Below are 72089 nucleotides of genomic sequence, written 5' to 3'. Positions count from 1 at the left end.
TCTTAATTGGGTAACCATCAACTGGGGTTCCTGATGAAATGTCAAGAGCACTTCTCTGCTCAGTCTTGTTAGACATGAAGTGTGAATAAAATATGTTTTTGATTTTTAAGCTTCTGAAATTTTGTAGTTCTTTGTTATCAGAAAATAATCCAGCCCATTTTAATTAATACAATCCTACTGAAGTTTTACATATAAATGTCTCAAGAACAGTAACAACTTAATTGTCTTTCTGTTAAATAATCATATTTCTATAGGTTCTTCTTGCCATAGAGCACTAGCCAGGACCACTAGTATATTATTGAATAAATCAGAGTACAGTGTACACTCTGGTCTTGTTCCTAATTATGAGGAAAATACCATTTAGTATGAAGTTTGCTTGGCAATTTTGTAGATACTTTTTATCATATTAAAAAAAATTTCTCTTCCATTCCTGGTTTGCTAAAAAGGAGTTTAGCTTTTTTAAAAAAATCATCAGTGGTTGTTGAATTTTATCTGATAATTTTTCTACATCTATTGACTTACAGATACAGCTTTTCTCTTTTAATCCTTTAATGTGGTTAATTATATTACTTGATTTTTCTAATGTTAAACCTTTACATTTCTGGGTTTTATTCAACTTTACCATTATTTAAAATATATTGCTAAATTCAATTCATTAACCTTTTGTTTAAATTTTTGTCATTTATTTTCTTGATCAAGATTGGTCTTATAATTTTCCTTTCTAATATTTTCCTTGAGAGGTTTAGTTATAGAGATTATAAAATGAGTTGGAAAATATCCCTTATTTATCTAGACCCTGCAGAATTACATTAAGATTGAATGTATTTTTTCTATGTGTATATAATTCATAAATGAATAAATATTCACATAGTGAGGACTGTGCTATACTTTTCTAATGATGAAGGGATGTTGAAACTGTTTGGTGGCTAGTGGTATATATAAAATGTATGATTCCCTAGTTTGGCATTTGAAGTTCTCTACAGTCTAGCTCTAGTCTCTTTTTTAAAATCTTAAGTCTAAGGGAAAGTATTATTCTTGATTTCCATTAGCTATTCATTTTCTTTGTATAAATGTATAGAGTTGATATTTTAAGTACATAAGAGAACTTGTGTGGTCTTTCGTAAAATCTTATCCCTTTCCAGATAGTTCTCTAAGGTCATGTAAATAAGGATTCACCCTTTAAATTCTAATTCCTTTTTAAGGTTGGTTCTTGTTCTACTACTGAAACTCCTACAACAGGAGGATGTTTCACCACTCTGCGATTACAATGCACCATATCAAACTTATCCTCTCTCATAATATATGACCTCCTCAGAAGACTAATAAAATTCATTACAGTCCATTGTTTATAAGGGTAAGAAAATATAAATTATATTATAGACACACAATAAACACTTGTGGATTGGATACACTATTGAATGAATGACTATGTATTCTATATCTTCCATTAAATTGTAAGATTCCTGAAGACAGATTCAATACAGAGGTGTTCCATACACGTATATTAAACTGAGGAATGCATGGAATAAACCAGTGCTAGAACTGACCCAGCTATTTTTCCCCCATTCTATTTTGCTATCCTGTATGTGAAGAATATAAATTCACAAAAAATACATATTTGAAACACCTCACATTTTTTTTTCCTGAAATGGAACTGAATGTGCAGAAGGAGTTAACAGGAGAAGGGATTCCCTAAGGAGGTTTTCTCTAAAAACAGCCTTTTTTTAAAGATTGCCTCAGGGATTATTACACTAAATGCTCATAGTAAAATGCAGAGTGATGTGGCTTCCGTGTGCTCCTCATGCAATCAAAAGGACTATGATATTCATGTGTGTGTGCTTGTTTGTGTGTGTGTATGTGAGTGTGTGTGGAACAAGGTAGAATTATAAATAAATATTTACATAATACAATCAAAAGTGACATGTTGTTCCACAGTTAGGGATCATGATACATGCACAAGACCAAATGTGTGGTATTTTCTTTAATTAAATATTTATAAATTAACAACACAATCAGATATTCTCCAATTAAAAGCTAAGGTTTTAAATCATTAGAGATGACAATGTGCTCTTTGTTCTTTTTTAATCTGTGAATTTAAAGTGTCTATTAGTTATCAAAATGAAAATTTAGACACTACCCTAAAATTGAGTCGTCCATGTCTTTTAGAAGACATAGATGCAGAGAAATTTCATGTGTCTTGTTGTGATCCCAGTTATCATTATGATGTGAGTCTAATCATGTGGAGATTCTCTAGGGCCAAAAGAACAGCAAGGTCCAGTGAGGAGAACCCTTGGGAGATTTGAAAGAAAACATGATGCAGAAGTACTTGGGCCTCATTTATATTTCAAGCTGCTGAATTTGAACTTTATTTAAGAAATAATAGTACTGGCAGAAATAATATCAGTTTATACTATTAATTATATGATTTTCAGTATAGTACCTGGTTATGAGATGCAGTGTTGGGTAGTGGATAAGAATATGGACTTTGTAATTATATTGTGTGGGTACATACCCACTTCTACTACCTATAAACTGCATGAACTTTAGCAAGCTTTACAATTCTTATCTTCCTCACCTCTAAACAAAGACAATAATAGTAAGTATCTCTTTGGGTGGTTTGGGGAATTAATGGATTAATAAATGTAAAGCACTTATGACAATGCCAGGTATATTGAAACAGTTTATAATTATTATTATTATTGAGGCATAATATTAAAATAGAGTTAAAAGTGAGCTCCATACCTGGGGGCAGAGAGGTATGTGGAAAAGCAAAATTTCACCTTAAAGAAAATGACTTTGAATAACTATCAGATATGTTCATTGTATTTAATCTTTGCCACTTTTCTTCTAGTCAAGTTGTGACCAAACATAAATCTTGTTAAATAAAAATTTTGGAAAGAAATGTGACTGGTATATAAAATCTAGAATTTAGATGACTGAGATTTAGAATGGACAAGAAAATGTGACCTTACAGTAGCAACTTCTCCTGAGAAATTCTTTATATTTCCTCCTATCAAATAAGTGCAGGAATTATAATATATACTAAGGAGAATGACATCTAAGGAAGAAGGTTTGGGAAATTAACATGATTAAATCTTTGTGAAAGGCTCTTTCTTTCTCCCTATCTCTGTCAGCTTTTGTCTTAATTATTGTTCAACTCCCTTACAATGGCAGGCAACATGGTTTTTCAAATAGGCCCCAGTTTCTGTTAAACTTGTGTTACACAGGACTGTGTAGTATAAGCAACCAACTGCTTATTAGACAGTTTTATTTCAATATTCCACAGGCAATTCAAACTCCTCAAAGGAGCCTTTCATCTGACCCCATTAAATCAGATACTCAATTTTTGCCTCTTTTTTTTAGTGAAGGACACCATTGTTCACCCAGTGACTCAAGTCTATATAAAGCTCTGGTTCATTCTAGCACACTTCTCTTCCATATTTTCCCCATGAAGTTTCCTGCATTCTGGGAATTTTGTACCTTTTAGAGCTTTTTATCCACTCCTTTCTATTAATTAACCAGTCACTCCCTTTTGAATTAAGCTTTCATATTTTGTTAATCTCTTTGCTGCACAATTTCATACTTGTTTATCCTCCAGGCTCACCTCCCTCTGCTTTGCCCCTCTAATTCTTTATGTCATTTCCTTGCATAAAATGTAATAATGGCTTCCCATGGATAAAATTAAATTCTTTGGAATTGAACATGTTTGGAATAAGCAGGATTTGGTCCTTGGCTACTTATTGAGCTTTCCATATCACAATTCCCTAAATATGAAACTCCTAATATACCATGCTGGCTTGAATTTTAGAATGATCTGTTATAACTGATCATGTATACATATTTGATTACTTGAAATCTCTAAATCTATGGTCAGCAAACTACAGCCTGTGCTTTTGTAAATAAAATTTTATTGGAATAGAGCCATACTTCTTCTTTTACATATAATCTATGGATGACTTCACACTATAAGGCAAAGTTGAATAACTGTGATAGACACTAGCTGACCCCTCAAATGTATAATACTTTCAGGCCATATATAGAAAAAACTTCCCTTACTCAGGTCTAAATTTTTGTCATAAATAATAAGGAAACTTGATTCAAAGCAGGATTTTAGAAGTCAAGGGTTATTAAGAGGTGTTCTTTTGTTTTGTTGTTTTGTTTTTACTTCATCAACTTCATATAAGTGAATAAGTTTTATTTAAAAAACACTTGGTTAGCATTTATTATAGGCAGAGCTTATATCTATTGTGTGTTCTTTATCCACAAGAACTAAGATGCTATGTCATCTTCCAAAATTCCATTTTGACCACATTATTCTCTGCTTTGAAAATTCCCATCATTGATGGGCCAGAAATCTGAAAGTCAAACACTTCCCAGCTGGTGGCAGCTATGAGAAAAGACTTCACAGATCTCCAAACACAGGGACCATAATTTACTGAGAGCCTAAACTGCTGAGCTATATCTATGGCTGATTTTGCACCGAGGCCATGGTTCCCATGGGCTCTTCTAGCCAGTGACTGAGTTCAGCATCTATTCTAAGGCAGACTTTTTCCTACAATATGTATGTTCCTCAGATGCTTGCTTTGGCTTGAGGATTCCTTGAAGGGATTGTCAAACATTCTTTAGATTGCATGGTGGTCTAGGATGCTTATACCCAAACTTCCTTCCTTCTTTCCTTCACTCAAAGTCAGACTTGCATCAAGATCTGACAGCTCTGCCAGGCTTGCATGGATTCCTCCTCATTTTTCTCTCACAGGCATTTCCTATTACATTCTAATATCACTATCTCTACCTGTCTAATCTCTACATCTCAAGACACATAGCAATCTTTCCATATATAACCTTAATTATCCTTTGCCATGTAATTAATATATTCCCCCAAACTTAAAATCTTTTGCACAGCAAAGGAAACCATAAACAAAATGAAAATGCAACCTAAGGAAAAGGAGAAAATATTTGCAAATAATGCGACCAACAAGGGATTAATCTCCAAAATATACAAATAGCTCATACAGCTCAATATCAAAAAAACAAACAACACAATCAAAAAATGGGCAGAAGGTCTGAATAAACATTTCTCCAAAGAAGACATATGGATGGCCAACAGACACATGAAAAGATGTGCAAATCATTAATTATTAGAGAAATGCAATTAAAAACTATAATGAAGTATCACCTCACAGCAGTCAGAATAGCCATCATCAAAAATTCTACAAATGATAAATGCTGGAGAAAGTGTGGAGAAAAATAAACCCTGTTACACTATTGGTGGAAATGTAAATTGGTAGAGCCACTATGGTGAACAGTATGGAGGTTCCCTAAAAAACTAAAAATAGAGTTACCATATGATCCTGTAATCCCACTCCTGGGCATATATCTGGAGAAAACTGTAATTCAGAAAGACATATACACCCTACTGTTCATTACAGCACTATTTACAGTAGCCAAGACATGGAAACAACCTAAGTGTCCATTGACAGATGAATGTATAAAAAAGATGCAGTATACATATGAAATGGAATATTACTCAGCCATAAAAAAGAATGAAATAATGTCATTTGCAGCAATAAGGATGGACCTAGAGATTATCATACTAAGTGAAGTAAGTCAGACAGAGAAAGACAAATATCATATGATATCACTTATATGTGGAATATAAAAAAGAGATATTTATGAACTTATTTACAAAACAGAAAGAGACACACAGACATAGAAAACAAACTTATGGTTACCAAAGAGGAAAGGGGGGAAGGGATAAATTAGGAGTTTTGTATTAACATATACATGTTACTGTGTATAAATTAGGTGACAAATAAGGACCTACTGTTAAAAACAACAACAAACAAACAAAAACCACACATATTCCTAGATTCTGAATATTAGGACAGGGATGTCTTTGGTCGCCATTATTCTGCCTACCACAGTATACAAATATCAAAAGAAATAAACTACAGTGGTGTAACCTCATAGGAAAGAACCCCAGCAATAAAATATTAAATGGAAACAATTATCCTCAAAACATTATATATAACATGACATCCTTCTCATAAAGAAAGAAAAAAAACCTTTAAAAATGTATATACTTAATAAACAATGAAGCATTATAGAAATTGGAGTGTGGGGCACTCTAGTGGTATTGCAAGAAGAGGTGGATGGGGAATAGGGACTGGAATGAGGGAGGTGAAATTTTGGAACACCTGCAGTGATGCCTCAGGTATAGCTTACTTTTTCTTATTCATCACATAATTTTTAACAGTATGGATTTTTAAAGCTGATCATTTTTTGTGATATGGAAAATTTTATACATCCCATAGGAAATTTAAATCAATATTGTTTCCCTTTAGGTTAAAAAGTACATATATTAAACTTTACATATGTAACTCTACATGTGAAAACAATTATAAGAAAATAAATGGAAAGGTAGATTAGTGAATTTGAAAGCACTGATTTGGGTTTTCAGAGTCAGGCCATACAACATCATCTTGCTGAGTGCTCCCATTGCACTTTGGTGGTTTTCTCAGTGATATTAATCTGATTTTGGCCTGAGTGAAGTTATAGATAAGATTATGATTGACTTTGGTTTTCAATTTAGTGTTTTTCCTTTGAACAATCATGCACAGGAGAGTATCTCTATACTGTGGTGTGAGAGGCAGGACTAAATGGGACCATGTGTTAACTCTGTCTTCACAACATCTGAAAATAGATTCATCTATGCTAATAAGTATTTCAGAAACTGAGCAGGAAATCATTCATATATATAAGAATCAAGATATTTTGTTCAGAATGGAGATATTAATTCAATTTACTGGTCACTTAAGAGGTCTGGACATCCCAAATTATTTTATAGCACCTTGTACACATATTACATATCATGCTTTTCAGTGTCTTCTCAGATCCATCATCTTATTAGGGCTACCCTGTGATCTTGTATGATGGTTGAAAAAGCATAATTAGTGCCATTCTACAGATGAGGATGCTGAGATATGACAAGATTAAATAACTCATATGAGTATAAACCTCATCATCTGATGATGATAGAGCTTATACTAGAATTCAAGTCTTCAAAATCCTAGCTATATTAATTAAATTAATGCTTGTTGCAACAAATACCAAAATTCATAATAGTTAACATATGATAGAAGTTCCTCACTTGGATAAAGTCCAAAGTAGGTGCTCCTAATTGGCAGGCAATTTTCTCCAAGTGTGAATTAGGGACACAGACTTTACCAGTAGCTTCCAAAGTCATTGTCTTTATCTGCATCAAGCAAGTGTAAGAGTAAATAATATGAAAGATTTATACAAACCAGGCCCAGAAGTGGCATGCATCACTTCCACTCACATTACATTTGTAGAACTCAGTTTAATGCCAAGAAAAGTCTTGGAAATATCATCTAGTTGTGTCCCCAGATAGAAGAAACTGTTCACAAGTTTAGTGAACAGGTAGTCTATTTTTGCCATATGAGCCAAGCACTCTTTTCACTATTCCAAATTATGACACAGGTTAATTTATATCCATTTCCTCCACCAAATTCATGAAACTCTGAAGACTGATAAGTTTATTCCCTGTTAGAATCTCTAATAGACCCAGTGAACATGTTCAATGCATGTTATCAATGTTTTTGTTGACACAGATCTAAAGGGGGTTCTCCAATAAGGAGACAGGGCTTTTATGTCAACCTTACCATGGTTAACATTGCAATGGCCACCTGAATACAGATATAGATAAGCATATCGTTTCTACTCACAACACTCTGACACCAAATGTGTGTGGTATTTTTTCACACTAATCAATTCTCCAACTCTCAATACAAACTGGGTGACCTATGATTCAACTCAATTCTGCCACTAACTACTAAGAGATGCATAGGATGAAGTATGGTGAAATGGATGTAGGCCTCCATGTCCTCTTCAGGTGGGTCACCTTCCTAGCACCTGGATGTGGTCACCACTCCAGAAGCTTTCCAAACTCTGTTGTTTAGGGTTTTTACAGAAGTTCCATTTCATAGTCATGATCAATTAAATCATTTGTCATTGGTAATGGAATTCATTGTCCTCCCTGGAAGTCTGGGTATAGGGCTGAAAGTTCCAACCCTCGAATCACATGGTTGGACTTTCTGGTGACCAGCCTCCATCCTGAAGTTATCTAGTAGTCCCTCAACCAAGAGTTATCATTAATTTACCAAGGCACTCATTCCATGGATTTTAGGAGCTCTTTGTCAGAAACCAGAGGCAAAGATGAGATTTTTACAACAAAAGATGCTCTTATCATCCCTGTCACTCTGGAAATTTCAAAGGTTTTAGAAGCTTTTTTGCCAGGAACCATAGACAAAGACTAAATATATATTTCAAATTATCAATATATCACAATATCACACACACACCAGTTTTATAGATGTTTTATAGATAACATTAATAAGTTAGTTAATGTAAGATGTCTGAAAATGGAAGAAGTTTCTTCATGATGCTGTGTTTAATAACATTGTCCATTTTATTAACCATATTTTATATGTCAGAACCTGAGTTCCAATACTGAGCAGTAAGGTGAGACAAGAGGAAAATGCAATGACATGCTATATCACACATGGATATGATCTTTTGAAAAAGTTTACCCCACTGCAATTATATCATTGATCTTGACTTTCTTAAGGTCTGCTTGAATAAATGAATATTCCATGAACTGCTACAGCTATAACTATCTGTAATTCAAGAATGATATATAAATAAAATAGTAAAGTGTTCTATGATGCTTTTAACCTTTTCATGGAAATTGGACTGTCAGTGGATTAGATAAAAAACCCATGTAATGTTTCTTGTAAAATCAGAGTCTGATCAAATTCCCTGCAACTGGCAGAAGTCACATATAGGAGTCTGCTCTCCAACCTTAGCTCCTGAGAGCAGAGCTTACACCAGCCCATGTACCCAACCCACTCATCATTCTGTACTGCCTCTAGGAGTATTCTGGGTATCTTCTCAGCAGCCTCTGCTTGTTCCCTTGTTCTTCTCTTTCTTAGACAGCCACCTCTGCAGAGGCTACCTAAGATCCTAAACCTGTCACAAAAGCAGCAGTAGCCCACGTACCACCATTCATTTTTGGGGGTAAATCATGCTGCTCACCTGAACAGAACCCAGGTCTGGTTACTGAGATGCTGCATTCTAATCAACTCTCTAGACTAATCAAGTATTTTTAGGAGCTTTTTAAATGATTAAACTTTTTCTTAAAATGAAAATTTTCATGGAAGTATACTATACAAAATAAATAAGAAGATATCTACCATGCAAAAAAGATAAAGTTGGGTTGTGTTGCCCAGACTTCCACTTCTTAGCTACTACCCTTGTAAATGGCTCCAAAAGATATCACCATATGCTCCCAAGGCATTGTGTTATGGGGTCTAAATCCACTGTATTAATCCAGAGACATGGGTTTGGGCCTTGATTTCCTCCCACTCTCTGGAAATTTATAGGCATTCTTTCTCCTGTCCCACACCTCTTTTCAGACTAGTGTTTTATACTGATCCCCAGTAACTTGGATGAGGCTTTTGGGCCTCCTTCATGCCCCTCTTACTATGAGAGTAGGCACCATTGTGAATGGACAAATTTCCCAGAACTATGATGCAACTTGAAACTTCCTGCTTCCACATTCTTCCCTGCCTTAATAGACCATGAAGGTGATTGCTGTTATTTGCTTTCAATCAATCCAGCTTGGATTCTACCTAAGTACATATCAACTTCAAGTGTAGAGAAGTAGCCAGTATATGTGAAAACAGATATGTCCAAATTAGGCATAGTCAGACCTCAAACTGGGACCTCCCTCAATCCTTCATCCTCCACACTAGCTGAAATTTTGCCTGGATGTTATGTTCTTTACACCTGGACCACAAGTTCTTCTAGAAGTTCCTTAGGGTCCCTGTCCATGAGAGTGTTAAACATATTGTCACTGGATACTGAAATAGGTGTTTGCATGACAGAACCCTCTCTTAGCTGCACTCTGTTCAGTGAGATGCAATAGCAAGCCTGATTTTATCCAGTATGTCTATTGAAATGAGGACCTTATGTTGAACCATGAAACCCTGGTCTGAGGAGTCCTCAATGAGGCTACTTAATGGTGGAGGTGACTGCCCAGGACATTGGTCTGCCTTATGTCCAGCACAGCTACCCTGAGTACTGAAAGAAGTAAGATCTTCATACACATATAGCTCAATTCTTTCCATTTGCACTAGGAATTTCACAAGTTGGGTTAAACAACAAGGAGAACAATGAGGAAAGAGGAGAAGGCTCTGGTACCCTGGTGGCATATTCCAATATGGGGTTTAAGTAGATGTGCTAAAGGAATAAAAGGTATACAAATGCGATATAACAATGTTTGATCCCTTTAAGAGTGGACATGGTAGTTTCCTCTACCTTTATTTCAGATACCTTCTTTTTCTTTTTTTCTTGCGGTACGTGGGCCTCTTCACTGTTGTGGTCTCTCCCATTGTGGAGCACAGGCTCCAGACATGCAGGCTCAGCGGCCATGTCTCACAGGTCCAGCCACTCCGCGGCATGTGGGATCTTCCCGGACCAGGGCACGAACCCGTGTCCCCTGCAGCGGCAGGCCGACTCTCAACCACTGCGCCACCAGGGAAGCCCTCAGGTACCTTCTTAAATTGTATTATATTGAAGGAGGCTTTCTACCTAAGCCTTATATAAACATACATACAAACACATACACAACAGGCTCACACATGTGTGCACCTGTTCTTATACAAATAAAATATTAGTTAATATTTGGCATTTTCTATACTTATATGCTGAGCATTGATTTTCATTCTGAATGTTTGAACTTGAGGTTCAACCACTTTAACATCACTCATTATTATTCATGAGATGCATACAGGGTGAGGAGTTTTTACTGAAAATTTTCATTGAGGTCTGATTATAACAACCAAACTCATTTGACCACTCCATAGTCCTGAAAATTTTATCTTAGCTTGAAGAATGATAGTTATTGATACTGTGGGGTTTAAAGGGACAAAAATTTTCATTGTTGAGGTGTAGAAAGAAAATCAATTTTTATATCTGGAGAAACACAATCAATGATGAATTACTTTAGAACCAAGATTGAAAGGGGGATAGTTATAGAACCATTTTTGCCACCAGATGGTGTTTGTCTGCTTCTGTGTACTAGTTGCAATCAATAAGTTAACACAGGTCTCTGTATGCACAGAGGCAGTGATTCTTAAACATTTTAGAATCATTATAACACATTTTATAGGTTCTGCTAAACATAGGACTCTGGCTGATTATGATTAAACATGATGATACTAAATTTCATATTGATCTTACAAATATCAGTGCATGCAGAGAAGCAGTGAGAAGAATGTTTGTAACTAGAAGAAGCATTTTAATTTTAAAAGATAATGGGGACAGTTTTTAGTGGAACATCAGGCAGAAGTTTGGATTCTCCCAGTTGACTTTCATCATGTAGGAAATGGATTCTCTTTTTCCTTTCAGACTATTAGACATTAATTATAGACTATGTCTAATTTTCTGAAGTACATAGCCAGCAAAATTGTATTCAAGTATCTTGAAAATAAAAAGAAGAAAAAATTTATTTTCTCAATATTTTCTTAGAACTGTAAACCTAGTAACTAATAAAACTTAAAATTGTTTCTACTTCCTTGAATGTTTACCATTCAATAAAAGAGACAGATGAACTGTACTGAATTCATCAAATACAAAAACTATAAATGTTATTTTTGAAAAGGACATACATTGGATTGAAAAAGAAGGACTGTGGTTCAGACTGGATACTACCATGCTATGTGACTTTGTACCCAAACTCTTAACTAGACTGAGTATTTGTATCCTCACCAAGATTTCAAAGAAGATGGCATAAAGTTTTCTGAAGTTTCTTATAGCTCTAAAAATTATATGATACTATTATCTTATTAAATTCCACAGCTGTTTGAGAGGAAGCTGCATTAGTACAAATGGGAAATGAGATTGCTCATGGAATCCAAAGCTGCATTTGATGATTCACTCATTTCCAGTCATTTCATCTGCAGATCCACTGACTGATGTAGATACTTTATATATTCTCAAAGCCATCAGATGGTGCGACATATATAAAGACCTCTCTCTCAATTATGAGTTATATGTTCAACTGAGCTTGAGGAGATAATAAATAATGAAAACATTTGTACTATGTGAGGAAGGGCACTTTTCTTTACAAAAATAGATAAATGAAGTATTCTTATTGTCAAATTGTTAACTTCTCTGAAAAATATTGTGCACTGGTGTTATTAAGTTGATTAGAAATCATTGGGAAATTATAGTGTATGAGATGCATAAAGAATATATAATCCTTTCTTAGAGCCTCAGATAACTTCATAGAGCTTTTGTCTTCAAGAAGTTTCAAAAACTTTAAGAAGATTTTAAATGTCACAGTTGATTCATTCTCCTTTCTTCTCAGTTTGATTTGCTACCAGAGTTGCCTGTGCCAGGTTAGAGAGGTGACCAACAAAGTACATGGTCTCAACAAGGTCAAAGAATTAATAAAACTGTATTCACTGTAAATATAGCCCAATTTACTCAGTATTATCAGGTTTCTTTCAGTATGGCCTTAGGGACTTATCAATTCCATCAACTGTAGGACTCATTTTAGGGATATATTTACAAAAGTAGGTAAACAACAAAGGAGAAACCTCTACTACTCTTCATGCTGTGCTTTAATATCTTCATCTATAAAATAGATCTATTGATATTCCCATGAAAATATTAAATATGTCGAATAGTAAGACTTAACTATTGGAATTATATCAATTTCATATTGTAGTTTACTGTGAGCATTGCATTTTATTCTCATTCTGCTTTACTTTTTTTAAAGAGATATTTACACACCTTTATTCACAACAGAACTATTTAGCCCAGAATGGGAGTTTCCCAAGTGTCCATTGGTGGGTGAATTGATAAACAAAATGGGTTACATACATATGATGGACTATTTTCAGCCTTTGCAAGGAAGGAGGATTTCTTGCTACATGCTGCAACATGGATGAAACTTGACAAAATTAAGCTAAGAAAAACACGTCAGTCACAAAAAGACAAATTTCACTTATACGAAGTATCTAAAGTACTGAAATTCATAGAAAAGGAAAGTAAAATAGTGGTTATGAGGGGCTGGGAAGATGAGGTAAAGGAGAGTTCCTGTTTAAGGAAGTTGAGTTTCAGATTTGCAAGATCAAAAACGTTCTTATACTTAACACTTCCAAACTGTGAGCTTAAAAATGGTTAAGATGATAAATTTTATATGATGCGTACTTTAACACCATAACAAAGAAGAAAATTAGTATATGTAGATCGATAAAACAAATATTGCAAAATATTAACTGTTGAATATAGGTAGTAGGTAAATGGGATTTCATTGTATCATTCTTTCAATTTTTCTGTATTTTTGAAAATTTTAAAAATCAAAGGTTGAAAAGAAAAAAGGACATATTGTATGATTCTACTTATATGAAATTTTTGGACTAGAAACATTTAAAGAGACAGAAAAAAGAATAGAGATTGCCAGGGACTGAGGCAGAGGGAGAGTTTGAGGTGACAAAAAATAGGTGGAAACAGAATGTGGTGATGACTGCACAACAATGTGAATGTAAACATGCCACAAAAATTTCACACTTTAAAAACATTATAATTGCAATTCCTGTGTTATACATTTTACCACAATTTTAAGAAGTAAAACGAGCATACGGTAAGCATATCATTCCTTTTATAGAATTTCAATACCAACTTTTCCAGTTTCAAAGTAGTAAGTTCAATATATTTTTCCACGTTAATTTTTTAAAGCTTTTATTGGAATACAGTTGCTTTACAATGTTGTGTTTCTACTGTACAGCAAAGTGAATCAGCTGTACGTATACATATATCCCCTCTTTTTTGGATTTCCTTCCCATTTAGGTCACCACAAAGCATTGAGTAGAGTGGCCTGTGCTATAGTGTAGGTCCTCATTAGTTATCTGTTTTATACATAGTATCAATAGTATATATATGCCAATCCCAATCCCCCAATTCATCCCACCCACCTTTCCCCCTTGGTATCTATATGTTTGTTCTCTATGTCTGTGACTGTATTTCTGTTTGTAAAAAATTCAGATATACCAATTTTTTCAGATTCCTCATATATGAGTTAATATATGATATTTGTTTTTCTCTTACTTACGTCACTCTGTATGACAGTTTCTAGGTTCATCCACGCCTCTACAGATTAAATAATTTCATTCCTTTATATGGCTGAGTAAAATTTAATTGTATATATATACCACATCTTCCATATGCATTCCTCTGTTGATGGATATTTAAGTTATTTCCATGTCCTGGTTATTGAAAATAATGATGCAATGAACATTGGGGTGCATGTGTCTTTTTGAATTATGTTTTTCTCTGGGTATATGCCCAGGAGGTGTATTGCTGGGTCACACGGTAGTTCTATTTTTAGTGTTTTAAGGAACCTCCATACTGTTCTCCATAGTGGCTGTAGCAATTTACATCCCCACCAACAGTGTAAGATGGTTCCCTTTTCTCCACACCCTCCCCAGAATTTATTGTTTTTAGATTGTGTGATCATGGCCATTCTGGCCAGTGTGGGGTGACACCTCATTGTAGTTTTGATTTGCATTTCTCTAATAATTACTTATGTTAAGCATCTTTTCATGTGTTTGTTGGCCATCTATATTTCTTCTTTAGAAAAATATCTATTTAGGCCTTCTGCCCGTTTTTTGGTTGTTTTTTTCTCTTTTTTTTTTTTGATATTGAGCTGCATGAGCTGTTTGTATATTTTGGAGATTAATCCTTTGTCCATTGCTTTGTTTGCAAATATTTTCTCCCATTCTGAGTGTTGTCTTTTAATCTTGTGTATGGTTTCCTTTGCTATGCAAAACCTTTTAAGTTTAATTAGGTCTCATTTGTTCATTTTTGTTTTTATTCTCATTACTCAATAAGGTGGGTCAAAAAAGATCTTGCTGCGATTTATGTCAAAGAGTGTTCTGCCTATGTTTTCCTCTAAGAGTTTTATAGTGTCTGGCTTACATTTAGGTCTTTAATCCATTTTGAATTTATTTTTGTGTATGGTGTTAGAGAGTGTGCTAATTTCATTATTTTACATGTAGCTATCCAGTTTTCCCAGCACCAATTATTGAAAAGGCTCCCTTTACTCCATTGTATATTCTTGCCTCCTTTGTCATAGATTAGGTAACCATAGGTGTGTGTGTTTATCTCTGGGCTTTCTATTTTATTCCATTGATCTATATTTCTGTCTTTGTGCTGGTATCATACTGTCTTCATTACTGTAGCACTGTAGTAGAGTCTGAAGTCAGGGAACCTTATTCCTCCAACTCAGTTTTTTTTTTTCTTTCTCAAGATTGCTTTTGCTATTCAAGGTCTTTTGTGTTGCCATACAAATTGTGAAATTTTTTGTTCTAGTTCTGTGAAAAATGCCATTGGTAATTTGATAGGGATGGCATTGAGTCTGTAGATTGCTTTGGGTAGTAGTCATTTTCACAATATCGATTCTTTCAATCTAAGAACATGGTGTATGTCTCCATCTTTTTGTGTTGTCTCTGATTTCTTTCATCACATCTTATAATTTTTTGCATAAAGTTTTTTTGACTCCTTAGGTAGGTTTATTCCTATGTATTTTATTATTTTTGTTGCAGTGGTAAATGGGATTGTTTCTTTAATTTCTCTTTCTGATCTTTTGTTGTCAGTATACAGGAATGCAAAAGATTTTTGTGCATTAATTTTGTATCCTGCAACTTTGCTAAATTCATCGATTAGCTCTAATAGCTTTCTGTTACTACATTTAGTATTTTCTATGTGTAGTATCATGTCATTTGCAAACAGTGACAGTTTTATTTCTTTTCCAACTTGGATTCATTTTTCTTCTCTGATTGCTGTGGCTAGGACTTCCAAAACTATGTTGAATTATAGGGGTGAGAGTGGGCACCCTTGTCTTGTCCCTGATTTTAGAGGAAATGTTTTCAGTTTATCACCATTGAGAGTAATGTTTGCTGTAGTTTTGTCATATATGACCTTTATTATGTTGATGTAGGTTCCCTCTATGCCCACTTTCTGGAGGGTTTTTTATCATAAATAGGTGTTGAATTTTGTTCAAAGCTTTTTCTGCATCTATTGAGATGATCATATGGTTTTTATTCTTCAATTTGTTAATATAGTGTATCACATTGATTGATTTTCATATATTGAATAATCCCTTGCATCCTTGGGATAAATACCACTTTACCATGGTGTATGATCCTTTTAATGTGTTGTTTGATTTGGTTGGCTAGTATTTTGTTGAGGATGTTTGCATCTATGTTCATTAGTGATATTGGCCTGTAATTTCTTTCTTTTTGTGATATCTTTATCTGGTTTTGGTATCAGGGTTATGGTGGCTTTGTAAAATGAGTTTGGATGTGTTCTTGTCTCTGCAATATTTTGGAAGAGTTTGAGAAGGATAGGTATTAGCTCTTCTCTAAATTTTTTCATAGAATTTGCTTGTGAAACCATCTGGTTCTGGACTTCTGTTTGTTAGAAGATTTTTAATTGGTTTCAATTTTGTTACTTGTCATTTGTCTGTTCATATTTTCTGTTTCTGCCTGGTTCAGTCTTGGAAGGTTGTACCTTTGTAAGAACATGTCCATTTCTTTCAGGTTGTCCATTTTATTGGCATAGAGTTAGTAGTAGTAGTCTACTACTTGTAGTAGTCTCGTATGATCTTGTGTATTTCTGCAGTGTCAGTTGTAACTTCTTCTTTGTTTCTAGTTTTACTGATTTGAGTCCTCTCCCTCTTTTTGGATGAGTCTTGTTAAAGGTATATCAATTTTGTTTTTCATCTCAAGGAACCAGCTTTTAGTTTTATTGATCTTTGCTCTTTTTATTTTTAAATTTCTGTTCTGATCTTCATGATTTCTTTCCTTCTACTAACTTCCGGTTTGTTTGTTCTTCTTTCTCTAGTTGCTTTAGGTGTAAGGTTAAATAATTTATTTGAGATTTTTCTTGTTTTTGAGGTAGGATTGTGTGGCTATAAACTTCCTTCTTAGAACTGCTTTTGCTGCATCCCATAGGTTTTGGGTCATCATGTTTTCATTGTCATATGTTTCTAGGTATTTTTTGATTTCCTCTTTGATTTCTTCAGTGATCTCTTAGTTATTTCATAGCATGTTGTTTGGCTTCCATGTGTTTGTAATTTTTACAATTTTTTTCTTGTAATTGATTTATAACCTTATTGCTTTGTGGTCAGAAAAGATGTTTGATGGGATTTCAATTTTCTTAAATTTACTGAGGCTTGATTTGTGACCCAAGATGTGATCTATCTTGGAAAATGTTCCATGTGCACTTGAGAAGAATGTGTATTCCACTGCTTATGGATGGAATGTCGTATAAATATCAATTAAGTCTATCAAGTGTAATGTGTCATTTAAGGCTATGATTCCTTATTAATTTTTTGTCTGGATGATCTATCCATTGGTGTAAGTGGAAAATTTCCCCATTTATGGGTGTTAGTATTTGCCTTATGTATTGAGGTGCTCCTATGTTAGGTACATAAATATTTACAATTGTTACATCTTCTTCTTGGATTGATCCCTTGATCCTTATGTAGTGTCCTTCCTCATCTCTGTGACAGTCTTTATTTTAAAGTCTATTTTTTTCTGATATGAGTATTGCTACTCCAGATTTTTTTGATTTCTATTTGCATGGAATACCTTTTTCCATCCTCTCACTTTCAGTCTATATGTGTCCCTAGGTCTGAAGTGGGTCTCTTGTAGACAGCATATACATGGGTCATGTTTTTGTATCCATTCAGGAAGTCTGTGCCTTTTGGTTTCTGCATTTAATTCATTTACATTTAAATTAATTATTGCCATGAATATTCCTCTTGCCATTTTCTTAATTATTTGGGGTTTCTTTTTGTAGGTCTTTTTCTTCTCTTTTGTTTTCTGCCTAGAGAAGTTCTTTTATCATTTGTTGCCAAGTTGGTCTTGTGGTGCTGAATTCTCTTAACTTTTGCTTGTCTGTAAAACTTTTGATTTCCCCATCAAATCTGAATGACAGCCTTGCTGGGTAGAGTAATCTTGGTTGTAGGTTTTTCCCTTTCATCACTATAAATATATCATGATAAATATATCATCTCTTCTGACTTGCAGAGTTTCTGCTGAAAGATCAGCTGATAACCTTATGGGGATTCCCTTGTATGTTATTTGATGCTCTTCCCTTGCTGTTTATGACATTTTTCTTTGTATTTAATTTTTGTTCGCTTGATTAATATGTGTCTCAACATGTTTCTTTGGATGTATCCTGTTGGGACTCTCTGTGCTTCCTGGCCTTGATTGACTATTTACTTTCCCATGTTAGAGAATTTTTCAACTATAATCTTTTCAAATATTTTCTCAGACCGTTTCTCTTCCTCTTCTGTGACCCCTATAATTAGAGTATTGGTGCATTTAATGTTGTCCCAGAGGTCTCTGAGACTGTCCTCAACTCTTTCAATTCTTTTTTTTATTTTTTTTTATTCTCCTCTGTGAAAGTTATTTCCACCTTTCTATCTTCCAGGTCACTTATCTGTTCTTCTGCCTCAGTTATTCTGCTACTGTTTCCTTCTAGTGTATTTTTAGTTTTAGTTATTGTGTTCATCACTGTTTACTTGTTCTGTAGTTCATCTAAGTCCTTGTCAAACGTTTCTTATATTTTCTCCATTCTATTTCCAATATTTTGGATCATATTTACTACCATTACTCTGAATTCTTTTTCAGGTAGATTGCCTATTTTTTCTTCCTTTATTTGGTCATGTGGGTTTTTACATTGCTCCTTCATCTGTGACATAATTGTCTCTTGTCTCATTTTGTCTGACTTACAGTGTTTGAAGCCTCTGTTTTTGAAGGCTGTAGGGTTATACTTCCTCTTTCCTCTGGTGTCTGCCCCCAGTGGGTGAAGTTGGTCCAGTGGCTTGTGTAGGTTTCCTGGTTGAGGGACTGATGCCTGAGTTCTGGGGGGTGGAGCTGGATCTTTTCCCTCTGATGGGCAGGGCCACATCAGGCAGTGTGTTTTCGGTGTCTGTGGGTTTAGTACAACTTTAGCCAGTCTATATGCTCATGAGTGGTTTTGTGTTCCTTTGTTGCTTGTTGTTTGGTGTGGGGCCTTTTGCACTGGAACCTGCAGGCAGTTGGGTGGAGCTGGGTCTTGTAGTTGAGATTGAGACCTCTGGGAGAGTTGTCACTAATTGATATTCCCTGTGGCCAGGAATTCTCTGACGTTCCAGCATTCTGGACTCAGAGCTCCCACTCCAGGGTCTCAGGCCCAACCCCTGGTCTGGGAACTAAGACCCCACAAGCCACACATGTTGGTAGAAAAGGGGAAAAAAAGAAAAGAAAAGTGAAAAATATAAAGAAGGGCCAGAAGAACACAAATGAAAGCAAACAAACAAAACCCAAGACAAATAACAAAGACAAAACAAATAGCTACATCAACAATTAAAAACAAACAAACAAACAAACAATACCCCAGACAAATGGTAGAAGCAAAACTAAGCAAACAAAAAAATCAAACCCAAACACATACAAAATAAGAAACAAAAACAAAAACAGAGAAAACAAAAAACAAGAGACCAACCAGGCAAATAAAAGAATCCCCAAACGAAATGAAACAATTAAAAAACAAAACTCACAAAAATAAAAAATAATAAAAGAAACAAAAACAGAATGCAAACTGAAGGAAAAAAATGATCAAAACAAAACAAACACAAAAGTGATAGAAAAAAGATGATAAAAAGATAAGAACAAATAGAACAAAGGAAAAAGAGATAAAAACAAAGTAGAACAAAAGAAAGGAAAAAAACTAAGGAAAAAACACAGAACAACAAAAAAGTAACATAGAAATAGAAATATAAAAAAAGTTTTTTTAATTAAAAAGAACTAAATAAATATAAAAACAAATAAAAATCCCCACAACAAAAGAAATCATAAAAAAATAGTAATAATTATATTTTCCTGGGTCTCTGCTCTCAGTGTCCTTACTCCCACTGTTAGTCACAGCCAAACTCTGCCTCCCCAGAATGACCTCCAAAACCTCTAGGTCAGTCTCTGTTCTCCCTGTGGGCACTGTGGAGGAAGCTCAGACTCTGAGCTGGCCCAACTCCAACATGTACTAGCCCCCAAAGTCCATGGCTGCTAGGGCTAGAGTGGTTTCAGTTGTGGGAACACTCATTGTCCATTCAGATATTCCATAGATGCAGGGTTTACCAAGCTGATTGCAGTGATTTAATCTGCAGTTTGTGTAGCTGCACAGAAAGATTTTTGTTCCTCTTCCTTAGTCACCATACCCCTGGGGCTCATCTGTGGTTTCAGCCCTACCTCTTCCTGTTGGCCACTCACAGCAGTCTGCTCCTGAGGCTGCCCTGGTGATGACAGGGTGCTCAGGTGGCACAACTGACTGGGTCATGGGAAAGCCAGTGGCCACAGGTGTGAGAGATCCAGCACTAGTGGGAACCTTTCCTAGTGCCTGGAGCGCAGTGCAAGAAGGTCAGCCCTGGTGGGGTCTTTTTCTAGTGCCTGGCAGGGAAGGGGGCTGACACGTGGGGAGAAAGAGGTTTCAATGGTGGCTCCACCCACTGCACATTACTCAACTCTGTCACCTTGCTTCTATGGCAGTCTCAGTTTCCTGCACAAGCATTCCCAGTTGGGGATTACCTCCCTCCATCCCCTCAGCCTGTCTCCTCACAGACAACAGCAGTCTTCCCCCTGGGATTGCTCTCTCCAATCCCCACATTCCAGCTCTCAGACCCCTGTGCACCAGCAGACACATGTCCTGGTATGCACCATGCAGGGCTGTGGTACAGACCATCTATGTAGGTCTCTCTCTGTCCTGTCTGCCACAGACTGGCCGTTTCACCCTCCTCTGACAGCCTCAGCTGCTCCCCTTCTGTCCTAACTAATTTCCCCATTGGTGAGGGGGCTTCCCCAGATGTGTGAACGTCTCCTCTGTCTCAGCTCCTCCCAGGGAGGCATATCCCATCCTGCTTCCTCTCTTCTTCTTTTTCCCTTCTTTCTTTCACCCTACCTGGTTATGCAGGGATCTCCCCTGTCCTTTCCAGTGTCCAAGGTCTTCTGCTAGTGTTCGGCAGTGTTCTGTGAGAATTGTTCCATCTGTAGATGTATTCCTGATGCATTTGTGGAGAGAGATGAACTCCATGTCCTCCTACTCCTCTGCCATCATGGTTTCCTCCCCCTTCTGCTTTATTTAGAGATAAATATTGTGCCCACTGTTCTCAATGACCTTCACAAACTTTTCCTCCCAAACAATTATAAGGATTATTCTTGGGTTTTGTGTTTTGGAAACATTCATTGCTGTACATGAAAGAATGTTGTCATTTTAGGTTGATAAAATCATCATAAATAAGCATATCATTTTAGATTACTTGTTCAGGGTTTTGAAGTAACCAAGACAATAATAGTGTAAGATTTTTAATATATTAATCTATTATGTATTTTTTGAATTATAAAAAGACACATTGTCTAATAAAATAAAAAATAAAATCAAAATAACAGGAATAGGACAGAAACGCAATATGTTCTACATGTTACAGAAATATGGTGTGCAAGAGGCAACTGTACCATTTAGTGATGCAGAAAAATAAAAAGAGAATATATTTTATTTTTCTAACACTGTGGCTCAGAGTTGAACCCCAATAAATAATGACACAAAGTAAACTAAAGCAAGTGTCATAACATCACAATTGGATGTAAAATTATACAAAGATTGGATGACTGTGGCTAAATCTACAGAGACCTGAAAAGAGAAAATGCAGTTCATGGTACATGTACAGATACCATATTACACATGTAAGTTGCTGCTCATGCAGATAAAGAAACATTATTCATAAGCTCACAAAGGCCATTTGAAATATAGAATTAGTCAAAATGCAAGACTACATGTAGCAGGCATGCAGTGATGCAGATATATATGTGCAGATGTGCTTTGGAAGTAGAATTCTCAACTGGCTTACCCGGTTCAGAATATATTTTTAAGTGGATGAAAATGTTGACTTGTTAAATTGAAATATAGTTGATGTACAGTATTATGTTAGTTTTAGGTGTACTATATAATTATTTAACATTTGCATCAATATGAAATGACCACCATGATAAGTCTAGTAACCATTGGTCCTCATCAAAGCTATTACAATAATATTGAGCATATTTCTTATGGTGTATATTACATCCCCATGACATTTATTATATGATTGGCAGATTGTACCTCTTAATCCCTTTCACCTATTTTGCTCACTCCCCCACAACTTTTTTCCTGGCAACTAACTACATGTTTGTTCTCTGTATCTATGAGTCTGTTTGGCTTTCCTTTTTAGATTTCACATATAAGTGAGATCATACAGTATTTGTCTTTCTCTGTCTGACTTACTTCATTTAGCATAATACTTTCTAAATCCATCCATGTTGTCCCAAATGGCAAGATTTCATTTTTCTTATAACTGAGTAATATTTCATTATATATATATATATATATGTACCACTTCTCATTTATCCATTCATCTGTTGATGGACACTTTGGTTGCTTCCATATCTTGGCTATTGTAATTAATGCTTCAATGAACATTGGGGTGCATATATCATTTCAAATTTTTGATTTCATCTAGTAAATATCCAGAAGTGAAATTATTGGATCATATGGCAGTTCTATCATTAATTTTTTTGTGGAATCTCAATATTTTTATTTCACAGTAGCTATATCAATTTACAAAGCCACCAATAGTTCAAGAGGGTTTCTTTCCTCCACATTGTGCCAACACTTGTTATCTGTTGTATTTTGCTGATAGTCATTCTGACAAGTGTGAGGTGGTATCTCATCATGGTTTTGATTTGTATTTCTCTGACGATTTATGATGTTGAGCAAATTTTCATGTGTCTGTTGGCCATCTTTGAAGGAGTGTCTATTAAGGCCTTCTGCTCACTTATTGAGTTGTTTTTGTTTTTTCTTAATTTTCAGTTGCATGAGTTTTTTGTAAATTCTGAATATTAAACCCATATCAGATATATCATTTGTAAATATCTTCTCCCATTTAGTAGGAGAATTTGCCTTTTATTTTGTTGATTGTTTCCATCACAAAATAAAAGTTTTTTAGTTTGATTTAGTTCCATTTGCTTATTTTTCCTTTTGTTGCCACTGCCTGAGGAGGCATATCAAAAAAAATATTGCTAAGACTGATGTCAAAGGGCATACTGCCTATGTTTTCTTCTAGATTTACAGATTCAGGTCTCACATCTAAGTCTCATGTTTTAGTCTCACATTTAAGTATATGGTGTCAGAAATTAGTCCCATTTGATTCTTTTGCATGTACATGTCCAATTTTCCTAACACAATTTATTGAAGAAGCTATCTCTTCCTAACTGTATATTTCTGCCTCCTTTGTCATAGATTAATTGACCATATAAGCATGGGTTTATTTCTGGGCTGTCTATTTTGTTCCTTTCATGTATGTGTCTGTTTTTGTGCCAGTACCACACAAATTTTGTTTTGATGATTGAGTTGTAGAATAGTTTGAAATCAGGGAATGTGATACTTCCAACTTTGTTTTCTTTCCCAAGATTTTTTTGCTACTCAAGGTCTTTTGTGATTCCATACAAATTTTAGAGTTATCTGTTCTGGTTCTGTGAAAGATGCCTTGCTATTTTGATAGGGATTTCATTGCTTCTGTATACTACCTTGTACAGTATGGTCATTTACACAATATTCATTTTTCAAATCCAGGAGCATGGGTTATCTTTCCATTTGTTTGTGTCATTTCATTTCCAATTTCTTTCATTATTGAAATACATTCTCAAGTACAAGTCTTCTAACATCTTGGTTAGATTGTTTCCTAGCTATTTTATTCTTTTTGATGCAATTGTAAATGAGATAGCTTTCTTAATTTCTCTTTCTGATTGTTTGCTGTTAGTGTATAGAAATGCATCTGATTTCTTTATATTTATTTTGTATCTTGCAACATTGCTAAATTTATTTATTAGTTAGAATAGTATTTTGGCGGCATCTTTAAGGTTTTCTATATATAGTATCATGTCATCATGTAACTATTTGCTTTTCCTTTGTTGCTTGTAAGATTCTCTTCTTCTTTTATTTTGCCACTTAAATTGTAAGGGGTCTTGGTGTGGATCCCTTTGAGTCCATTTTGTTTGGGACTCTTCGTGCTTCCTGGACATTAATGTCTGTTTTCTCTCTCAGGTTAGGGAAATTTTCAGCTATTATTTCCTCAGATAAGTTCTCTGCTCCATTTTCTCCCTCTTTTCCTTCTAAGATCCCTATTATGTGAATGTTAGTACACTTACATTGTCTCAGAGGTCTCAAACGAGCCTCATTAAAAAAAAAAAAAGCTTTGTCTTTTACCTTGGTTGACAGAAAAATTTCCACAACTCTCTTTTCCTGTTTATTGATCTGTTCCTCTGAATCTTTTAATCTACTTTTAATTCCTTTTAGTGTCTTTTAAATATTTTAGTTATTATATTTTTCAGCCCTCTTTGGTTCTTTATATTTTCTAACTCTTCTTTAAACTTCTCACTCTGTTCATCCATTCTTCTCCCAAGTTTGATGAGCATCTTTATGATCATTACCTTGAACTCTTCATCCAATAGATTGCTTATCTCTAGTTTGCTTAGTTCTTCTGCTGGAGTTTTATCTTTTTCTTGCATTTTGAATATACTCCTCTGACTCCTCATTTTGCCTAATTCCCTGTTTTTATGTCTATGTACTATGTAGGTTTGTTATGCTTCCTAATCTTGGGAGAATGGCCTTACATCTATGGGGTCCAGCAGCATAATCTCTTTGGTCACTAGAACTATGGACACCCCCTGTGTGGGCTGTGTGGGCCTCCTGTGTTGGGGCCAACTACTGTGCCTGAGCTGGTAAGCAGAGATAGAGTCTGGCCTTGTTGCCTGGCAGGTCTTTCCTCATGTAGGGGCTGCCAGCTTTCTAGTGGTGGGTCTGGGCAACAGGGAAGCTGGCATTATGTCCTGACAAATCTCAGAGATGGTGTTGGCCCACTGTGGTTGGGGCTAATCCCCACATGGCTGGCTGCTTAGCCTGGAGAGTCCTGGGTCTGGTGCTGCTGGGCTGTTTGGAGGTAAGTCTCAGGCGCTAATATGCTAGAGGGAGGACCATAAAATGGTACTTGCCAACACTAGTGTTCTCCTGGTAAAAAAAGCTGCAAAAAATGGCCACTGCCAGCATCTATATCCCCAGGGGAAGTTCCAGTTGCCTCCTGCCTCTCAGGGATATTCTCAAAAATCAGCAAATGGAATTGACCTAGGCTCCTTTCAAATTATTGTCCCTGCATAGAGAGTCAGAGTACATGAAATTTTATGTAGCCCTTTAAGAGAGGAGTCTCTGTTTTATACAGCCCTCTCACTCTCCTGTACAAAAGCCCTGCTGGCTTTCAAAGGTAGATTTTCTGGGGACTCGTCTTCCTGGCACATAGCCCCCAGGATTGAGAGCCCAATATGGGGCTTGTATCCCTTGCTCCTCACAGAGAACCTCTACAATTGTGGTTATTCTCCCATTTGTAGTTCACCTACCCAAGGGTGTAGGTCTTGACTATACTACTTCTCCACCCCTCCTACTCATCTCATCATGGTTACTTCTTTATATCTTTAGTTTGGAAAATATTTTCTGCTAGTTTTCAGATCATTCTCATCAATAGTTGCTTTGTAAATAATTGTAATTTTGGTGTACCCATGAGAGAAGGTGAGTTCAGGGTCTTCCTACTTTGCCATCTTGACCACCTCCTTGAAATGTTCTGTGTGTCTTTCTTTGTCTCTTATTACAATCTTTGTTTTAAAGTCTAGATTCTCTGATATAAGTATTGCTACCCCAGCTTACCTTTCATTTCCATTTGCATGGGATATCTTTTCCATCCCTTCACTTTCTACCTGTGTGTCTTTAAATCTGAATATTTCTCTTGTAAGAATCATATATATGGGTGAGAACGTTATTAACTTTTGAGTATCTACATAAGGAGGTCATTAACTCTACTAAAAGTTAGTGTAAAGCCCTAATACTGATAAGGAATCCACAGCAAGGGAGTACTTTGCCTATTTTTCCTGAAACATCACTAGGAGAAATCACAAGGAAGTATGGTTCAAAGGATTTGAACATTGTCTCCTCACAATTTGCCCTCTAAAAATAATTTAATAATCCAATTCTGAAAGGACTGAACAAATTGGCTTCCCAACAGTAAAGGGAGTCACTCCAATAGGTACTTCATTTATTGTACATTGTGCCTCAAAAACAAACCTGGTGCATTTATTTAGTTAGACCCAAGTATTTTCCACTGCATGTAGAAAATTAAGAAATAAATTGTACATTTCAAGCAGCATGAGTTTTTCTTTTACCCTCACCTTGGGTTAATGTGCCTAATTTGTGTCTTGGAATCTATTATCATTTATCTGTTCTCAGATTTTAGTTTTAACTACAGAGTTATTGAAGATCATGCAAAAGAAATAAGGAAAATTACTTTCATCCTTGTTTTCTTGAATGATCTCTTGTCTTTAAGATTCATCTGAGGTTTTTCTAGTTGCTTGATGACTTCAAAATATCCTGACATAGAGAAAAAGTATATGCTCTAATAACAGAAAAAAATTATGTGAAAGATTCATTCAGGGAATTACTAAGACAGGGTAAATTCCTACAAAAGCATTGTTGTATGTAGTGTACCCACCACGACACTTAAAAGTTTTTCCATCTTTTCCTTACAAAGCTCATGTTGCTTACTTCTTTAGATGGTTTTGCAAATAGTGTAGCTATTAAATTATTTATAGTTCCTGCATGGAGTAAGTAAAGAAAGTCAATATGACACAGTACTGAATTGAATCTAATCAATCAGATAAGCAAGATCAGGGAAAATCCCAAGAAAGTTAAAATAAAGGTGAGAAAAGTGAAGGGAAAGTAAAGTTTGGGTTGTGCGTAAATTCTGTACTCAATGTAGGATGCTGTATGGCAAATATTGAGAGCTCTGAATGCTTGAAAGATGAAGAAGAAGAAAAAAAGAGAAAATGTAGAAAGTAAATAGACATATATTGAAGACAATTTTGTTTTTAAAAGTTTTTATACCAAAGACAACTGTTGAGTACAATTGCTGTCTTACACTGGTTATCTGGCAGAGAGATGTTGCTACAAAAACAGAGACCAGAGTTAGAATTATCCCCAACACCCTTCTTCTCTTTGTCCTTCATTTTTAAAGAGAGAAATAAAAGGGGAAATTTTAAGAAAAGTTTTAGTAGAAAATAATATTATTAAAGTATCAAAATGCAAAACCAGTAGGAGAAGCTTACAGAATTAGATTCCTTCCTTCTCTGAGTCCAGATAGCACTTTTAGTCTAGAACAGGATAATAAAACCTGTTTATCCAATAGAGTGTGAGTTTTTCAAAGACAAGGACCTTCATTATGCTTCTGTTTTCTAAAATATACCTATGTCTGTGTATATGCTCAATAGACACTGTTGATTATGTTTGTTAACTCTATAAACAGAGAAAAGAGGAGTCTAACAAGGGTTTACAATTTTAGAGATGAACTTGGATGATAAATTCATATGGGATGAATAGTCTGGCAAATAACCTAACCCAAACTAGAGATAGCCCCAATTGCTGCTACTAAAATCCTGAAGACCAGGTGGTGTAGTTTCATAATCTCTGGGCAGGGAAGGCATAATTCATGAATGACTGGGTTTGGAAGAGTGTTGGGAATAGCCTGTAATAAAATTCATGTACTCTTGTGAAGGATTTAGAGTAATATAAAGCTATTTTAGACTTCTTACTCTTTCAAAGCATAAAATATTTTCAAATAATCAATAGGATAGACTGAGTAAATGAGCATGTCCTTTTATAGCACTTACCACACATTATTGTGATTCTTTGATGGTGTTTATAAGCTTATCTTCTTCACTGGAATGTACACTTCTGTAGCATAACTAAGATATTCTAATTCATCCTACAGTCCCTACAATGGCCCATTGGTAGAGATACTCAATAAATCCTTATTGAATGTACAACTCAAACAAGTAAAAATATCCTGTTGGTGTTTAAGTTGTACCACAAAATTTTCCCAGGTTATTTCCAACGTTTTAACCATGACTATCCTATACAAACAGTAATAAACTCTAACTTCTGTACTCAATGAACCTATTTAAATCCTTTCTTTGGGGAAAGTATTTGTTGATACAGATTATATATATATATATATATATATATATACATACATACATATATATATGATCTGTACTGATACTTTTCTTTTGCTTTATCATGGCTAAACCAGAACAGTGATGCAAATTTACATTTGGTACTAATATTCTAAAATGACCTTTTTTTTCCTATAAGATGACCCATAAATTGGTGTCTTGTATTGGTTTATGTACCTCCTATGAAAAAATAATTAATAAACTTTTATTTTGGAATAACTTTAGATTTATATGCAGGTTGAAAATATAATACAGATGACATAAAATTTTATGCAGAAAATCCCAGAGAATAATAATATAAAACCCTCCTAGAACTAATAAGTGAGGTTTGTAAAGTTGTAGGATACAAGGTCAACACAGAAAATGTAATTGTATATTTGTACATACAAATGATGGACAATTGGAAAACAAGATTTAAAACCACAACATCATTTACAATAGCTCCAAAAAATGAAATACCTATACATGAATCTAAAAAAACATACACAGGATCTGTATGCTGAACACTAATATGCTGATAAAAAGATGTCAAAGATGACTTAAGTAAATGGAGAGACTTACCAAGATCATGGTTTGCAAGACTCAACATAGTAAATATATCAGTTCTTCTCAAAGTGATCTATGAGTCTGATATAATGTCAGCCCAAATCCCAGCTAGAGCTTTATAGATATACACAAGCTGATTCTAAAATTTATATGAAAGGGTAAAGAAACTACAACAGGTAAAGTAATTTGGAAGAAAGAACAGTGTTGGGAGAACTACATTACTAGAATTTAAAATTTAATATAAATTTACAGTAATAATGTGACATTTTCAAATATAGACATATATATATATATATATTTCAATGGAACAGAATACAATCCAGCAATAGGCCCATGCAAATATGATCATTTTATCTTGACAAAAATTGCAAAGCAATTCAAGGGAAAAATGAAGTCTTTTTTTTTTTTAACAAATGGTGTTCATAAACTGTATGTAAACAAAAGTGAAATTCAAACTAAACTTCATATCTTATTCAAAAATTAACTATAAGTGGAGTATAGATCTCAATGAAAGCATAAAGTTATAAAAAGCTTTTAAAAGAAACATTTCCTGACTGGGTTTGGAACAAGAGTTCTTAGAACTAACACCAATAACATGATCCATTAAAGAAAAAAATGATAAATCATAGTTTTTCAAAATAAAAAAAAATGCTTTACCAGAGGCACTGGTTAGAGAAATCCAAAGACAAGCTGCAGATTGGTAGAAAATATTTGTAAATCACACAGGATATTCCACCAGAGTATACAAAGAAACCTCAAAACTCAGCAGTAACAAAATGAACAACCCAGTTTTTAAAAACTGTGAAGTACTTGGACAGTGTTAATGTAATTAAATAAGGAGGCAAGACTGGGACTCAAATTATTGGTAGCCTACATAAGCAAACTGAAACCTAAGGCAGAGCAAATGCACTAGAATTGGAGAAAGTAAAACTTAAGAACAACCAATCAAATAGCCAACTCAGCTATTGAGCTATAAGGCAACCACTTTTGTTATAACTAATCAAAAATTTTCTCTGCTTTGCTTCCAAGTCTTTTCTATAAAAAACTTGCCAGAGTTCCTGTTCGTGCAGCACTCCTAACTACTTTCATTTCAGCGCTGCCCAATTAGAAATAATGTATGTCAAATAAGCTTAAAAAATTTTATTGTTGTGCAGTCTATCTTTTAACAACAGACATTCTACCAAAAAGGATATACAGATGTAAGCACATGAAAAAATATTCAGTGTTATTTATTAGCCAATAAAGAAATGCAAATTAAAACCAAAATGTATTATCTCTATACACACCTTGCACACCTGGTAGAAAGACTAAAATAGAAAATGCTGACAATACCAACCTTTGGTGAAGATGTAGAGCAATTAGAACACTCATGAATTACTAACAGAAATGCAAGACCACTTTGGAAAACGGTTTTGCAGTTGTTGTTTTTTATTTTTAATAACCGGGTGAGGTTTTCTTTAATGTTTATTTATTTATTTGGTTGTGCTGGGTCTTATTTGTGGCACACAGGATCTTTGTTGTCACGGATGAGATCTTCATTGTGGCACACAGGACTTTTAGTTGTGGTATGTGGGATCTTCAGTTGCAGTATGCAGAATCTTCATTGCAGCATGCCTTTAGTTGCAACATGCAGACTCTTAGTTGAGGCATGCAGGATCTGACCAGGGATTGAACCTGGGCCCTCTGCATTGGGAGCATGGACTCTTAACCAGGGAGGTCCCATGCAGTTCCTTATTAAATGAAACATAAACGTGCCACTAGACCCATCCAAGCAAATGGGTATTTACTCTAGCAAAATAATGACATATGTACACAAAATTCTGGACATGATTGTTTCTAGCAGTGTTCTTCATAATAGATAAAAACTGGAAACAGCCCAAATTTCCTTCATTGGGTTAATGATAAACGGTGGTTTATTCACAAAATTTAATACCACTTAGCAACAAAAAAATGAAACTAATAATACATGCAACAGCTTGAATAATTCTGAAAAGAAGTTATGCTGAGTACAAGAAACTCATCATTCATACTGTATTATTCCATTTACATGGTTACAGAGTATCAATACATATGGTATGATTACATTTATATGATATTCTCAAAAAGACAAAACTATAGTGATGTAGAACATATTAGTTGCTAGAGTTTATACTTGATAGGTGGTAGAAAAATAAAGATATGTCACAAGGAAGTTTTGAGGGGTAATGGATTTAAGGGGTAAGGGGTAATGGAACAGTATCTTAGTTTTTGTAGTGGCTATACGAATCTATACATGTGTTAAAATTCATAGAACCATAGGAAAGAATCAATTTCTTGTATTACAATTTAAAATGTTGAATTAAAAAATAGCCATAAAGAAAACAAAGCTCAGCAGGTGGATCAAGATGACAGAGTAGAAAGACCCTGAGTTCACCTCCTCCCATGGGCACACAAAAATTACAACTATTTACAGAGCAACTAACTCTGAGAATTACATGAAGTCCAGCAGAAAATATTTTCCATAAATAAACATACAAAGAAAGAGCCACCATATGATGGGTAAGAGAGGTGGAGACACTTTCTAGTGAGGACCACACCCTGGGTTGGTAATTCACAAGCAGGAAGAATATCACAACTGCAGAGGTCATCCCTGAGGAGTGAGGGGTCTGAGCCCCACATCAGGCTCCCAGCCTAGGGTCCTGCACCAGGAAGTTGATATCCCCAAAAGGCTGGCTTTCCAAAACAGCAGGACTGGGCTTCCCTTGTGGCACAGTGGTTGAGAGTCCACCTGCCGATGCAGGGGGCACAGGTTCGTGCCCCGGTCCGGGAAGATCCCACATGCCATGGAGTGGCTGGGCCCATGAGCCATGGCTGCTGAGCCTGCACATCCGGAGTCTGTGCTCCGCAACAGGAGAGGCCACAACAGTGAGAGGTCCATGCACCACAAAAAAACAAAAACAAAAACAAAAAAAACCAGCAGGACTTATGTTTGGGAGAGCTGGAGAGCTGTAGAAAACTGACATTCCACTCTTAAATGGTGTGAGCAAAATCTCTCATGCTTGTGAATCCCAGCACAGAAGCATCAGTGTAAACTTTGCCTGGGTCAGATCCCCTTTCTGAACTTAGAGAGCCTCCATGAGAGGAAGGGGGAAACTGGGGCTCCCCTGGGGAATGAGACAATGGAAGTGGCAATTTTTGTAATTTTGTTCTACTGTACTGACACCAGTGCTGGCAAGAACTATTTGGAATCCTCCTTCTAGCCTATTACCACTAGGAGCCTGCCCTGCCCACCAGCATGCCTGCAGCACTTAGATGCTGCTAGGCCCCACAACACAGCTGTGCAGGAAAACTGCTTTGTTCACCTGCCCACCTGCAGCAGTCACATGCTGTTGGGCCTTGCAACAAGCTGGTCAGCATCAGCCTTGCCTACCAGTCCATCAAAACTTTACTTCTCCCCACAAAAATAGAGTGTATGCACCACATATAGGGGACAGCTCTGGAGAATATAGTTCCTGTGGCCAAAGAGGAGCATGCTGCTGGGCCATAGAATATGACTTACCTAAAGCCACTTCTCCAAAATTAGGAGATATAACAGACCTACCTAATAAATGGAAATAAACACAGAGAATTAAGGAAAATGAGAAGAGAGAGGAATGTGTTCCAAACAAAGAATTCTTTTGTTTTAACAAACACTTAGGAAAAAACTAAAGAAATGGGGATAAACAATCTACCCAAGGCAATGATTATAAAGAAGTTCATGGACCTAGGGAGGAGGATGGGTGAAACAACTGAGAGCTTCAACAAAGATTTAGAAAAAAATCAGAGCTTAAGAATATATCTAAAATGAAAAATACAGAAGAAATTCACCATAGGTGGGATGATGTAGAAGAATGGATCAGTGATTTGGGATGACAAAGTAGTGGAAATCACCCAAGCTGAAGAGAAAAAAGAAAAAAAAACGAATTAAAAAATTTGAGGATAATTTTATGAACCTCTGGCACAACATCAAGGGTACTAACATTCACATTATAAGGGTCCCAGAGGGAGGAGAGAGAAAGGAGCATTGAAATTATTTGAAAAAAAAAAACTTGCTGAAAACTTCTCTAAGCTAGGAAAGGAAACACACATCCAGGTCCAAGAAGTACAGAGAGTCCTGAACAGATCCTCATAGAGGTCTGCACCAAGACACATAAATAAAATGTCAAAAATTAATTATAAAGAGAAAATCTTAAAAGTAGCAAGAGTAAAGCAACAATTACCTTGTTATATACAAGGAAACACACATAAGCTGACCTTTTAGCAGAAATTTTGCAAGCCAGAAAGGATTGACAGATGGATGAATAGATGATATATTTAAAGTGTTGAGAGGAAAAAATACAACCAAGAATACACCACCTGACAAGGTTATTATTCAGAATTTAGGGAGAGATAAAAAAGTTTTACAGACAAGAAAAAGCTAAAAGTTGAGCATCACTAAATCAAGTTTACAAGAAATGTTAAAGGAAATTATCTAAATGGAAAAAAAAGTCACAATTGAAATATGAAAATTATAAAAGAAAAAATATCTCACTGCTAAAGGAAACTGTAGTAAAGGGAGTAAATCAACCACTTACACAGCTAGTAGAAAGGTTTTGGGACCCCTGAACCTAACTCCACTCACTAGTGGACAGGCACCAGCCCTGGGAATCCTTGGCCTGACTACCAGCAGTTGGAAACCAGATGCAAGACCACAGCAGTATGACATGTCAGGACCCAGCTGACTCACCAGCAGGCTGGCACCAGGCCTGAAATGCCCTGGATCCTTGCCCTGCCAGCTAGCAGGTCAATGCCAGTTCTAGGACACATTGGAAACCTCAGCCAGCCACTTCAGGATTGAGTCCCACCCACCAGCAAGCTGACAACAGCTTCAGGACATCCAGGGACCTGCAGCCAGAGACTCCAGGATCTGGTTCCACACATCAGTATGCTGGCACTAGCACAGGGAAACCCTGAGCCCTGGCAATGGCCACCAGCAGGCTGACACCAGCTCCAAGAACCACAAAGCCAGCCCCCCTGGGATCCAGTTCCACTCACCAGTGGGCTTTGGGAACACCAGACACTGCAGCCAGCTGTGTCAGCAGCAGTCCCATGCATCAACAGGCTGACACCAGATCCAAGAGCCCAGGCAACAACCACCCACACTAGGACTCAGCTCTGCCTACCAGTGGGCAGCACTAGTCCTGGAACCTCCAGGGATTCTGCAACCAATTGCCTCCTGACCCTGTCCTACTCACCAGTGGATGGTGGCTTCTGTACAAGGTATGGCCTGGTAACAACTGAACCAGCAGACAACCACTACTACCTGACTGCTTACAGTAGTCAGCCTGCAAAACAGAAGAACCTCCACAGCCCACGTAAGAATATAGCTTTGGTGACCAGAGAGGAGTGTACTGCTGGTATGCATAGGACATCTACAAAAATGTAAGTCTAAGTTTGGGAAAAGTAGCCAATCTATGAAATACATATAAATAAAAACAACAAATTAGGCAAAATGAGGTGACAGAGAAATATGTTCCAAAAGAAGCAAAAAGATAAAACTCCAGAAGAAGAACAAAGTGAACTGGAGATAAGCAATCTATGTGATCATGGTCAAGAGATAGAGGTAATAATCATAAAGATACTCAAAGAACCAGAAAAATTGGATGAACAGTTAGAAGTTAAAAGTTTTAACAAAGAGTTAGAAAACATGAAGAAGAACCAAACAGGAAGAATACAGTAACTGAAATTAAAAATGCACTAGATGGAATCAAAAGTAGACTGGATGATACAGAGAGATGGTTCAGCAGGCTGGAAAACAGAATAGTGGAAATCACTGAAACTGAAAAGAAAAAGAAAAAATAATTTAAAAAGTGAGGACTGTTTAAGAGAACTTGGTGACAACATCAAGCATAATAGTAGTCACATTAAAGGGGTTCAGAAGGAGAAGAGCTAGAGAAAGGAGCAGGGGACACAGTTGAAGACAAGATATCTGAAAAGTTCCCTAAACTGGGAAAGGAAACAGACATCTAGGTCCAGTATATAGAATATTTATATAAATATAATTATATACTTAAATTATAATAATTGACATATAAACTTCTTACCATGTTCAGAACAAGACACTCTTCCAAGAGCTTTATGTATTTTAACTCAATTTTTCATCAACTATGTAAATTAGATACGTTTTTAATGCTCCATTTTTTTCCAGTTGAGGAAACTGAGAAAGAGAGGTACCATAAAATTTCCATGAATACTTAGCAAGTAAGTGGCAGGCAGGATATAAAACCAGAGTGTCTCTGGAGACCATGCTCTATCCACTGCTATGTTGAACTCTCTCTCTGTGAATTACAAAGGTCTTTCAATTCAATTCAGCTCTCCCAGATGGCTTATGATCCATACTCAGAAATATGCTTTTTCTTCTAGACATACCCACAGAAAAATAGCCAGGTTAATTTAGCACTCCATTATTTTACTCCATCAGCACTGTGTTTGATGTTTGGGGAGGAATAGGAAGCAAAACTGAGTACAATATAACCTCTGCCTTTAACAGACTTACAGTATCAGTGGATTCATACTAAACGAGCACATAAAATTTACATTAAATAGATCTGTATTTTTCACAAATGGAAACATGCTCTTCAAAATAAATGTCATGCAAAAATGCACTATATATAAAATAAAAGTGCAATAATTTAAAAAAAAAACATAATTTATGGGAAGCAGCATAAACAGTTCCAGAGGAAAGTTTATGGCTATGCAGGTGTGCCTTGGGAAACAAGAAAAATCTCAAATAAACAATCTAACCTTACACCTAAAGGAACTAGTAAAACAAGCACAAACAAAACACAAAGTTAAGAGAAGAAAAGAAATAATAAATGATCAGGGCAGAAACAAATGGAATAGTGACAAAAAAATGATAGAAATAATCAATAAAACTAAGAGCTGGTTCTTTCAAAAGATAAATTAAATTAATTAACCTTTACACAAACTCATCAAGAAAAAAAAGGAGGGAGGGCTCAAATCAATAAAATCAGAAATGAAAGAGGAGAAATTACAACAAACACACAGAAATGCAAGGAATCATAAGAGATTACTATGAGCAATTATATGCCAATAAAATGGACAGACAAGAAGAAATGGATGCATATCTAGAAACATACAATCTCTCAAGACTAAATCAGGTAGAAATAGAATATATGAACAGACTGATTACCAGTAAAAATTGAATTAGTAATTTAAAAAATCTCCTAGGGGCTTCCCCGGTTTCACAGTGGTTGAGAGTCCACCTGCCGATGTGGGGGACACGGGTTCGTGCCTTGGTCCAGGAAGATCCCACATGCCATGGAGCGGCTAGGCCCATGAGCCATGGCTGCTGAGCCTGCGTGTCTGGAGCCTGTGCTCCACAACGGGAGAGGACACAACAATGAGAGGCCCGCGTACCACAAAAAAAAAAAGAAAAAAAATCTCCTTAAAAACTAAAGTCCAGATGGCTTCACAGGGGAATTATAGTAAATATTTAAAGAGTTAATGTCTATCCTTATTAAACTATTCCAAAAAGTCAAAAAGGGAAAAATGCTTCTGAATTCATTCTTTGGGGCCATCACCCTGATACAAAAACCAGACAAAGACACTCTCCCCCCAAAAAAATTACAGGCTGGTATCCCTAATGAGCATAGATGCAAAAATCCTCAACAAAATATTAGCAAACCAAATCTAATAATACATTAAAAGGATCATATACCATGATCAAGTGTAAAACACCTCAGGGATGCAAGGATGGCTCAGAAACACTAAATTAAACAATGTAATAGAGTGCATCAAGGAACTGAAGAATAAAAATCGTAAGATCATCTCAATGAAATGAGATGAAAATAAAGTTATTAACAAAATTCAACATCAATTTATGATAAAAACTCTCCAGAAACTTCGTATAGAAGGTAAACACCTCAATTTAATAAAGCGATATATGACAAACCCACAGTCAACCACATATCAAGAGTGAAAAGCTGAAAGCATTTCCTCTAAGATCAGAAACATGACAACGATGCACACTCTTGCCTCATTTATTTAACATTGTATAGGAAGTCCTAGCCATAGCAATCAGACAGTAAAAGGAAATAGAAAAAATCCAAATTGGAAAGAAAGAAGTTAAACTGTCACTGTTTGCCAATGACATAATACTATATATAGAAAATATACATACTCCAATAAAAAAATATTATCAGAATTAATAAATGAATCTGGTAAAGTTGCAGGATACAAAATTAACATACAGAAATCTGTTCTTTCCTGTATGGAAAATCTGTGTATAGGAATCTGCATTTCTATACATAACAGAAATTAAGAAAATCCCATTTACAATTGCATCAAAGAAAATAAAGTACCTAGGTATAAATTTAATTAAGGAAGTGAAATCTCTGTACTCTGGAAACTGTAAGACATTGATGAAAGAAATTGTAAGTGACAAAAATAAGTGGAAAGATACCCTGTCTTCATAATTTGCAAGATTTAATACTGCTATAATATTCATACTGCTCAAGGTAATCTACAGTTTCAATGTTATCAAAATACCAATGACATTTTTCATAGAACTGAAACAAATAATCCCCAAAATTGTATGGAATCACAGAAGACCCCCAAAAATGAAAGCTATCTTGATAAAGAAGAAGAAACCTAGAGGTACCACTCTACCTGATTTCAAACCACACTAAAAAGCTATAATATTCAAATCAGTCTGGCACAAAAGCAGACACATAGATCAATGACACATAAGATCCTGATCATAGAATGCCTGGGAATAAAGCTATACATATATGGTCATTTAATTTACAAGAGGATGGGTAAGAATATTCAGTGGGGGAAAAGACAGATTCTTCAATAAATGGTATTGGGAAAACTGGACAGTTACATGCAAAAGAATCAAACTGGACTACTTTCTTACACCATATATAAAAATAAAGTCAAAATGGATTAAAGACTTAAATGTAAGACTTGAAACCATAAATATCCTAAAAGGAAACATATTCAGTATGCACCTTTACATTGATCTTAGCAATAATTTGGGAGATCTGTCTCCTCAGGCAATAGCAACAAAAGCAAAACTAGACAAATGAGGCTACATCAAATTAAAAAACGTTTGCACAGAGAAGGAAACCATCAACAAAATATAAAGTAATCTACTAAATACAAGAAGATGTTAGCAAATTATATATCTAATAAAGGATTAATATCCAAAATTTATGAAGAACTTATAGAACTCAATATCCCAAAAAATAACCTGATTAAAAAAATGAGCAGAGAACCTGAACAGCCATTTTTCCAAAGAAAACATAAAGATGGACAAAAGATGCATGAAAAGATGCTCAACATCACTAATCATCAGGCAAATGCAAATCAAAACCTCAGTGAGATAATACCTCACACCTGTCAGAGTGGCTATCATCAAAGGACAAAAATAACAAGTGTTGGTGAAGATGCAGAGAAAAAGGAACTTTCCTGCCCTGTTGGACAGATTGTAAATTGGTGCAGCCACTATGGAAAACAGTGTGCCACTGCTTCAAGAAATTAAAAATAGAACTATCATTTGATCCAGAAATTCCACTTCTGGGTGTTTACCCTATGAAAATAAAAATATTAATTCAAAGATATATCAACATTTTGTTCATTGCAGCATTATTTACAATGGCCAAAATTTGGTCCCTGTATGTGTCCAAAGATAGATGAATGAATAAAGAAGATGTGGCATATATACAAAAGAATATGACTCAGCCATACAAAAATGAACTTGTCATTTGATACAACATAGACAGATCTAGATGGTATTATGCTAATTGAAATAAGTCAGACAGGGAAAGAAAAATATCCTATGATCTTACTTGTATGTGGAATACAAAAAACAAAACAAACAACAAAGCAAAGCAAAAACAGACTCGTAGACATGGAGAGCTGACTGATGGTCAGTTATGTGGAGGATTGGGAAAAATAGGTGAAAGGGATTAAGTGGTACAAACCTCTAGTTATAAAATAAATAATTCATGGTTATACAGCATATATAATATGGTCAATAATACTTTAATAACATTGTATATGTTACTAGATATACCATAGTAATCATTTTGTAATGTATTTAAATGTTGAATTGCTATGTTGTATATCTGAACCTAACCTAAAATTGTATGTTAACTATACTTCAACATAAAGAGAGAGAGAGGGAAATGAAAACAGAGCCCTCATTGCAGCTCTATTTACAATAGCCAGGACTTGGAAGTAACCTAAATGTCCATCATCACATGAATGGATAAAGAATATGTGGCACATATATACAATGGAATATTAGCCATAAAAAGAATGGAAACTGAGTTATTTGTAGTGAGGTGAATGGGCCTAGAGTCTGTCATACAGAGTGAAGTAAGTCAGAAGGAGAAAAACAAATACGGTATGCTAACACATATATATGGAATCTAAAAAAAAAAAAAAAAAGGTTCTGAAGAACCTAGGGGAAGGACACAAATAAAGATGCAGACGTAGAGAATTGACTTGAGGACAAGGGGAGGGGGAAGGGTAAGCTGGGACGAAGTGAGAGAGTGTCATGGACTTATATATATTACCAAATGTAAAATAGATAGTTAGTGGGAAGCAGCTGCATAGCACAGGGAGATCAGCTCAGTGCTTTGTGACCACGTAGAGGGGTGGGTTAGGGAGGGTGGGAGGAAGACGCAAGAGGGAGGAGATATGGGGATATATGTATATGTATAGGGGATTCACTTTCTTATAAAGCAGAAATTAACGCACCATTGTAAAGCAATTATACTCCAATAAAGATGCTAAAAAAAAAAAAAAGGAAAAGAAAAAAGAAAACAAAGCCTAGGATAAGAAAAGATCACAGACAAAAGGAGGAGATAGAGGGATAATATAATAGTAATAACAGCAAAAAGAGTCAAAAGGAAGCAAATTTCTGTGACTACTAACCTGCAATTTGCTAATAGACTACTAAATTATGTTTTTAAATTTTTCTATTCAAAAGAATTTCTTTTTGCTTTCTCCTCTTCTCTGTCATCTCTCTTCCTTCCCTCCTTTCTCACTCATCTCTTCCTAACTTATTCCTTTCTCTATAGTCTTGTTATTCTTTTCCCAATTTTTCACCTCTTCACTGTGTTGTTTCATCTGTGTTGTTTCCTTTTTTTCTTCTCTTATACTTTGGCTCTTTGGACATTAAACAAATATTTTGATAAAGTTCATAATTTTCTAGAACATCAGTTGGGCTCATCAGCAATTCTGGGAGCCATGACTATACATCAAATGGACTAAATGTGGTTTGGTGCCCAAAGTTAATTAGTAGGTTATATTGATACTTAAATTAAAAATAAATGATTCCTGTGAAAGATGGGGAGCAGGAAAATATGCAAACCAGACTAAATTAATTTCTAACTAATCTGTGTTATTGTGAACTGTTACCTAAAAAGATAACATTTTAATAGTGATGATTTGAGGTAATAAACTACCATTGACTTTTTCTTTCTCCAGATTATGGATACCTTCTCAGGTATCAAATGGTAGTTATTAAGTTAAACTTTATAATTTCTTCTCTTTTTTTCTTCCTTGCCACTATTAAATCAATATCATCAAAATCTGATCTTAACTTCCCCAATATTGCTCATCAGTATGTGTCCTGCTTTCCAAGGTGAGATACTGAGAAGAGAGACAAAACAGCATAGTCATTACATGATTTTAGAGGCTCAGGTAGGCAAACAGATGATTTTTCATTCTTTTATTAATTTCCTTTAGTAAATAAGGATATTTGGTTATATTCACACATATAAGTATTTTAAAATTCTATCTCCTCAAGAGAAGTCACAAAAGGATTTTATTTAAAAGTATGCTATGAGAAATTGTTATTAGTTTTTCACCCGAGAGAAAGTATGTTTGTGAAAGGGAGAGGGGAAAACAGATAAGCAGATGAATACTAAGTTTGTGAAGAACTGAGTACTGAAAGGTAAAAAAGGTTTGCATAAGGCAAGGATAAGTATGTCAAAGACACATTTCACCATCAATTTTTTATTTTGCACATTTGTATTGCTATACTTGACTTTTGGCAGTGGAAATGGTACTCTATGCAGAATGGGTTCAATAAAATGGAGATTAGAGCTATTTCTGCTGTAGTAGTGAATTGTTCCTTAGCATGGAATAATTGGAAGGAAGCTTAAAGGTCATGGAGTTCTAAATGTTCCCAATCTTACCTTTCCAATCTGATGTTAGATAATGGTTCCAGCCCCCTGAACTTCACTTCACCCTAACTGTATTATATAAGTATATATATATATGAAGTTCAAGAAGTTCACATTTCACATACATTTTCCTTTTATAATCTTTATGCAGAGCCAATTCCTAGTACTTTCAATTCTAATAATAATCATCTATTTTTATAGTATCTGTACCTGGGTAAAGAAATAGTTCAGAACTGATGGCTATGAGATAGAAGTGAAACTGACTAGATATTTGAAAAGTTAAAGGTCAAAGGAATACTCAATTTTTGGAAAACAATTTAAAACATAGATGCATAATAAATTATACACAGCCTATCTCCAATTTAATATACTTTTCTGCTTTATGTCCAATTGCCAGTCATAGTTTCCTTCCTTACATGAATCTACTTTAATATCTACACTAATTTGTTTGTGTATATGTCCTTGAAAATATAATTGTCCTTGTAAAATATGCAGCAATGTTAAGTGCACACACACTCAGAGTTTTGGGTAAACTTTTTTTTGACATGTAACATATAAAGACTTAAACAAAAGACATGACACCATAAAACTCCTAGAAGAAAACATAGGCAAAACATTGTCTAAAATATATCATACCAATGTTTTCTTAGGTCAGTCTCCCAAGGCAATAGAAATAAAACAAAATTAAACAAATGGGACCTAATCAAACTGACATGCTTTTGCACAGCAAAGGAAACCATAAACAAGACAAAAAGACAACATACAGAAAGGGGGAAAATATTGCAAACAATGTGACTGACAAGGGATTAATTTCCAAAATATACAAACAGCTCATACAACTCAACAACAAAGAAAGAAGCAACTTAATTGAAAAATCAGCAGAAGACCTACGTAGGCATTTCTCCAAAGAAGAAATACAAATGGCCAATAGCCCATGAAAAGATGCTAAACATTGTTAATTATTAGAGAAATGCAAATCAAAACTACAATGAAGTACCACCTCACACTGATCAGAATGGCCATCATTAAAACGTCTACAAATAAAATGCTGGAGAGGATGTGGAGAAAAGGGAACCCTCCTACACTGTTTTTGGGGATGTAATTTGGTACAGTCACTATGAAAAACAGTATGAAGTTTCCTCAGAAAACTAAAAATAGAATTATGATCAGGCAATCCCACTCCTGGGCATACATCCAGACAAAACTATAATTCAAAAAAATACATGCACCTCCATGTTCATAGCAGCACTATTCACAATATCCAAGACGTGGGAACAACCTAAATGTCCATCAGCAGATGAACGGATAAAGAGAACATGATACATATATACAATGGAATATTACTCAGCCATAAAAAGTACAAAATAATGCCATTTGCAGCAGCATGGATGCAACTAGAGATGATCATACTACGTGAAGAAAGTCAGAAAGAGAATGAAAAATAGCATATGGTATCACTTATATGTGAAATCTAAAATATGACACAAATGAACCTATGAAATAGAAACAGACTCACATAGAGAACAGACTTGTGGTTGCCAAGGTGGAGGGGCTTGGGGGAATGATGGGGTGGGAGTTTGTGGTTAGCTGATATGAGGTATTATATATAGAATGGATAAACAACAAGGTCCTACTGTATAGCACAGAGAACTATATTCAATATCCTATGATAGGTCATAATGGAAAAGAATATATATATAAAAGAATGTATATATATGTATAACTGAATAACTTTGCTGTGCAGCAGAAATTAACACAGTTTTGTAAATCAACTATAATAAAAATTTTTAAAAATAGAACACAGGTTGTAACTGAGTAACTCAATGAGTTAAAAAAAGATTCACCATCTACTGACCAGATCAAGACATAGAATATTAATGCCAAAGAAATCTGTCTGTGCTCCATCTCAGTTATTGCCTCCTTCATAGATAATCACCATATGACTTCTATTAACACTGAGTTTTTATTTTTTTGAAATTTAAATAAGTGGATCTTATAGTGTTTATACTTTTCTATCTGGTTTCTTTCATTCAACATAATGTTTATGAGATTCACCCTTGTTATATATAGTAGTATTTTGTTCCTTTTCATTTCTGTATAGTATTGTAGTGTATAAAGTGTTTATTCAATTTAGTGTGGATAGGAAAGGTAAGATGTTGCCAATTTTTGGCTACTGCAAATAATGCTGTTATGAACATTTTTTGTACTTAGGTGTAGTAATTTCAGTTTAGAATTTAACCACAGGTGGAATTACAGGGCCATAGCTCATGTCTATGTTCTGCTTTAGTAAATATTGTCAAACAGTTTTCAAAATATTTGTAACAATATAAAAGCCAAAAAATCAGTGAATAAGATTTCATATTACCCCACATTCTTATCAACACTGTATCATCTTCCCCTACACTCTTAGGCCTTTTGGTGGGTGTGTAGTACTATCTCTTGTGGGAGGTTTTAATTTGTATTTTTCTGATGACTGCTGCTGCAAAGCTCTTTTCATTGATCATTAGCCATTAAGATGTATCTTTCTTAGTGAAGTGCCTGTAATAGGGCTTTTATCCATTTTTAATTGGAATGTTTGTCTTTTAAAACTGAGTTTTCTTTACATATTTCTGTATATAATACCTATGTCAGAAATATTCATTGCAAATATATTCTCTAAGTCCTGCTCTATGGCTTGTCTTTTTGCTCTGTTGTTTCATTTGTAACTTTTATTTTTCCCTCTTTTCTTTCTTGTAACTATTGCCAGGAATTATCAATAAGATTAATGTTCTCAAATAAATTATTTTAGACTTTTTAGCTCTCTTTATGTAGTATTTTAAAAATTGTGTTAATTTATTTTATATCATTTTTTCCTTCTCAACATTTCTTGCATAGAATTGCTTTTGTTTCTATTTTTCCCAATAAATAGTTAAATTATTGTTTTCCAGAATCTTTTCTATTCTAGTATGTGCATTTAAGACCACATACTCTTGGTAGTGTATATATGTCCATACCCCTCTCTCGCTTTGTCACAGCTCACCCTTCCGCCTCCCCATATCCTCAAGTCTGTTCTCCAATAGGTCTGTGTCTTTATTCCTGTCTTAACCCTAGGTTCTTCATGACATTTTTTTCTTAAATTCCATATATATGTGTTAGCATACGGTATTTGTCTTTCTCTTTCTGACTTACTTCACTCTGTATGACAGACTCTAGGTCTATCCACCTCATTACAAATAGCTCAATTTTGTTTCTTTTTATGGCTGAGTAATATTCCATTATATATATGTGCCACATCTTCTTTATCCATTCATCTGATGATGGACACTTAGGTTGTTTCCATCCCTGGGCTATTGTAAATAGAGCTGCAATGAATATTTTGGTACATGACTCTTTTTGAATTTTGGTTTTCTCAGGGTATATGCCCAGTAGTGGTATTGCTGGGTCATATGGTAGTTCTATTTGTAGTTTTTTAAGGAACCTCCATACTGTTCTCCATAGTGGCTGTACCAATTCACATTCCCACCAGCAGTGCAGGAGTGTTCCCTTTTCTCCACACACTCTCCAGCATTTATTGTTTCTAGATTTTTTGTTGATGGCCATTCTGACTGGTGTGAGATGATATCTCATTGTAGTTTTGATTTGCATTTCCCTAATGATTAATGATGTTGAGCATTCTTTCATGTGTTTGTGTCTGTATAGCTTCTTTGGAGAAATGTCTATTTAGGTCTTCTGCCCATTTTTGGATTGGGTTGTTTGTTTTTTTGTTATTGAGCTGCATGAGCTGCTTGTAAAGTTTGGAAATTAATCCTTTGTCAGTTGCTTCATTTGCAAATATTTTCTCCCATTCCAAACCTAAGGTAGATAGCTAGTGGGAAGCAGCTGCATAGCAGAGGGATATCAGCTGGATGCTTTGTGACCGCCTGGAGGGATGGGATAGGGAGGTTGGGAGGGAGGGAGATGCAAGAGGGAAGAGATATGGGAACATATGTATATGTATAAATGATTCACTTTGTTATAAATCAGAAACTAACACACCATTGTAAAGCAATTATACCCCAATAAAGATGTTTTAAAAAAAAGACCACATACTCTTTCATCATTTTTTAAGCTCTATTTCACGTAATTTAATATATGTTGTAATTATCATTCATTTGAAACTTTTCCCCTAATTTCTACTGAGATTTCTTTGTGACCCATGGGTTATTTACATGTTTCATGCTTAGTTTTCAAACAATAAGCAGTTTTATAGATAGCTTACTGTACTATTTCCTGCTTAATATCTCTGTGAACAAACTGAATTATTTCAGTCTTTTGAGGTGTTCTGAAACATTTAATGGCTACCTCATGATCAGTTTTACTAAATGTTCCGTATTTACTTGTAAAAATTACTAGGTATTTTTAATTAGCTCAAATTTATTAATTGTTTAGGTACTGTGTATCTGTACTGCTTTTTGTCTGCTGCTATCAGTTATGAAAAAGTTTTGAAAAAATTTCCTCTATGATGTGGATTTGTCTATTTCTCATATTATGACAATTCAACCCCCCATCTTTTAATAGGAAAATTTAGTCCATTTCAGTTAATGTTTGTGTTATTATCCTCCAAATTTTCATTTGTATTCTATTGGGCCACGTGTTTATTTCTTTTTTCTACCTTTTTTTTTCTTTTACTTTTTATTAGCTCTTTTGCACTTACTAACTTCTTACGTACATTTTTTCCCCTGATACTCATTTGGAGTTACCCTGGAGATTAAAAGTTAAATATAAATTTTACTATTACCATTTCCAAGATTTAAAACATGAGAACTCAACTTACTCTCTCTTAGTCTTTGAAACATTGTTAGCCATACATTACACTTCTACATATATTTTGTATACCACAATACATTTTTATTCTTTTAAACAGTTAATATTCATTTATACTTAGACATATATTAACCCTTTCTGTGTTCTTTGTTTTACTCTGCATTTCAGTGTTTTGGTCTGTGATAATTTTCCTTCACTTAGTTAACATTTGCTGGCAATAAATACTCTCCTCTTCTGCTTTTCTAGAAATGTCTTTCTTTCATCTTGATTTTTGCTAGGATAAATTTCTACATAGATGGTTGTTTTCTTTTATCATTTTAGAGTTATTCAATTGTCTTCAGACTTCTCTCACATCTATTGAGATGTCAGATGAATGTTACTGCTGCTTTTTAAGGTAATATATATGTTTATTGTTGGAAGAAGGATAAGAGAAGTCTCACTTAGGAATAGATTGGAATAGGGATGATGGGTGTGTTGTGAGGAGCTAGCAAGAAATACCTTCAAAGTAAATGTAAACAGGGCAGACTTCTAGAATGGCTCCAGGTCAAATTCTTGTTGAAGAACCAATATCCAAAAACTAGAGAAGTTGCTTCAAAGACCACAACCTAAAAACAGGCCTGGAATGTAAAAATAAAATGAAGCCAAGAGATATGAAAAAATCGGTGCCAAGATCATGAAAAAATGTGAAACTTGTGGAATATTTGAGGGGAGAATTAGTGGAGGCCTCTGGTTTACCTTTCTGGAAATTCTTGGCATGTAACCAAGGATATGTCAAGCTGAATTAAAGGACTTCACTAGAGATAGTGTTATAAAAATTTTAATTAGAATAGATCCATGAGTGCTGGTAAGTCAGAAACTTCATAGTATAAATGAAACTCTCTTAAATGGGAGAAAAGATGTGGACAGTTCATAGGAGAAGGAAGAATGCAATCTGAGTGTATTATAATGAATCTACAGTTATGAAGAACAAGATCAATAAAGACAGACTGAATGGGATAGAGAGTGATGGCTGTGGAATAGTGCTGACCAAGTTTGGTAGGAAGTACCAAGTAAAAGAAAAAGAAATATGATTACAATTATGATCTGAAAAGTTTCTGCCCAGTTCTAAAGGAAGGGGTATTTTCTCTATGGTCTGTAATCTCCATGACAGCAAGGATCATTTTTATCATCTTGACCAGCATAAATCCACTACTTAGGTAAAACCTAGGAGGTATTACATATTTCATAAGGGTGTGTTGAAAGAAGAAAAGAAGAAAGGAAGAAAGTTTATTGGCTTTTTTTTTTTTTTTTTTGGTTTAAGCTAATGAGTTTTTCACTCATGAGCCATCAAAGCCCAATTTAGCTTGGTACAGAGTAAGTGCTGAATAGTTTGAAGAAAAACAAATATAGAACTTGTGCATGTGAAGGGATTTCTGTAATACCAATTGGGAAAGGATTTGTCTTGTAGAATTTTGACTTGGGTATGCTTGTAATACAAATCTATTCCTTTAACATTAGAGCTAGCATTCTTAATAGAATGATATGGAACATTAAAACCATTATCCATTATCATATACTTCATTCTACTCTACCTGTAGACCAGTAAAATGCCTTTGTATTACTAATCTGTGTATTACTAAAGATTACTGAATAATGAAGATCATTGCAACATTTTCAAAACTTTTTGAAATTTTATTTTGCTTAGCAGGAAGTTCTAAACACATCCACCAATAATATTTTTAAGGAAAGAAATAGAGAAAATATAGACTAAATTATATAATTAATAAGCCATAAAAATAAAGTTTAAAAATTAAACTATATATTAAATAGAAATAAGAAAAATAAGTAAAATTAATAAAAATGATCATGTAATTATTTAACAATAATCTTTAAAATCAACTGGATTTCTTAAGGCCAAATTGAATTCAAGTGTTCTGCTCATTGTTTCTCAAAATATCTATACATATTTGCAATCAGAAATAAAATAGGGTAAACGCTGAAGCACTTCAACAGTCAAAGAATCACTTTGAAGTAAACAATGCCACTTGTACAGATGCGTTTGTTTCTCAGGGCAGGGACTTGCTTGAGACTGTGTGTTTTGGGTGGCAATAAGGTGGTTACCTAGCAACTACCCCTCCTCCCAAATCAATGCTGCAAGAGTGGTATTGTTTACGTCAGCGAATTGATTACTTGTTTGCTGGATCTAAAGAGAATGTAATACAGTGGTAGGGTGTGAATCTCAATCACAAGAAACTTACAGGTTTTTTCTCTACGTTGGGTCAACTTCCCACTCCTCATCTGGTGCTGCTGGAAGTTTGTCTAAAGAGATTAGATAATGAATAATATGCTATGCATCATATGAAAATGAGGGAAACATCTGACATTTTAATTAATAATATTTATTTTCAGTTTGCTTTTAAAGCAAACAATGAAAGGGTTACTATATCCATAATAGCATTAACTCTGGGCAAGAGGTAATTTTATCACAATGTGTCCTCAGAAATGAGACAGCCCAGGGTAAGGTGGGGTTCTGTAGAAACAGAGTTTAACCAATCTAGACAGGTTTTGGATGATAGCATTTTACCACCTGAAGGTAAAATTAATGAGATATTAATTTATATAGAACACATATATAAGGTACTTATGTTTACAAGTGAGTATAACCGTATGTAGAAATAACTTAGCTAGAAAACATATTTTAGTAAACGTCACACCATATATTTTGTTTACCTGCGATACATATCACAAAAAAATGCCACTCTCTCTTTCATCTGTCTAATGGATATTTATTCATAGGGACAATCTCACCAGTGCATGCAAAATCAAGAAAGCAAGTAATCTGAATGAAATGGAAAGATGAGGACAGAAAACACAGATTTTGCCTATGGAAAAATTGAATACAGTAAGTTAGTTTATATGTTTTCATAGCAGGAAGATATAAGCTAAAGAAAAAATCTGTTAGAAGAATGCTAAAATGCCAAGTATGTGGGAGTGAGTAGAAAGGGAAAGAAGAGGGACATAGGTTTATAAAATTTTCCATGATGTAAAAGACTGAAGCCAATTTCTCCCCAGACACAGTCCTGACGTTCAGAGCAGCTGCTTGCCAGTATGCAGGAAACTGTCACTTGTACAGTAGCTTTACGGACTCACCCCATACCCATTCTTCCCCCATCCCAGCACACACTGAATGTCATTTGCTCACTGAGCTCCAGAGAAGAGGAATTCTTTGCGGACCAAGTTACAGCCTCAGTTCTCTTCTGGAAAATTGCTAATGCTTGTTTTAAAAAGTCACACTCTTCAGACTAAAATTAATCAGAATCTGACACCGTATTTTCTGAGTTCCTCAACCCTGGGAATATCATCAGTTCAGAAAAACTATGTTTTCCTTTGAAAATAACCAATAATTATCAATGTCATTTTAGATTTCGGTATGATTCTTGTAACCATTTTCCACAAACATATTAGACTTTTAACCAGAAATAACATTCCAAAAACAATCTCATTATATGTAAAGTCAAAACTGTGAGTTGGAATACAGAAGGGATTATTCCCATCTGTCCCTAAGTACTTTAAGTGGTCCAATGTCAGATATTAAAGGAAGAGAGCTAAGAGACACATTGAGCAACAGAATCAACAAAATGTTTAGACTAATAATTTATTAGAAAATAAGTGATAATGATAGGAAAACTGTTATCTTATTTCAAATGGATCAATGTGCAGTGAGGTTTTTTTCTAATATAGGTATAATATGTCAAACAAAAATTTAAATAGCAAGAAAATATAGATTTGCATTTTACAGTGGATCACTGATGCAGAAATTTCTCTCTTTTTACTCTGTCCTCAAATCGCCTCTGTAAATTATATTATTCTGATAACACAGACACATTTTTATTGATCTAGTTGATCAGATTTTATATCAGGAATTGACATCGATGAGTTTCGAGACATCTCTATGTACCTCTGAGCCCTCACAGAATAGAAAATGTAGTCCAACAGTTAAAATAATTGATGAATGTGTGTTGAATTCTCAGGAGGGAAGGGAAGAAGAAAGAATGAAGGGTAGAGGAGAGGCTTGGAGGAGGGAGGTGCTGATTTCAACCCTGTAGCGTCAGGATTGCGTCAATTCGGGTTTCAGCCACCTCTAGAGTCTCAGAGACAAGCGTCTCTGAAGAGCCAAAACAGGAAGAGGGGTGGCAAATCACTGTGCGAGGGCGAGTGGATCTCCCTCTTTGCCTCCTCCCTATTCCAGGCTTAGGTCCCCTGAGCTTTGCGCCGTTGTTTTCAGCATTAGGAAAAGCCCTGTCGCTTCACATCCAGGCAAGTGAACCAAGATAGGGAGTTTCCGTTCAGCACCTCGGACAGAATACGCAGCAAAAAATGGCTCCTATCGCTACCAGCCGGGAAGAATTTGGTAAGCAAGTTACTCCGTTTATAACTGCGGTTGTTCCTTAAATACTCTGGGGTGATGTGTTTTGTGTGTGTGTGTGTATGTGTGTGTGTGTGCGCGCGCGTGTGCGCGCGTGTGTGTGTGTGTTCGCGGGATGTTGAACATAGATTTCCCAGGTAGAAAAATGAGAACTGTAAAAGGGCAATAGTGGCTTATCTCTGTGGTTTCTCCCTTCCTTGATATCTTTCTCCTTAAAATTGCTTTCTGCCAGGGCGATTTTACATCCAAGAAGTTCCTAATCATTCAGGTAGCGCTGTAAATTGCAGCACGCGCTAAGTAAAGAGGTCTGTTTTCTTGTTGGTGTCATTAATTCTGCAGGTGATTTCTATTTGTACATAAACCTGTATTTATCTTATTGGAGGAAGCCAGATGTTTCTGTGATTATATAAGGGTTTGATCTTGGTATAAAATAACTTGAACATTGGGCATTTAGAATGTATATTGTATTGCAGAGTGTACCATAATTATTTTTTTCTCTGCTATGTTTTTGTTGTATCCTTGAAATATTTTGCTAACGAAAGACACAGAATCCTATGATACTAGGGTTAAAGGGATATTCAAAATTAACTAGCTGAGCCCATTCCATTTCACAGGAGAGGTAACTGGAGCCCAGAGAGATAAGGGAAATTTTGCAAGTCAGTTAGCTAAAAGCTACTGGAAACTATACTTAGGACTTATATTTTCCTGTTCAATTTCCCTTTTCCTATAACAGATTTTAGCACCATTACTCTCCTCTTTTTCAGTAAAAAAAGAAAAGGAAAAAAATCAGATGTACTTCTTCAAATAGAAAAGTAGTATTTTTAGGTCCCATTATATTCCAAAGGCAAGAGATTTGAGTTTTACTTTACGTGTATTTGGAAATATCAGGGAATTTATAGAAGTTTGTTATGAAACTGAGTGGAATGACTGAGATCTTTGCTCTCAAAAGCTTAGGACCTTAACAGTAGAGAATACACAGGGAGTAGATGAGCCCTTCTATATTATATTGAATATTTTGCCATTTGACATGAATATTAAACACAGAAAATTTGTGATATTATATTCAGAAATGAATTTGTTTCACAGCTGTCCATTTGAGTGATTGAGTTTATATTGTTGTGATATGATATGTATTCCCAATTTCTGATTTGAAAATCAGAAAAATATTTGAATACTGAGGAATTTTCATAGGCTATGCTAGTTAAAAATATGTTCTAGTGTTGGCATTGTTTATTTAGGAAAAAAATTATTTTCTATTCCTTTTTAAAAAATTATTCTTCCTGCATTGACTAAAGAATCAAGAATAGTTCATGACTTTGCTTTTGCTCCCTGGCCTTGGATTATTAGGTAGTCCAGGAGTGTTTTTCTTTTTTTTTCTTCTCTTCACAAAGACTTAAATAGAAGGAAAATTTGAAAAGCTGGTACTAAGTTTAGCTGATGATCTTTAGCTCTCACCTCATTCTTCTTCTGTAGCATTCCCTGCTTTTTCTATCTGGGAAATTCAAAGTTCACCTTTATACAATTCAGTTCTTTAATATAATTAAACTACAGAATTTTTTGTTGTTGTATTTGCTTTTTTATTTTCTTAGGCATTTTTGCTCTTGTCATTTCTTAATCTTATATTATTTGAGTTCAGTTTTGTGATTATGAAGTAGATAGGCAGAAGTTTGGGGGATTAGGGAGGGGAGAAACAAAAGATTGTTCTTTCAAGGTTAGTTAAACAAGCCTTAACCCTTTCCTGACTGGAACTTTTAACTTTATTATTCACTATTTGGGATTTAAAAATAGACTGGAATGGAGCTAAGGCAGATATTATAACGTTAATTATATTAGTTTTGATTATATTAAACATCGACTCAACTGATGCACTGTGTCCAGATATAGTAATACTGCTTTTACTTACACAGTGTTACTTATTATTTGTTGGAGAATATACTTACATATGTAACATGATGAACTTATTATATGTTGGAGAATATACTTACATATGGAACATGATGAGCTTCATGCATAATCAGTGTTACCTAATGTCAGTAATTTAATGTGTCCTCATTCAAGGAACAAATGCCAGTTTCAATTTGATTGCCATGTGGAAATGTGCTAGGAAAAAATCAGTTATGGATAAAACTGAACTCTAAATTATCTCTACACACTCTTCTCATTACATGTTAAAGAATGATAATTCATTTATAACCATTGTTTGGGTTTTATCCTTTTTAGGTAATTAATTTGTACTTTGGATGATTCAGTGTTTGAAGAATTTTGGGTCAGCATATGAGTTTGTAGTCTTATAAGTTGTATACTATTAATAAACTCTTCATATTTTTGTTCTTTTTTCCCTAATATGTGTACATTTCTTTTACCACTGTTCTATAATTTGGATGGAAATTATTAATGACTTTGTGACAACTGAAGATAATTTTCCATAATTTCTGTCAGTATTTGAAGAATATGCACTTAGAGGTACATAGTAAGAATTGTTGTTTCTGGAAACCCTCAAAATGTCAATGAAAACATAATGAAATTAATACTGACTCACCATGCTGTAGTTGACTCATGTTATCTGAGAAAACGAAGGTAGGTCAGGGTCATTTAGCATTCTCCCATCCCTGGCCCAGCCCCAGTTTCATCTTTTCATTTTTTTGTGAAAAATTACTACAATGAAGGATTTTCTATCATACTGTATTTATTCTTTATGTGTTACAAATGTGTTTATTCCTGAAAGTGACATGAAATAGGTACATAATTCACCCAGAACAGTTGGAAAGCAATTCAATCTGTGCAACCTACAGCAACTGCCAGCTTTAGGATGCTTTTCAAATAGGGTGTCTCCAACTCTGCCCAATTAATGCATGTTATTGGTCATTTGATTTTTCAGATGAAATCCCCACAGTGGTGGGGATCTTCAGTGCATTTGGCCTGGTCTTCACAGTCTCTCTGTTTGCATGGATCTGCTGTCAGAGAAAATCATCCAAATCTAACAAGACTCCTCCATATAAGTTTGTGCATGTGCTAAAGGGAGTTGATATTTATCCTGAAAACCTAAACAGCAAAAAGAAGTTTGGAGCAGATGAGAAAAATGAAGTAAAGAATAAACCAGCTGGGCCAAAGAATTCTTTGCGTCTTGATCTTGAGAAGAGAGATCTAAATGGCAATTTTCCCAAAACAAACCTCAAAGCTGGCAGTCCTTCTGACCTGGAGAATGTGACCCCAAAGCTCTTTTCGGAAGGGGAAAAAGAGGCAGTTTCCCCTGATAGCTTAAAGTCCAGCACTTCTCTTACTTCAGATGAGAAACAAGAGAAGCTGGGAACCCTCTTCTTCTCCTTAGAGTATAACTTTGAGAAGAAAACATTTGTGGTAAATATTAAAGAAGCCCGTGGCTTGCCAGCCATGGATGAGCAGTCGATGACCTCTGATCCATACATCAAAATGATGATTCTCCCAGAGAAGAAGCATAAAGTGAAAACCAGAGTTCTGAGAAAGACCTTGGACCCAGCTTTTGATGAGACCTTTACATTCTATGGAATACCCTACACCCAGATCCAAGAGTTGGCCTTGCACTTCACAATCTTGAGTTTTGATAGGTTTTCAAGAGATGATATAATTGGAGAAGTCCTTATTCCTCTCACAGGAATTGAATTAACTGATGGAAAAAAGTTAATGAACAGAGAGATTATCAAGAGAAATGTTAGGGTAATTCATTTTTAGTGCTTAACATATTTATAAACAATCTTTTCTGTAGCTTTTTTGTATCTAGGGGAGTTTTATTAAAATGACGTCTTATACATATTATCTTTACCATGTTTAACTATTATTAATCATAATCAAATGAGGAGCAGGGGGATAGAGTAGATGAAAGAAATTTTAACCCACAACTGAAATGCATAAAGTATCTTAATGATATAAAATAAAAAGGAATCCTTTATGGATTTATTTAAATATAATTTATATAAATATTTTTATTAATTTCTGTCACAAGTATTTTGACTAAGATTGCCACTGAAATGCAGACAAATATTTCTTATAAGAAAGTTAAAAATATATTTCAATGTCAACATAATTGAAATTGAAAATTAAGTCAGTTCATTTTGAGTATTTGAAGTTCTAATGACTTCATAGAATTGCTTTTTAAGGAAAAGCTATCTCATTATATTGAATTACAAATATTCACCTTTATGTTGTATAACAGGAAGTGAGTTACTCGGCCTTTGCAGTTATGCTACTTTGGTAGTTCTGGAATTATTAGAAAATGATAAGACATCAATTAATCAAATTTAAATGTATTTTCCCTTTAAATATGGAGCTCATTTGATTCCAGTTGTGGTATTTCAGAATAACTGGTGTTTATAAGGCATAATTCTATAGAATACCATAAAGTTTGTTCTGACCACATCCTCACCTTTTTCTGTTGAAATTAATGAAAGTCAAGATCAAGAAATATTAAGTAGTTTGAGTCACCTAACTGTTTAGTGGCACAGTGGGAATAAAGATTTGTTCCCTACTCTTATTCTTCTTGGAGTGCTTATTCATACAGTTACCCCATGTCAGCTTTTATATAAATACATATTGAAGTTTTAGGAGCTCTGGGCAACCATCATTCTTAGTTATACCAAGTTTACTTTTTGTTACTTTCAGTTAGAACTTGTACTTTGAGTTCTTGGTCATCTTATCTAATGTTAAAGTAAAAATAAGATCTAAGTATTATGCAAAGAAAAACCCTATGATACTATTCAGAGACAAAGCATTAAATATTCTGAATCAATTCTCTCCAATATTTAATTCATTCCTTGGATTAAAGGAGGACTCTGGGTGTGGTGGGAGAAGAGAATTTTAACTCCATCAGTCCTCTGTGCTAAGAGAGTGGTGGGTGTCAGACTAAATTTCAGGTTTTCTGAATTCAAATTCTAATAATGTCTGTGCTAAAGAATTTGAAATCAAATCAAACTTGAGTCACTTTACCATAGACATCCATTCAAATAATTACATAATTTTCATTACCATTAATAACTTCAAAAAGTGGAGAGTTAAGTAAAAAGCAAAAACTAAAAATACCTCTGTGTAAGATATATTTTAAATATCCCCCTTTAAAACATTTCTAGTAATGGGTGTGGCTAACTCATTACGAATTTTAACATTCTGTAGTACCTAAAAAGACCACAAGATGGCAGGTAGTTGTTTTAGAATGTGATGGTACTGCACAAAAGCTTTTAGCTACTCTTTGATTCTTTAGCATATTAAAGTTAAATAAGTAGGAAAATTACAGTTAAATAACAATGCTATTATAGTGCTTTAAAAATTAATATAAGTATAAATTTCAAAACTAAAGAATAATAAAAACATATTTATCTCATATCTCTCTTTGTTTAGAAGTCTTCAGGACGTGGTGAGTTACTGATCTCTCTCTGCTATCAGTCCATCACAAATACTCTCACTGTGGTTGTTTTAAAAGCTCGGCACCTGCCTAAATCTGATGTGTCTGGACTTTCAGGTAAGAATGTTTTTGAAAAACTCAGGCTCAGTGTAGAAATGAGCAATATATTGGGCAAAATAGTTAACAACTATCATTGGACTATGATTTAGATTCACCCTTTATTCACAATCACAAATTATGTGATTGTTTTTGTTTCTCATTTTATGGAATAAATGTGTGAGCCAAGGCCATTATCAAGAAGAAGAAAACTGCATAGTTCTAAGATCCAATACAAAGTTAGTATGTCATAGATGTCTGACTGAATGGAGTTGAAGCAGAAAGCAGTGATAAATGCAGAAGTGAGGCCATTGCCAAAAACACAGTGATGGAAATAAAATTAAGGTTTAGGAAAAGTTCTTAATTTTACTATTTTAAATGAGCCTGCCTACCCTTACATTTCTATTATTTTTATTATCTTTCCTTTAATTCCTTATGTGTCTGTTGTCTGCTTTAAGAATTAGCTTTTAGTTTTGTGACTAATTTTTACTAAAAAAAAAATTTGCCATATAGTACAATGAGAAAGAGCATATGACCTATGGTTTAAAACGATCTGAGTTCAAATCCTAACCCTTCCATTTCTTAGCATCGTAACATTGGGTATGTTTCTTAAACTCTATACAAACTGGATATAATAGTACTTACCTTGAAGGAGATTATGAGGTCTGGAAATATATATTTCATTAAATATCATCCAGTGCTATTATTAGTTGTAGTTTTATTATTAGATAATGGAGATTAAAAACATGTTCTCAAAGATTTAGGTTAGGAAGTTAAAATGACTCATGCAACCAGAAAAGGGCAAAATAATATAATTAAATGTGTGATAAAGTAACATGATCTTTAAATTCACAGGATACAAGTGACACAGGAAATATCAATACTGGGTAACAGGAAACAAACACAGCAAGTGGTTAAAGAACCACAAAAAAATTAAAGCCAAAAATGGCACTGCCATTGTGAATTCTAAATGCCCATTCCCCCATTCAAAAGAGAAAGCCCATGCTCAGAGAATTAGTGAGATTTATCCAAAGTCATACAACTCAATAAAGATAGATGTTGTGTAACATTTTTTCCTTCTATTCCATTCTCTGGAATGAATTATTAGTAATCAGAATGTGTCATTAGAACATTCTATTTTCTTCCACTTTATGTTATCTCTTCATCTTTCCATTACAGTTCTTTCCCGTCCTCCACTATCTCTTATGTTGTACATTCTTACTTATTTTCAATTTATTGACAATAGAGAATCCAAGCTTTATCCATGTTTTCACTTTGTTCTGACTCATATTCGTTATAATCACATTTTATTAGCATCTCTAAGGCACAATTATCTTGAGATCAGCTTTCCCGCCAAGTCTTGTCAGTACAATTTGTGTTGTTTCCCATTGCAGATCCCTATGTCAAAGTGAACCTGTACCATGCCAAAAAGAGAATCTCCAAAAAGAAGACTCATGTGAAGAAATGCACCCCCAATGCAGTGTTCAATGAACTGTTTGTCTTTGACATTCCCTGTGAGGGTCTTGAAGAGATAAGTGTTGAATTTCTGGTTTTGGATTCTGAAAGGGGATCCCAAAATGAGGTAATTGGGCGGTTGGTCCTGGGAGCAGCAGCAGAAGGAGCCAGTGGAGAGCACTGGAAGGAGATTTGTGACTATCCCAGGAGACAAATTGCCAAGTGGCATGTGCTCTGTGATGGTTAGCATCCTAGCCAAGATGAGTTGGAACTTAATGATTTTTTCTAGGCAAGAAGAAATTTTCTTTCTTTCTTTTTTCTGATACATGATTGCAAGCTTGTGAAAGCTTTTTTGTTGTTGTTGTTAGAAATGTATTGAATTATCAGACCAGAAAGTAACTGTAAATGTGTATCATGATAATTTACTCTTTATTAGAGAAGTTGGATAAATTTTCATAAGATATTCAATTTCCCCTGAAGGTTACCAGTTATATAAATAAGAGTAGCCAAACATTTTAGGAATACTGCTCTGCAGTCCCGAGTTATGGCTGTGGTGATGATCTCATTGGAGCATGTCACTGGAAGTCAATGTGGTTTTTAGGATTTAGAAATGAAAAGCAGGTCTTCTCTTATGAAAATTCATCCATTGTTCATCAACTGGGGAAATCAATTTTTCTTTAAACCCAATGATATTAAAGAAATGTTCTCTAGATTATTTTATTAATTATGTCATGTGCAAATGGTTGTCCTGCATATAAAAGTACATGATTATTTCTTTTTGGTCTGTAATTATTTGACACAATTTTATCATAAGAAGGGTAACTTAGGTTTGTTGAAAAAAAAAAGTGAACAAAACGAGAAATCATTTTATCAAAGGGCTGAGTTGAGAATACTATAGCCGAAATATGCTTTCCCCTCCCTAAGTTTACATGTGAGTCAAAAATAAAATATAATCTCACATAAGAACCATGGCCTTGAATTATTCACTGCTTGTGACAAATGTCAATGTGGCCTAAGAAAGCCCTATATACTTTTGTGAAGTTGCTGAGTTAGCTAGCGGGTAAAGAAATAAACTTCAGTGAGAAATCCAGTTAGAAATGCTGTTTTCTTATAGGAAATATATATAGTATGCAAGTGTACATTCAAGGTTATCCCTTGAACACAGAAAGGGCATTGGTAACCAAGTCTTCATTCAGCTTGTTCTCCCCCAGAGAGGACTAAGCTACTATTTGAAAAGAAATGAAGACAAAAAAGTTGTGAAGTTGTAATCATCGCTGGATAGAAAGTGTTGCTTAACCCAACAAACTAATAAAAAATAGTTACATGGCAAGCCTAATATACTTTATATATGTTCATACATAATATATTTAGGCTGTCAAATTAGCACAAGTATGTTTCACTATCTTTTCTAGGCTAATTTGTCTTGAGCTGTTGTCTGTTGACCAGTTTATAAACCTGTATCTTATACATATTTCCAGTGCCAGGGCTCTGAAATTCATTAAAAATCCATTAAACCCTGTGATTATTTGGAAAGAATTTACTTGAGGTAATGTCACTGTATTTGAGTTTTTAGAAAAGTATGAGTGAAACTCAGGTACAGTTGAATTTTAAATATGCAAGTTAGAAATGAAGTCTACTGAAAAATTTACATTTTGAGTCAGGTTTTGTGTCAGTGCTTTAGCAGTTTTTGAGAATGTGTTTGATATCACAGTGTTTGTAAAATCTATGACAAAGCACTTTCAAAACAACTTATACATGCTTTTTATGACTATTCCTAATGTAAAAAAATGCTTTACACTCTATATACAAAGATTGAAATCAACCTCTCTTCTTGTGCTTTAAGATGATTTGGGGATTAAACAAGAATATTGTCCAATCATCATCTTCATGCCATCACAAAGTCAACTCATAGCATCTTGGTCCACTCAGTATTTCTGTGAAAGCAATGTGAAATGAATTTTAGTCAGTATATGGTTTGGGGGAGTCATATGACCTTTTAATATTTGTATATTTGGTATCATGGGTCAAGGAATATAATATATTTTGAAGCTCTGAAACATTGTAAGAAGTCAACGCTAAGTATCCTTCAGAGCTGCCAGAAGTTAATGACGGTACCAAGCAAAGTATTGTTGTTGGAGGAGGGTGAATTTGTTTTTTTAGGGGAACAATGAAACCAAGAACAAATAATTACAAAATTACAATAACTAGTTTGTAAATAGTTTTTAGTTCTTAAAATTTAAAGTGTTTTTCGGTGTGAAAAGTTGAGTAAAACTATTTGCAACTGCTGCTAAGAAAAGAAAGAAGAAAAACTAGAAAGGAATTGAAACAGGCAGGGGAATAGTGATCTCATCATTTTCTGAAAATTGTACTGTTTTATATTGTATTACAATATCTGTGTGAATATCTTGAATTCTGTTACACATTTTGCCCTGTATTAAACATGTAAATTAATTGTTTGTCTGATTAGCGAATCTAACCACCCTAATGGAGAGGTATCCATATTTGAAGAACTGTGTAACTCAGTAACTGATTTTTTCTGATGTTGTAACTTAATAGAAGTGATTTGGGAGGAAGCATGGTATATGAGATGGTGTCTGTTCTTTCGTGCCAGCTTTGTATGATGTTTGTAAGATCATGTTATATGACATGAATAAATGGCTGCTTTTGACCAACCCATTTCAACTCAAAGTTTTCTTTAATGGATTAATGGATTCTCTTATTTCTTTCTAAGCTCTCGAGTTTCCTTAATAGATCATCTGGCATATATTAAGAAATATAAAGATTCAACACAAAGATCTTCCACATATCTTGTTGTAGTTTGCTTAATCCTCATAACACTCATCCAGGAAAGATATTATTCCTATTCAGAAGCAAACCTGAGACTCAAGGAGCTTTGGCAATTGACTCAAGTACACACGGATGGTATGTGAATAGATTTCATTGCATACCTCACTCTTCTCTCTATGCCAGGCCACTCTCCTCCAGGGATCCTAATCAATTGGCTCTGCTAGATTCTTAAAATGTTTCATGCCCACATTCTTGGACTTTTCCTTTCTATATTGTGGTCACTTTTCCATATTTTATTTACCACTTTTTATAAAACATCTTTATTGGAGTATAATTGCTTTACAACGGTGTGTTAGTTTACCATTTTTACCATTTTTCACCACAACTTTTAATTTATTCTTCCTTTTATTGTCTTTCATGATCTTCTTTCTCACTTTAGTCTCTTTCATTACCTATTTTATATTACTGTCTTTTTCATTTTTCCTATATCCTTGCATTGGATAGATTTATTTAGTAAAATGGAGTTGAAATGGAAGTCTTTATTTCTTCTTAAAGATGTAGGAAAAACAGACCCAGAACATCTGCAATGTTTCCATCAGACACCAGCTAAGGTAAATGGGAACTATGGGATCCACCACCAGGAGGATCAGCCGTTTTTTACAGCACAAATCTATATGGATGTGTTCTGTATTATCACACTTGGCAAAACAACCTTGCAAATGGTTGCAATCAAAATCTGCTGCCATTGTATTTTTGTTTTAAACCATATTAATTGTATTAAGACTGTGCACAGGTATGTTAAAAGAGTTGGTCATTACATTTAAGTGCTTAAATATATTTTAGACCTCCCTGCCAAAAGTAACCAGACACTGAAGAGATATTCTAAGGGAATTAGTTATTAAGGAAATGCTAATTAAAACCACAATGAGATACCACTGCACACCTTATTACAATGGCTAAAATCAAAAAGTTTGAACATGACAAGTGTTGGTGATTTGGAGGAATACTCCTACACTGATCTACACTACTGGTGGGAATATAAAATGTATAGCTGCTTTGAGAAACAAGTAGTCAGTTTCTTAAAAAGTTAAATATACAACTACCAAATGACCCAGTCATTCCACCTTTAGGTATTTACTTAAGAGAAAAGAAAGCATGCATTTGCACAAAGACTCATGCATTAATTTTCATAGAAGCTTTTTTCGTAGTAGCTAAACACTGGATTCAACCTAAATGTTCAACAACAGGTGAATGGATAAATAAATTGTGTTGTATACACAGAATAGAATACTACTTAACAATAAAAAATGAATAAACAATTGGTACATGCAACAACATATATACTTACAATAATTATGCTGAGTGAAGGAAGCTAGTTATTTTCCCCTGGAACCCCCAAAATGTAGAGTGTATAATGTATGATTTAATTTATCAGAAATGTTTGAAAATGCAAACTTATCTGTAGTGATAGTAAGCAGATCAGTGTTTGCTTGCAATTGGAGTAGGGTGAATGGACATGTGTGAGTGAGCGAGATTAAAAGGGAATTGTAGGAAATTGGAGGTGGGGGGGATGGATGTGTTCATTTTCTTGATTGTGATGATGTTTCCACGGGTATATTCATGTATCAAAATTTTTCAAATTGTGCACTTTAAGTGTGTACAGTTTATTATATGCAAATTATACCTCAATAAAGCTGTTAAGGAAAAAATGTATAAGATAGAAACTATTTATAACTTTTTTTAAGAAAAAGAAATAACAATACTAACATTATTACCAGCGATATTTTTCTGAAAATTAAAAAAAAATTTACATGTGTTGGGAGCAGTTCTTTTTTTCTTAATGTACCTTTCCCCATGAATGTATAGTTGGATGACTGCTTTTTAAAGTCTTTTGTGATGGTTTCTGTGTAATTATACCACCAACTCATTCAAGTAAATTTTTTGATTACTTCTATTTTTAAGAAATTGATTTTTGAATTTAATTTTGATTTATAGTTATATGAAATATTATATTTTATAAAAATAAATTTACAAAACAAAATATATTAACAGAAGCCCATCTATTTCTACACTCAACTATTCCCTCCTATCCCATACATAATGACATTTAAGTTTTGGGTTAATTCTTCTCATTTTTAATATAAACATATGTAGATATATTCACATTTTTCTGTGTATCAGATGAACAAAAGCATGCTATACAATATATCATGGATATCATTCTCCAGCTGCATATATAGTCCTTACTGATTTTTACAGCTCTATAGTACTCCTTTGCAGCATTACTTTTAAAATATTATTCAGGAAGAAGTATTTACTCTCCCATTGTAAGATAACGCCCTTATAAATAAGAAATGTGTGTTTTATTGATCTTTACATTTTCACTAGTAGCTAGGTTGTACATAGTAAGCTCAATAAATGTTTCTTTAACTAAATCAAACTTAATTGATGATTAGATGGGAAAGCATTGTGAAAACCACAATTGTTCAAGAATAGCAGTAGAAAAATTTGTTCCAAATATATAAAAGAATTTGTTGTTGTTGTTGTTATATTGATGTATAGTAGTCCCCCTTCCCCAGGGAATAATTTCCAAGATACACAGTGGATGACAAATCATATATATACTATGTTTTTTTCCTATACATACCTACCTATGATAAAGTTTAACTTATAAATTAGGTATAGTACAAGATTAATAACAATAATTAATAATAAAATAAAACAATTATAACAATAATTGTAATAAAATTTATCTGAATGTGGTCTCTCTCTCACTTGAATCATCTTATTTTACCATACTCACCCTTATTCTTGTGAGGATGTGATAAAATACCTACATGATAAGATGAAGTGAGATGAATGACAGCTATTATTGACCTTCTGATGTTATGTCAAAAGGAGGATCACATGCTTTGAGTGATCCTGGATCACTGAGCTATGACAATGTCAATGGTTGGATGTCGGGAACAGAAGATGTCAAAAGTTGGGAATGCTGGGCAGGATGGAGCTTGATGGTGTGCGATTTCATCACATTACTCAGAACAGAGCACAATTTAAAACTTATAAATTGTTTATTTCCGGAATTTTCCATTTAATATTTCCCGGCTGTGGTTGACTGAGGGTAACTGAAACCAAGGAAAGTGAAACTGCAGATAAGGGGGGGCTATTGTAATTCATACTATATTAGAAACTATAGAAGTCCAATGTGCTATACATATAATAGACATCCCAAACTTTTTCAAATTAGTTTTGGCGTGAACTGTGTTTCACTGTTTGTTTCTTAAAATTGGATTTATACTCCAGCTTTTAGCATTAAGCTAGTACTAAAGTGATTCTGTATTCCTTGACAGGATGTCATCTGAGGTTAAGGAAAGATCATTTAAAAACAACTAAGAGAAATGCCTATTTAGGTCTTCTGTCCATTTTTGGATTGGGTTGTTTGTTTTGACGATATTCAGCTGAATGAGCTGTTTGTAAATTTTGGAGACTAATCCCTTGTTGGTCGCATCATTTGGGAATATCTTCTCCCATTCTGTGGGTTGTCTTTTTGTTTTGTTTATGATTTCCTTTGCTGTGCAAAAACTTCTGGGTTTAATTAGGTTCCATTTGTTTTTTTGTTTCCGTCTTTAGTTCCATTAGTCTGGAAGATGGATTGAAAAAGATCTTGCTGCGATTTCTGTCAGAGAGTGATCTGCTTATGTTTTCCTCTAGGAGTTTTATAATATCTGGTCTTACATTTAGGTCTTTAATCCATTTTGAGCTTATTTTTGTGCATGGTGTTAAAAAATGTTCTAATTCATTTTTTTTACATGTAGCTGTCCAGTTTTTCCAGCACCACTATTTGAAGAGACTCTCTTTCCACCACTGTATAGTATTGCCTCATTTGTCATAGATTACTTGACCATAGGTGTGTGGGTTTATTTCTGGGCTTTCTATCCTGTGCCATTGATCTATTTTTGTGCCAGTATCTCATTGTTTTGATGACTGCAGCTTTGTAGTATAGTCTGAAGTCAGGGAGTATGATTCCTCCAGCTCTGTTTTTCTTCCTCAAGATTACTTTGGCTATTCAGGGTCTTTTGTGTCTCCAAACAAATTTACAAATTTTTTGTTCTAATTTTGTGAAAAATGCCATTGGTAATTTGATAGGGATAGCACTAAATCTGTAGATTGCCTTGGGTAATATAGTCATTTTGACAATACTCATTCTTCCAATCCAAGAGCATGGTATATCTTTCCATCTGTTTGTGTCATCTTCCATTTCTTTCATCAGCATCTCATAGTTTTTGCAGTGCAGGTCTTTCGTCTCCTTAGGTAGGTGTTTTATTCTTTTTGATGTGATGGTAAATGAGATTGTTTCTTGAATTTCTCTTTCTGACCTTTCAATGTTAAAGTATAGAAATGCAACAGATTTCTGTGTATTGAGAAAGAAATATCGTATGATATCACTTGTATGTGAAATCTAAAAAGAAATGACACAAATGAAGTTTATTTACAAAATAGAAACACACTCACCAACTTAGAGAATTAACTTATGGTTACCAGGGGGGTTGGTGGGGGGATGCGAATAGTTAGGGATTTGGGGATTGACATGTACACACTGCTATATTTAAAATAAATAACCAGCAAGGACTCACTGTATAGCAGAGGGAACTCTGCTCAATAATATGTGACAACCTAAATAGGAAAATAATTTGAAAAAAAATAGATACATGTATATGTATAACTGAATCACTTTGTTGTACACCTGAAACTAATGCAACATTGTTAATCAACTATACTCCAATATAAAATAAAAAATAAAAAAAATAAAAGCAACTAAGGTATGAATTTGACTTGAAAATTTACTGTGGATGACTTTAAATTTAACACTGAGGTCATATAGCACACATGAAATATGACCCACTGAAATGCTGAAGTTCATCTAAGCAAAAGATTTTTAAGAACATAGAATTACCAAGGGACCTATTTAGATGGCTGGCACAAAGTCATGTAGAGAGCAATTGGGAAATCACAGCAAGCAAGTAGATGTCCAGGCCTACACCTCAAATGTCCACATGGCTCAGGGAGAGAAGGCAAGAGCACAATGAAAGTGTTGCTTCAGTCTTTGTTGCATTCATAGGTCACTTATAATTTCAGCGGAAAATCCATAAAGACAAATGAAATAAGTTCTCAACCTCAAATTGATCCCCTGGCTTAGGTTGTTGATAATAGTGACGATGCTAGTGATGCTAGTGTTCTATTACCTTTAGTACTAACAACCATCACCTTGGAATTACTTGCCTAAAGTTTATATTCCCTCTTGATGGGGAAACCTCCTGTAATAGGCATTGCTGTATCCCCAGTATCTGTTCATGGTAGAAGGTAACTCAAACATTTATTGGATTGAAATTTAAAATTTAATAATAGAATGCATTTTCTAATTGATATCATCTCATTTAATGTGCAGCACAACCCAAATTATAAGAAATATTCCTCTAGTTCTATGGATGACAAAGATAAATTTCAGATTTGTATCTCACTTAAAACCACACAATTGAAGATGGAATGGAATTTAGGGCCTTCTGAATATAAAGTCCCTACTGTGTGTATAGCATCACACTGACCTGATTTAAGCTGGCAGAGAACTATGTGCTTTGCTTCTTTCACTCTCAGTTCTTATAATAAGTCAGACCTCTGACAAATACTGAAAATACTAGGAAATTGTGGTTGAATTAACTCCTCAGGTTTGTTTTAGTTTTTCTTTTTTTTTAACACAAATCATATAACAAGTAAATAGTAACAAAAATTTCCTCCTTGACCAAACTTTAATTAGGCTCCTATGAGCCCTCTTCTTTTTCCAGGCCACAACCTTGGCCTGCCAAGGCCAGTTTTAGCAAAGAATCCTGCTAAGCTGATTTATCAAGAATCCTCCCCCACTCTTGATATCTGATCAAGTTTCTTATCCCCCAACCCACCCTTGATATCTAAGTCCTTGGCCTGCCTTTAAAAAAAATTCTGTTAAGCCAGTTAACCAAGAATCTCTCTACCCTTGATATCTAATGAAGTTCATTTTAGTAATACTCCATCCACTGACCCTTCCGTCTTCTGATTGATTATAAATCTCCAGTTGTCTTTGCCATATCGTGATTGAGTTCTTTCTATCCCTCTCCCCTATTGCAATAGTTTTGAATAAAGTCTTTCTTGCTATTTTTAACAATCATCAGATTGACTTTTATTTAATAATGTTAGAACCTGGAACTGAATATGTGTGAGTTTTCCACTAAAAGTTTTTAAGAACTACTGCCTACTTCTCTGAACCTTCATGTTTGAGAGTTTAATACAGAAATGCCAACTTGATGTCATCTTGAATACCAATCCAGTGGTCATGACTATATGGAAAATCATGTTGAGGTGGTTTATGAGGGTAAATCATGGCTTACGAGAAAACTGATGGACTTGATTATCTATGCACTGGGAACTATTTTCCATAGCTTAAGGGAAATATTTCTATTTAGTCTCTGGTAAGTAAAATTCCATACTTCTTGATTTTGTGTTGATAAAATGTGAATTGATTAAATTGCTTTATTAAGTCAACTTCTCTCTCACATAAGATGATATTTTCATTATCCCTCTGTGTTAATGGATTAAAAAAATGTGAGTTTTATATTGTCTCCCTAGTTTGAATTTTGACTTCATCTCTTACCTAACGCTAACCCTAACCCTAACTTGTTTTGATATATGAGGATTGTTTGTTATTAAATATTTCTGTATCAATTTCTTTCTCTAAAAAAAGGGCTGGTAATAATTCCTCCATAACGAAATGTCCAGATTGCATAGAAGGATAGTGGGGAGAGTGATCAATTTTGTGTGGTTATGTTTTTTCAGAAAATGTGTATTGAATTTTTTTGAATCCAAAAAAGGAAAAAATAAAATTTCAGTAATTTAAGCTTCAAGGTTTTAAAAATAGGTATTAATATCTCTTACTAATTTAACTGTTTCTAGAAAACAGAGAAAAAGTATTTTGAATTAGGAAAATTCCAAACCATTCATGATGGGGACATGGCATGAATGATGAGAAGATTAGATGGGGTACAGGGGACAAGTAGACAATACCAACTGTATGAAAAATGCTTTATTTTTAAAAAATAAAATTAGGGACTTCCCTGGTGGTGCAGTGGTTAAGGATCCGCCTGCCAATGCTGGGGACACGGATTCGAGCCCTGGTCCAGGAAGATATAACATGCTGCAGAGCAACTAAGCCCATGCTTCACAACTACTAAGCCTGTGCTCTAGAGCCTATGAGCCACAACTACTGAGCTCGTGTGCCACAACTACTGAAGCCCACGTGCTTAGAGCCTGTGCTCTGAAACAAGAGAAGCCACTGCAATGAGAAGCTCATGCACCGCAACAAAGAGTAGCCCCCTTTGCTACAACTAGAGAAAGCCCGTGCACAGCAACGAAGACCCAACACAGCCAAAAATCAATCAATCAATCAATCTTAAAAAATATAAAAATAAAAGATGAAATTAATTAAAAAATAAAATTAGAAAAACATTTTGTTTAGGAGTAATTGAAACTACAATTGTATTTGGTTAACCTATTTTATTGCTATGCTATGCAGCTCTGCCTTCATTCATGCATATTAATATACACATGCAAAATCCTGGGTGCTTTGCATACACCTAAGCATAAAACATGTTATTAAGGGCAAAAGTAAAATTTTCAACTTTATTAGGTTTCAAAAGCCGTAAAAGGAATTATACTAAGGCTAGAATATTTGTAAAGATGAACATTACTTAGTATCATTATTTTAGCATATAATTTTATTAAAATAATTATAAATGAAACAAACAATGCAACTTAAAGAATTATACAGTGACAATACATAGATTTGCACTCTGAGGAATATATTTAAAAAGATGGATGGTATATTAGTTTGTTAGGACTGCTGTAATACATATCACAGCTTGGGTGCCTTAAACAAGAAATATTTATTTTTCCCATAATTTTGGAGGCTAGAGGTCCAAGATGAAGGTGTGTTCAGGGTTGGTTTCTTCTAAGGCCTCTCTCCTTGGCCTGTGAATGGCTGTCTTCTTCCAGTGTCCTCACCTGGTCTTCATCGTGTGCATTCTGCTTCCTCATCTCTTCTTGCAAGGACATTAGTCATATTGAATTATATAACCATATAAGCTCACTTACCTTAATCATCTCTCTAAAGGTCCTATCTCCAAATATGGTCATATTCTGAGGTACTGGGGATTAGGGTTTCAGCATATGCATTTTGGTGAGGGGAGGCACAATTTAGTCATAATAGGTGGAGAGAAAGTGAGAGAGAAAGAAATTTATTTCCCGAAATGCTTACTGAAAAGATATTTTATATTCAATAAAGAACTTTCAGATACCACATTAATACCAAGACATTTCTTACTCTATCTGTTCCTCCCTTTGATGTATGTGAGCAACAGTGTTTGTTTAGTTACTCCCAAAGCCAGACACAGCTACAGTCATGTTTGTCCAGAGAGAGAAAGTTGTAAACATCATAATCTCTTTCTGAAAACATATTTTGTGGGATGAAACTAGTAAGAAGTATTTCACTATTATCTGTATATATAATAAAAATTTTAGTAAAAGAAAAAAGAAAATGCATATATCATGCTAGTTGGCTTTTTCACTACTGAAATAACAAAAACTAGATATTCCAAGAACTATAGACCAGATTTTTGCTTGAAAGTGATAATGAATTTGCTATAAAATATGAAAAAATCATGTTCATAATTTGTTCATATTAATTATCATAGAAATATGTGCACTGAAAAAATTATAAACCTGCAGTATGAAACAGAGCTGCATGGTGATAGGGTTGGCAGTTAGGATATCAAGGTTCCAATCTATGCTTTACTCTTAACATGGGGAAATCAACTTTCTTCTAATATTTTAAGGTTCTATAATTCTGTACAACCCAGAATAACTTAGTTCTATTGTGATCTCATTTAGTCATTTACCAACTCTGGTCAATTCAATTTATCCACATTTTTCAGGAAGGACTATCTGGATCTAAAAGAAAGTAGAGAAATTTCAAGCAACAATGTTAAAACAAAGACATAATTTGGTCAATATGGATCTTTTTTTTTCCTTCAGTACTAGTTCTTTCCCACATGCTTAATCATCACCCTCACACATGTCAGATAAGAAGTAGAAAAATCAGTTGACTTCTTCAGAGACTGACTTGGGGTCTCTGTGGCTGCCACGTTCCCTCAGTAGCTTCTTGCAAACTGATTGAGATCTATCTTCCCTGCAGGTAAAAGAGATACTTTCTAAACACATTGGCGTAACAAGTTCTACAGAAATAGTGCCTTTCAATAAAGAGCCAACCAGCTGTAAATTCTTCTGTCTGTACTATTCATTCTTTAGGTCTCAATATTACCTCTTTGAAATGTCCACTTTGGAATATGCTGAGATATTACTTAACATTACTTAAGATGGTTAAGAGGCATACTACATTAATCTGTTAAAAACTGAGGTGAATGAGTGTAAACCAATCTTGTAACTTGGACAAGACAACCGTGGTTCTTATATGTGAGTGTAAGATGGCAAATAAAAAGGAAGGGTCCTCAAGAGAATGGTTGATTCTAAAGATAAACTTGATATTCTTCAAAATTACCCTGTAGGTTTAGCATTAGAATAGTTATAGAGTTGTGTTATTTCATTTTTTTGTGCCAGTCTCAGCCTATGGATAACCAATGTTGTGGCTGGACCAGCCCTGTAGTATTAAGAGATACAAACTACTATGTATAAAATAGATAACCAACAAAGATATGCTGTATAGCACAGGGAATTATAGTCATTATCTTGTAATAACTTTTTTTTTTTTTTTTTGCGGTACGCGGGCCTCTCACTGTTGTGGTCTCTCCCATTGCGGAGCACAGGCTCCAGACGTGCAGGCTCAGCGGCCATGGCTCATGGGCCCAGCCGCTCTGCAGCATGTGGGAGCTTCCCAGACAGAAGCACGAACCCATATCCTCTGCATTGGCAGGCGGACTCTTAACCACTGCACCACCAGGGAAGTCCTCTTATAATAACTTTTAATGGAATATAATTTGTAAAATTACTGAATTACTGTACTATACATCTGAAACTAACATTATATTGTAAATCAACTATATTCAATTAGTAAACAAACAAAAAACATAAGAGCAGGTATTTAAAGAATAGGAGGAGAAAAAAAATGTGGCTCAAAATGTCAGTTATCAAAATCAAACAAGATCTCTAAAACAAGGAGGAGGTGGTATTGGGTAGCCTAGCTCTTTATCTAGTTTTGTGGCTGGTAATGTGTTTATTGAAGTGGATGCCTCAGCATTTACATTACAAAAGAAAAAGCCAACTGCCAGGGCTTACACTACACCAATAGAACTACCAATTGGAAAATTTTGAACAAAACAAAGTTTTGTGCATCAAGTTATATTTGATACTGACTTGAATCCACAGAGCTGTTTATATAAAGGAATAAAAAATTTAAAATATGCAATACTTATTTGATAGATTTGGAGCAAGAAGTCTTAAGATAGAACGTCTTAAAGTAGAAACTGGGGAACTTGAGTTTTTGGAAAGATAGATTAACAAACTCTACTCCTGAAGTTTCTGTCTCAGTACACTTCTGGAAAGACCATACTATGGTTCAAAAACAAACATACAAATAAACAACAAACCCAAATCAAAATGAAACTTCAGCAGGCAGTTCTTATTGTCAGCAACTTTTAGCCAACATTGATTTAGAGTTTATAAAGTACTTTGACATACTTTAACTCATCAAATCTTCAGGAAGGCCATGTGAATTATTTAAGAAAGTTATTTTTGAGTCCATTTTACAGATAAGGACACTGAGGATCAGAGATACCATATAACTTGTTCAAAGATTTGAGCCTGTCTTTTATTTTTAAATTTCATATTCATTCCTCAATAGCATGCTATAGAAAATATATTTTAAAGTATATTCTTTTGAGATGTGAAGAATATTCTTTTTGTTTTCTGAAGATTAAAGGCTTTTGTTTTTTTCTTTTTTTTTTTCATTTGGCATTTCTTTCTGTCCATGTTACAAAGGAACTCCCCTTGTATGTTAAAGTGGCATCTCAAATTTAGCACACCCAAAACAGAATTAACAATGAAACAGATTGGTTCAAAATGGTGGAATAGAAGGACGGGCTCTCATTCCCTCTTGTGAGAGCACTGGAATCACAACTAACTGCTGAACAATCATTGACAGGAAGACACTGAAACTCACCAAAAAACATATCCCACATACAAAGACAAATGAAAAGCCACAATGATATTGTAGGAGGGGTGCAATCACAATAAAATCAAAGCCCATAACAGCTGGGTGGGTGACTCACAAACTAGAGAACACTTACACCACAGAAGTCCACCCACTGGAGTGAAGGTTCTGAGCCCCACATCAGGCTTCCCAACCTGGGTGTCCAGCAACTGGAGAAGAAATTCCTAGAGATCAGACTTTGAAGGCTAGTGAGATTTGATTGCAGCACTTCGACAGGACTGGGGGAAACAGAGACTCCACTCTTCTACGGCACACACAAAATAGTGTGTGCATCGGGACCCAGGGGAAGGAACAGTGACCCCATAGGAGACTGAACCAGACCTACCTGCTAGTGTTGGAGGGCTCCTGCAGAGGCAGGGGGTGGCTGTGTCTCACTGTGAGGACAAGGACACTGGCAGAAGAAATTCTTGGAAGTACCCCTTGGCATGAGCCCTCCCAGAGTCTGCCATTAATTCCACCAAAGAGCCCAGGTAGGCTCCAGTGTTGGGTCACCTCAGGCCATACAACCAACAGAGAGGGGACCCAACCCCACCCATCAGCAGACAAGTAAAATAAAGTTTTACTGAACTCTCCCCTCAAGAGCAACAGCCAGCTCTACCCACCATCAGTCCCTCCCATCAGGAAACTTGAACAAGCCTCTTAGATAGCCTCAACCATCAGAGAACAGTCAGCAGAAGCAAGAAGAATTACAATCCTGCAGCCTATGGAGCAAAAACCACATTCACAGAAAGATAGACAAGATGAAAAGGCAGAGGGCTATGTACCAGATGAAGGAATATTAAACAGCTTCATTAAACAGCTAAGTGAAGTGGAGAGAGGCAATCTTCCAGAAAAAGAATTCAGA

At 34.8% G+C, this 72089-nt stretch overlaps 1 protein-coding gene across 1 annotated transcript; it reads left to right on the top strand.

The window, feature by feature from the left end:
- Positions 1–33800: 33800 nt before the first annotated feature.
- Positions 33801–58743, top strand: SYT4 (synaptotagmin 4). Its single transcript, XM_089894258.1, has 8 exons — positions 33801–33963; positions 34076–34234; positions 47124–47176; positions 50094–50213; positions 50848–50884; positions 53107–53921; positions 55596–55716; positions 57090–58743. Exons 1-8 carry the CDS (start codon positions 33801–33803, stop codon positions 57395–57397), a joined length of 1776 nt encoding a protein of 591 aa, XP_089750384.1. The 3' UTR covers positions 57398–58743.
- The last annotated feature ends 13346 nt before the right edge of the window (positions 58744–72089 follow it).

The sequence above is a fragment of the Delphinapterus leucas genome, chromosome 14 (assembly GCF_059928025.1).
Source record: "Delphinapterus leucas isolate spDelLeu-1000000601 "Yukka" chromosome 14, BTC_Dleu_Yukka2, whole genome shotgun sequence".
Taxonomy (NCBI): domain Eukaryota; kingdom Metazoa; phylum Chordata; class Mammalia; order Artiodactyla; family Monodontidae; genus Delphinapterus; species Delphinapterus leucas.
The sequence above is the reverse complement of the archived record's forward strand: the minus strand, read 5'-3'. Positions and strand labels throughout refer to the sequence as shown.

Excerpts from the sequence above, each read along its gene's own strand:
- SYT4 (XM_089894258.1), top strand. The coding sequence starts at position 33,801 with ATGGCCACCAGCAGGCTGACACCAGCTCCAAGAACCACAAAGCCAGCC. Across the intron at positions 34,235-47,123 it reads CAGAGAGGAGTGTACTGCTG|CTAATGAGTTTTTCACTCAT; the intron begins GTATGCATAGGA and ends TTTTGGTTTAAG. Across the intron at positions 55,717-57,089 it reads TGATGTGTCTGGACTTTCAG|ATCCCTATGTCAAAGTGAAC; the intron begins GTAAGAATGTTT and ends TTCCCATTGCAG.